At 36.3% G+C, this 72,089-nt stretch overlaps 2 protein-coding genes across 3 annotated transcripts in view; one reads left to right on the forward strand and one right to left on the reverse strand.

Moving 5' to 3' along the window:
• The first annotated feature begins 9,942 nt into the window (after positions 1-9,942).
• LOC142349386 (uncharacterized) lies at positions 9,943-54,186 on the forward strand. Of its 2 annotated transcripts, none has more exons than XM_075400903.1 (3): positions 9,943-10,169; positions 50,720-50,952; positions 53,669-54,186. In XM_075400903.1, the coding sequence occupies exons 2-3, from the start codon at positions 50,765-50,767 to the stop codon at positions 53,712-53,714; spliced, it is 234 nt and encodes a 77-aa protein (XP_075257018.1). In that variant the 5' UTR covers positions 9,943-10,169; positions 50,720-50,764; the 3' UTR covers positions 53,715-54,186. The 2 variants fall into 2 exon arrangements, with proteins under 2 accessions (XP_075257018.1, XP_075257016.1); XM_075400901.1 differs by having other exon boundaries at positions 9,949-10,169; positions 53,686-54,186.
• Positions 54,187-65,422: 11,236 nt separating this feature from the next.
• The window catches only part of LOC142349372 (actin-related protein 3-A-like), a 10,067-nt gene continuing 3,400 nt past the window's right edge, over positions 65,423-72,089 (reverse strand). Inside the window, exons 2-7 of the mRNA XM_075400860.1 lie at positions 69,479-69,597; positions 68,909-69,095; positions 68,211-68,451; positions 67,733-67,936; positions 67,324-67,480; positions 65,423-66,301 (exon numbers count right to left, since the gene is read on the reverse strand). Of these exons, the coding sequence (XP_075256975.1) occupies positions 66,134-66,301; positions 67,324-67,480; positions 67,733-67,936; positions 68,211-68,451; positions 68,909-69,095; positions 69,479-69,597 (1,076 nt within the window). The 3' untranslated portion in view covers positions 65,423-66,133. The remainder of the gene's footprint in view (positions 66,302-67,323; positions 67,481-67,732; positions 67,937-68,210; positions 68,452-68,908; positions 69,096-69,478; positions 69,598-72,089) is intronic.

The raw sequence follows: 72,089 nt of genomic DNA on the forward strand, positions 1-72,089 counted from the left end.
AAATTTATTGTCAAGAAGATCTTTTCTTTCGGCTTCAAAAGACTCTCCTTGCGCCAAATACTGTAGATGACGCTCGGCTTCGTCAAGCTCAGTAGGGTCAGTAATGCTACCATCGGGGTTACGGTAGCCGGCATGTTTCGGCAAAAGACGGAGAACGTATGCGGCAATGCGCAAGTACTTTTGATAAGAACTAAACTTATCAAATGGGAATAACGACGGAACGGGAATTGTCTGTTTTTTAACAGATGTAGCGAGAGAGACAGTGTCTTCTATGATGGCTGCTTGGTTGACGCCAAGTTTGATGTTATTAATGACGTCTTTGTTCGGTACGAAAGGGAAACTTGAGTTAGATAAGAAATGTGGACCATTGACCCAACTGCTTAGTTGCAAAACCTCAGCGGACATTCCACGCGTGCCAGCGTCAGCTGGATTATCCTTAGTTGCGACGTGGTTCCATTGGTCAACGCTGGTATACTCCAAAATTTCACAAACGCGGTTTGCAACAAAGATTGGTTGCTTTTCATTAGAGTTTATCCACTGAAGAACGGTCGTGCTATCCGTCCACATGAATACTTGGTTAACAGTTATAGTAAGTGCCTGAATAATTTCGTTCTTCAGTCGAGCGGCAAGTAGAGCTGCTTGCAATTCCAGTTTAGGGACAGTCATTACTTTCATTGGCGCCACACGCGCTTTCCCCAAAACAAACGCAAGCTCTGTTTTTATCTTGCCCGTAGGAGTTGTTACTCGGGCTCGAAGAAATGCGACGGCACTAAAAATATCCTGGGAACTGTCACCGAACATATGCAACTCTGTATTATCAAAAGGTCCACTAAAGTAACTTCGAGGTATTTTGATGTTTTCAAGCTTTGGTAAGTCCGCACTCCAGACCAAAAATCTTTGAACCATGTCCTGTGGGAGCTCGTCATCCCATTGTTGTCCTGTGACACGCCAGATGTCTTTTAATAGCAATCGCGCACCGACGGTAAACGGTGCGACAAGACCAATGGGGTCAAAGACTTTCGAGACAAGACTTAGGACCAAGCGTTGCGTGAGGGACTTGGTGATAGCGCAGCTTGTACCCCGACTCACAACTAAAGTGTCATTAGTGTGATCCCACTTTAACCCAAGCACATGCGATGAATCCTCCTGACATGAAACAATAACCTTGGGCTCAGTCGATTGAGGAGAGCCATCAATTCGATCAGCCAGATTTGGCACATTGCTTACGAATTTGGTAAGCTTGAACCCACCGAGATGGAGAAGATGTACCAATTCCTTCGATTTTTTGATGGCTTTCTCAGGAGACTCCACTGAGTCAAGGTAATCGTCCATATAGAAGTTTTCAAGGACGGCTTTTGCAGCTTCGGGGTAAAATTTGGCATTGTCTCTCGCAGTGCGTTGTAATGCATAGTTGGCGCATGTGGGCGAGTCTTTAGCCCCAAATATATGGCGCGTATATTGATACACTACAACGTTAGTTGTGGGGTCCTCCCGCCACAGAAAGCGAAGTGATGGTTGATCTGATGGTAATACACCAACCTGTAGAAACATTCCCTCGATGTCGGCAGAGACGGCATATGGATGTTGTCGGAAGCGAAGAAGTACATAAATAAGGTTTTGGAGCAGATCAGGGCCAGTGAGCAAAGATTTATTCAGTGAGGCGCCATGAAATTTTGCTGCACCATTGAGCACCCTACGCACCTTCCCCGGTTTGTTCGGGTTTAAAACCGGATGGTGGGGTAGGTACCACTCTTTATCGGACCGGCTCTCAACCTTGTGAGCGTCCGGAACCTCAATTACATACCCCTTATTTAGGTCTTCCTTGATGGTACTAGTATACTTCTCTCTAAGGTCTTCATCCTTGGCCAATCGTTTTTCGAGAGATTTTAGTTGCACAAGGGAGGAGAAGTAATTATTTGGGAGCTTGGTGTTGTCTGCTGCCCACAGCATTCCGACATCGTATCTCAGGCCATTGTGTACGGTGGTATTCTCAAGGATTTCGTGAGCCCTTGCGTCTGCTGCAGATCGTGAGTCGACCTGCTTGTTTGCTCCGAATGATTCAATGTCGTACCATGACTTTACTTGACTTGCTAACTCATTGTCCTGTTCGACATTCACTTTAAAGCACGTTGAGGTTAAACACGAACTTGATGGTAACGGACCGCTTAAGACCCAACCTATGGGTAAGCGTACGGCAACGGGTGAACGCTTCTCATCGGCAGAGAAGTATTCTAACGGGCGGATGGCATGATAGACATCTTGTCCGAGTATCATCTCAATGTCTTTATAGGAATATGTCACGGGATCAAGGACTGCTAAGTGTGGGTAAGTCTCTTGCAGGGCCTGTACATTAATTATATCTGAGCCGACGTTCAGACTCTCTTTAACGAAAGGATTGATGGTAAATGGTTCAAAATCTTGATGTTCTCTTGGTTTCACAGTAACTTCAACAACCCTAGTATCAACTACTTCTTCGCTATTAATACCCTTGACAGTTAGCTTTAGTGCTTTACCGTGCAAACCGAGTCTATCTGCGAGACTACCGGCCACCCAAGAGTTACTGCAGGCGGTATCACACAAAACTAAAGCTTTGGTATCTAAACCGGACGAATTGACCAACTGCAATTCAGTCACCTGAAGGAGCCCCTTAACATCAGTAACAGATGACATTGTTGTGGTCTTATTAGGCTGGAGTTGACTAGATGTTGCTTTACTTTGACCTGTGTTGCTAGATGACTGGATAGTACTAGAATTTGTTGGCTGTTTAGTCGGGAAAACCCTATCTGCTCCATGCAATAGTGTGTTATGCGAACTATTGCACCCCTCTGCTCGGCACTTTCTTGGCTGAGGGCACTGGCGAAATGTGTGCTTGTCCCGTAAGCACGAAAAGCAAAGTTTGTTATCCGCCACCAATTTAGCCCTCTGGGTTGGAGTCTTTTCCTTGAAAACTCGACACTCCCATAGCCGGTGGTTACCTTTGCATACAATGCACCAAGAGTAAGTGTTTGCGGAAGAAGATGGCATTCGTTTCTTTGTTTCCCTTTGTTGTGAATTTGATGCAAACACTTTTGAGGCAGTTTTGGTCTTGGTTACTGAAGTGCTGTTCTCTTCAGGTTTGGCCTTGGTTGCACTTTGTTTCATAAGATCATGGGCCTCGGCCTTTTCTTTAAGCCAATCGTTAAAGTCAAGGAGGGTAGGCTTAACCCAGTGCTTCTTAACCGTAAAGAGTGACCATGACTCTTTCATGTTTGGTGGTAACTTCTGTACCGCTTGGTTAAGTAGGGAAGCGCTCTTCAAATCAGCATCATATGATAACGACTTGAAAACCCCAACGAGACTGGATATTGCAGCAGAATAGTTTATGATGTTATCACTATTGTGCATTTTAAGAGGCGGAAAGTTGCTTAGTTTATCCAAGTGTGCACTTACGACTGCCTGTGGCTGGCCAAATTTACGTTCCAAAGTCCTTAGTGCATCCTTGTACATTAAACCACAGTAAGCAAACTCGGCGATTGCAATCTTTGCTTTACCAGTGACGAGTGTCTTAAGGTATGTCAATTTAACGTCATCAGTGAGCGTTTGCGAGTCAATCGCGCTTTTGAATTGACCATACCACTCGTGCCATTGCAATGGATCGCCATTATACTGAGCAAGTTTCCATTCTGGCAAGGGGTCATTTTTCTTGCTGGTTATTGCATCAGCTAATTCCCTAATCAATGACGCATTGTCCGGTATCGGAGGGGCAGGTGCAGACACCTGCGGACCACTCCAACTCAACGGAGTGGGCCCAACATAAGGGTATGTTGGCTGAAAAACCGGAGTGGCCAGACCAGATACAATATTACTTGTAGTTGCAATCGGGTTTTCCTGATGTGTGCCGGATGGTGATTGCATATCAATCAAAATGGGTGAATTCGAATATATTTGTTGTGGAAAATTAGTGGCTGATGGTGCAATGTGTGCCTGTACATTTGGAGCAACATTATTTACGGTGGTAGCGTCTTGGTTGACTAATGACGGTCTGTGCTGTGGAAAACGCCAATGACTCATATTTGGCACAAAATTTTGGCCGAGAGGGATATTGGGCATATTTGGGACAGGAGCAGCAACGGAACGTACAGCTTTGTGTACTGGGTTATTATTATTCTGGAATGTTTTGACGAGAGGCTGATTATCCAAAGTGGCTTGTGGGATGGGAGCAGTGAGGTTAGGTGCAAAGACTGGGTTCGGAATCGGAAGGACGTTAGGATGAGCGGGTTCGGAGTTGTGCTGTTGAATGTTTGGACTTGGTGGGGCGCTTGGGTGCAGGGGAACGTTGATTGCGGGGGCTGGATGATTTGTTGTCGGAAAAGGAGGAAGAGTGGCGTTTGGTGCTCGGGGGACAAAATTAATTTGTTGTCGGGGGCATATACGCTGGGCCAAATGATTCTCGGGCAGACTTGATGTTTCAGGTCCCCTGGATTGCGAAATTTGAAGTTGTGCGTTGGGAAAAACCTCGGTTGTAATATTCTGATTTTCTTGTGGTGCGAACGTCTGTTGTGGAATGGGCTGTTGAATGGGCGGTGAAGACGCCCCTGGTGCGTGTACAGAAGGCGGCTGACTATCCACGGTTCCTTGGTTAGTTATGCTTGGGAGCGCCGTGCCTTGCTGGCCTGTTTGATTCATTTGCGCCCTTAGGTGCGCCTGGTACAACGCCTGTGTGTTAGCAGCAGCCAAAAAATTTTCAGGTGGAGTATAATAGGGGTCGAGTTGCTGCAAGGTCTCATTGCTTAAAATGTAATTGCCTCGACAATTTTTTGGAATGGAATGCCTTGAAATTTCAGTGTTCTGATCTTCCACTGTTTTGCCGTTGTTGTGGCTAGGACATTCTGGAGGGTCAATCATAACCTTTGGTTCGCTAGTTTTCTCCTCATTGTGAAAACTTAAAGCAAGTGAGGTGTTGATCCAATCTTGGACAGCCTTTTCACTTCTCATTGAGCTCCTAGCACTTGCAGTTGTTTCAGATTGGCTACCTTTAGAAACGGCGTCCAGCAATTCAAATTCTTGCAGAGTTGCCTCTGCCAACCGTTTCCTGTTGTTTTCCTCCAGTTCATCCAATTCCATTTGCTTTTTCTGTTTAGCAAGGCGAATGGCTGCTTCATTCTGTTTTTCAATTTCTTCACGCTTCATCTTAGCAATTACGTAATCATGTTTACGCTGACTAGATGTTTTTGACGATGTCATAATTGAGGGAAGTCTAGAACGAATGGAAGCCCTTGGTTCCTGGAACTCACTCACTTTATCATCCGCAGAGTTGATGTAGTTTCGTGCTGAAGTGAGTATCTTGTCATTCTTAGTTGTCATTGCTTCCAAGTAAGACTCTAATGAAGGCACAAGTGCACTTGGATCCTCTGTTTTTCCAGCAAATGCAATCAGGTCCTCATTTTTGTCTACAACAGTCATAAATGCTTCGTTGCACTTTGTTACTAGGCGTTCAACTTTCACTCGCCTACTTTGACTATTTATACAATGAAGAATATCTTCATGTATAGCATGCAGTTCGGCCTCACGCTTTGACCTGGCAGCGTACAACTTTTTGACTTTTTGATCAAGACTATTAGACATCATGATGTTATTATTTCCAAAGACCAGCAATCCTACCGCTGCACACGGTTATATTTTATATGCACACTCCAAACAAACCTAATACACGCAAAACGAACCCAACGCAAAAGACACCAAACACAGCACACTGTAGACAGTCTGTAAAACAAACCACCCAAAGAGCAAAGAAGGTCGTCGAGCACACTGTGCCCGACAAAAACAGAAGTGGAGCGCTGAACGCTATGCGCTCAACGCGGAGGGAGGCAAAGGACACACGGGTAGTCGAGCGAGCAGCGCGCGACGAAACGGAGACGTTACGAACGGAAAGTCGAGCGAGCAATGCGCGACAGAACGGAAACGGGACAGACGAGAAGTCGAGCGAGCAGTGCGCGACGGAACGGAAACGGGACGTGCGGGAACGCGGGTGGAAAACGCGCTACGCAACGAAACGGGACGGTGGGAGAGAACGGGCGGGAAAATGAGGTTGGATAGAACTATGTTAGCAGACCACAGCAAAAACTCAAGCAAACAACCTAGCCGTAACTCCAGAACAAACTTAAGTCACACCCTAGGAAGAAGGAGAGAAGCTACTGCAAGACAATCTAATATAGTTCATAATGGGTCTATAACGACAAATTTAACGACAAACTATTTTACGGCAATGCAGTAGTACACTAAAAGGATGAAAAAGTCGAGAAATTTACTAGCCGTAACTCCAGAATAAACTTAAGTCACATCCTAGCAAAACCCAAACCAAAACAAACAATCAGCATACTAACGGTATTAAACAAACTACAGCAAAATTGAATTAACTACAATAGTGTATTTGTAGACTAAGACAGTTGGAAAAGTCAAGAAACAATCCAGCCGTAACTCGAGAATAAACTTAAGTCACACCCTAGAAGGCAACAAGACCAAACCAACTAGCAATCATACAGGTACACACAAACATAAAGCAGCAAAATCAATATACTACAACAGGAAGGCTAGTAAATTAGTAAAGTTGAAAAGTCAAAAGACAATCCAGCCGTAACTCGAGAATAAACTTAAGTCACACCCTAGAAAGTTGTAAGACCTAAACAACAAACAAGCATACTAGCATACTCAACATACTACATCAAAAAATAACAACATGCAACATCACTTATGACAACATACTACATCAAAATCCAGAAACGCAGACGGAGAAAACGAAAAGCAAAGTCTTGGGAGAGCGACGTTATTGAAAAAAAAACGTAACACGGAGAATTGAAAAGTTAAAGGACGAAAAGGACGCGGACGAAACGGTACATAAACGAGCGACGAAAAAAAAAAAATTATCAATATATTCGATCATTTTTTTTTCTGTAGGCCGGAGGTTGTGGAAATTTTCACAACTTTTTCTGTGTAACGAGTTTCGCTCAATTAACGAACCTTCTTGTAGGAAAATTGAATTTTTGACAAATTTGTCAAAATTTTATGCATTTGTCCAATTTTTTCTATTTTTGGTCAATTTTTTCGCAAATTCTTGTTTACGGAACGGTAATCCAGTAAACTGGACGGTTTTAAACTCAAAAATACGGTTTATCAATATTCGGTATTGATTTTCGAAAGTTTTTTGAATTGCCTCAAAATTGACCAAAAATTTTCAAAATTGAACAATTTAGCATTATTTTCTATCAATTTCCTCTATATCAGAAGTTATTTTTTATATACGAACCAACTGTATCAATTTTTTCGAAGTTTTTGGTAACTCTACCAAAAATTTTTAAAATCGATGTTTTTTAGTCTCAAAAATTATGTGGGGGCCCCTACATTTTTTTCTACAAAGAATAGCTAAACGGGTTGGGGTCTCTTGCCGTCTAGGTGATAAATCTAATTAATTCACACAAATCAGCAAAAAAAAATCATCTGTAATGTTCTGTCTTACAGTTTTGCGGCTAAGCTCAAGTCCTCCTTGACGTCCATGTCCTGGCCGATCTCAATTCTTTCTCCGGTCCAGCCTCTGGGGTGCAGGTCTAGTTACACCTTTGCCTCAAAATAATTGAGTTTTTTTCAATTCATTTCAGTAAGCGCTTCAGTTGTGACTTCCTTTTAAATAGGGCAGGAGACCACCATTTCCAACACCTGTTACGGCAATTCTGGCTTTCTCGCAATCCACATTGAGTACAATCCGAGGATCGGCCTCCAGCGCATCCACATTTTGGGAAGCCAGAGCCCCCGCTGTAGATACAATAGCTGATACGGCCCTCGGTTGTTGATTGGCACCAGGCGGGGGAGATGAGGCGTTTTGGAATGCAGCTAGCAGAGCTCCTTCTCGGTTCAAAAGCAGTGTGAAATTCTCTCCTCAGTATGAACTAGGACCGGGGTATACACTAAAGGCGGCTCAAATAAGGAGCGGCACCATTATTAACTCAGTAAACGAGAACTGTAGTTCGATGATTTAATTCAACTTTTTTCGACATATAGCAACGTATAGTTTCAACGATCAATGCAACGTGTCAGTATCAGTAATGTACAAAGTAACGATCAAGACAACAAGTGAAAACTTAGACGGCAAGGTTTTTTCGATGCTCTTTTACTGGTTTTTTGTCTGATGTCATTGACGTCAAAATCAGTTCGTATTCAATCGGCAATTGTCTAGAAAACCTAAAAATATTAAGCCGAAAACCAGCTTAATCGATACATATCATGGTTATATTTACTTAAAATTAGGTTAAATGAACTTTTTCGGAACTTTCTAGGTATATTAGAGCGTATTTTATTAATTTAGAACGATTTCTATATGCGTTTAAAATACTGGAATCTGATTGGTTAATATTATTCGTTCATTTACTGCGTAACACATTATGTAAAAATACGGCACCTGCGTCTGGGAGGCGCAAATAATATGAGCCCACTAAGCTGGGGGGGGGGGCACAAACGGAAAGGATCCAAATTTTCTATTAATAACTCGCAAAAGTTTAAGAAAGGAGGAGATAGTTCACCAGATCCTCGGAATATTTCAAGACAGTTGCTTTAACCGGATATTCAGAAACGAGTGAAGCTATATAGAAGAATCAAAGAAAAAAATTTCATCCTGTAAGACTCCGGCTGGATGCACGAAAAGTTAGTTCTCATCTATGATTTTTCATCAAATTGTTTGCATTTACATTCGACAACCCCTCACTCCCCTATCCAAACATAACCGACTAAACGTCGGAAGAGTTGCTCTCGAACGACTAGTGGGAGCTCTAATCAATTGCAGCCTGCTTCGGTCGGGGGGGAGCCTAAATGGGACTAAGAAGTTCTATAGTGGGCTTCAAATAACCACATTAGAGGTTAACATATACCACTATTAAGATTTAAAGTAAAAAATGGCACCAGTTTCGGCGCACTTTTCACTTGACTTTCAGTATTAAATTGCCCCTAATTGAGTTCAGCTGCTTGAAATTGTGATTGAGAGAGAATTTTAGATCACGCGAAACGCAAAAAGTCAAGGGCGCAAAAGTCACTCGAAAAGTCAAAATTGTCAAGCAAAATTTTGCATAAAAAAGACACACACGTTTACAATAATTGCTTTGAGCTACGTTCAAGAGCAATTAAAAAGAAGCAATTGTTTAGAAGATGCCACAAATGTTCAAAGTATTTGCTCTAACTGAATATTTTGAAACGACTCGATCTCCATGAAAGAACCTAAGAGAAACTTTTGTCCAAACTTCTCAAAATTGCCCTTCACAACACATGTTTCTGCGTACTCCTACTAAACGGGTGCTGAACCGTGAAAATAGGGCTCTGCAAGGCTCTAAGAGACCTACGCATAGACTTAAGACCCTGGGGTTCTTACCAGTTCATAACTTTCTTACGAGAGAAGTGAAATAACTCAAATGAGCAAAAAAACATTCTAGAACAGAAAAACGCATTTAAGGCCATACATTACTAGAATGATTTCTTCCTTCGAAAGCCCATATCAGCTTCTCGGCGGACTCTCAAAATAGGACATGTTGTCTTATATGATGTTTCTTGGGGAATCTTTCACGATAACCATTTTTCTCACCAGATCTTAGAGGGTGTAATCAGTTTTTGCAGAAACAAGGCAAAAATGTGCTTACAAAAAATATCATTTTGTACAAGAATCATACAACAACTTACAAGGCAATCATAATGCCTCGAACAATTTTATATCTGGTTTTCGTTTTACTAGTTTTTGACTTAAAAGTTTTCAGTAAAATTTTATTACTGCTAATTAATTCCGGTCGATATCGAAATTTTCAACCGGGGAATGAAGACACTCATAATCTCGCTCACTTCTATCACACTGAACACCTATATCATTATAAAATGTACCTCTGATGAGAAATTTCTGTGATCGAGTAAACACCTAAATAATATTGACCTGAAATCGAACATTAATTCTCATCTAACTCAAATTATTCTAAACCTGAAGACATTATTGACATTTTGTAAACGTGTATATGTATTTATAACCTGTAAGATACGTCAAAGGTATCTGTTTGCAAGTCGACCACTTATGAATATATGCACTTGAAATCTTCAGCTTTAAACAGTGCAAAATGGTGAGCATTTATTGACGCGCTTAATACACACAAACAGACAAACACAAAAACGTACGTATATTGTTTTACAACATTATTTAACATTTAGATAAGAGAATATTCTTGAGAGGGAAAAATGCCCTTTTTAGAGAAGGAAAAATATTAGTTGCAGCCAATTAAATCTCAGCATTAAATACAATGTTCCGATTTCCAAGAAAATTTTTAAAATGGTTGCTTAAGGGTTTATGGTTTTTATCAAGCGATGATTAAACTGTTTTTTAATATATAGTTATGACATTTGGCTATAAGTTTGTGGTGTCAAAGATAATTCGCAATAAACAGGTCAGTCACGTGATATATATAACCCGGGTCACGGGGCAAACGCTAACAGTTGCATCAATGTAAGAATTGCGTTGAAAATTTGTAGGAATTGCGGTGAACTCAGTCAATTGTTTTTTTTCACCGCTTATGCTGCGAAAAAACATTCGCCGCGGACTAACCAGTTTTTCTTACAAACATTTGCAACACGCAACGCAGTTTTTTGCATTTTTTGAAAACTTTCAGCTCCTGAATCTTGATCTGGATCAATTTTGATCTGGTTGAAATATCATATCTCACTCGGTTGAGCTAATATAAAACCTAGCATTTTTCAATAGGTCACTGCCTCGATTCATTGCTTTAAAGGATAAAAAAATTCGGTGAATTGCGGCGAAGGAATAATCCAGCACATTCAATGCAATTATTTTTTGTAGATAAAATAGAATTTTTTAAATGCCAACATACTTGGTTATAAAACTCTTAAAATCGGTAATAAAACTCATAGTTACTTATAAAACATCGTTGTTTTTTTCATCAATTTTGGTCGAAACTTTGACCCTGGTACTTACACAGGTACGTAGGTATATATGTGGTTATATTAAGTAGGAACAATTGCAAAGAGATTAATGGAAAACTTCGTTGTTTAGGAAAAAACTTCCGTAAAACCTAATCAACATAGATGTTTTTCTAGACAATATATATATATATATATATATATATATATATATATATATATATATATATATATATATATATATATATATATATATATAATTGGATTAGTAACTTGAACTTGTTTAAAATTGTACTGCATACAAATTCCTTTTCAAAGTTTAACTCTATTTCCGAGGTATAAAATTTGAAACTCTTAAATTTTTGAAAACATTTTATTTTAAAATTGAGAAATGTTTAAACACACAAAATACGTTACTGCAGATTCTCCAGAGGCCAAAAACAAGAAACAAAATTTTTGGACACCTTCGCTTTTTCTCGATTTATATGTTTTCTTATCCTATCTATCTACTTTGTGTGTGTTATTTAGATCACTGATGATCATTTTGTTATTAGCGTTCATCTGTGACATTTTTAGTGACCTTTGTGAAACAAATGTTTGTTTAAACTTTGAACATTAGTAAAAACTTTGAACAGTTTTTGAAAAATTAGATGAATGTCCCCATTATTTTATAATTTAAGAGATCTTAAACACCAATGCTTTGCTTTGCTTTGGGTAACAGAGACGCTAACAGCTTGGCAGTTATCAAAATATTTAGTTTCCAGTATTTGTCAGGGTGAAATGTTTGGAAAAATTCAAAGTGGCTCTGAGTTTACCCAGCTGTTTTTATTTTTAAGCTTGTTTTACCAAATCCATTTTGACAACCCGGGGGGAGGATTTTCCCGGAGAATAAGCGGGAAAAGAGTGTAAAGAGTGTAAAAATGAAAAAATTACCCCCCTATTTCTCCGCTTAATTAGCGGTGTAAGAGTGTAATTTTAAAAGTGTAATTTTAAAAAATAAGAGTGTAAAATCCAATAATAATTCCACCTTCAATTTTCTTTTACACCTTTAGTTTTACACCTTTAAATTATTTTTACACTTTTAATATTCCACCTTTAAATTATTTTTACACTCTTCCACTCTTAGTTTCAAAATTACACTCTTGATAATTACACTCTTACACCGCTAATTAAGCGGAGAAATAGGGGTGTAATTTTTTTATTTTTACACTCTTTACACTCTTTTCCCCGGTCCTTATAATTGGAATAAAAGTGTATTTATTTTATTTTTACACTCTTCCACTCTCAATTTTTGATTACACTTTTAATAATTACACTCTTACATCACTATTACACTCTTTACACTCTTTTCCCCGTTATTATCCGGGAAGATCTTCCTACAGCTGAAAATTAACATTTTTAATAAATTTTGAGAGCTGAATTAGGTTAAATACTGTCGGAAAAAATCTACAGTTGAATTAACAAACAACTCTTTGAGATTTTCCAGTATGTTCTGGGTGTGTTTCCCTCCTCCTTCTCTCAACCGGGCTGGGGACCGGCTACGGCGGAGTTACAAACAAACAACTATAGGAGATTTTGAGCAGAGCATTCGGTAAAAAAAAACCGGGCTCAAACTCCATCTCCAAACAAAATAATACAAATTATATAAAATAACAGCAGAAATTTAAACACTATACATAAATCATCAAAAAGATACATAGAAATGCATACAGATCCGATATAATTTAAATATTTTTTAAAATAAAGTCAGCGAAAACGTCGAAATTTCCGTGTGAGATATCTACTTTTTTTGTAGGGCAGTTAGGCGAACCATTCTTTTTGCATTACAACCTACATACTACTGGTAGTCTGGAATATTAATTTGGTTCGCTTTCAACAACTCTAAGATCCGACAAAATTTAACTATTTTCTAAAATTTAATAAGCGAAAACGTCGAAATTTCCGTGTGAGATATCTACTTTTTTTGTAGGGCAGATAGGCGAACCATTCTTTTTGCACTACAACCTACATACTACTGGTAGTCTGGGATAACAATTTGGTTTACTTTCAACAAGTCCTTGACCCAATGAAAAAGACCTATTTTTAAAATTCGTTATTTGCGAAATTCGCAAATTTCCGTATGAAATACTAACTTTTTTCCTAGGCAAGCTATACCAAAACTTCTTTTTGTTTTACAATCTAGTTACCCATGGGATACTCGATACCGAGTTTGGTTCGCTTTGAACAACTCCTTGACCCAATGAAAAAGACCTATTTTTAAAATTCGTTATTTGCGAAATTCCCAAATTTCCGTATGAAATACTAACTTTTTTCCTAGGCAAGCTATACCAAAAATTCTTTTTGTTTTACCATCTAATTACCCATGGGATACTCGATACCGAGTTTGGTTAGATTTGGACAACTCCTTGACCCGACGAAAAAGACCTATTTTTAAAATTCGTTACTTGCGAAATTCGCAAGTTTCCGTATGAAAAACTAACTTTTTTCCTAGGCAAGCTATACCAAAAATTCTTTTTGTTTTACAATCTAGTTACCCATGGGATACTCAATACCGAGTTTGGTTAGATTTGGACAACTCCTTGACCCAATAAAATTTAACTATTTTTTAAAATAAAGTCAGCGAAAACGTCAAAATTTCCGTGTGAGATATCTACTTTTTTGTAGGGCAGTTAGGCGAACCATTATTTTGCACTACAACCTACATATTACTGGTAGTCTGGAATATTAATTTGGTTCGCTTTCAACAACTCTAAGATCCGACAAAATTTAACTATTTTCTAAAATTTAATAAGCGAAAACGTCGAAATTTCCGTGTGAGATATCTACTTTTTTTGTAGGGCAGTTAGGCAAACCATTCTTTTTGCACTACAACCTACATACTACTGGTAGTCTGGGATAACAATTTGGTTCACTTTCAACAAGTCCTTGACCCAATGAAAAAGACCTATTTTTAAAAATTATTTAAAATTAATTATTCGAATTAATCGGAAATTTCCGTATGAAATACTAACTTTTTTCCTAGGCAAGCTATACCAAAAATTCTTTTTGTTTTACAATCTAGTTACCCATGGGATACTCAATACCGAGTTTGGTTAAATTTGGACAACTCCTTGACCCGATAAAATTTAACTATTTTTTAAAATAAAGTCAGCGAAAACGTCGAAATTTCCGTGTGAGATATCTACTTTTTTGTAGGGCAGTTAGGCGAACCACTCTTTTTGCACTACAACCTACATACTACTGGTAGTCTGGAATATTAATTTGGTTCGCTTTCAACAACTCTAAGATCCGACCAAATTTAACTAATTTCTAAAATTTAATAAGCGAAAACGTCGAAGTTTCCGTGTGAGATATCTACTTTTTTTGTAGGGCAGTTAGGTAAACCATTCTTTTTGCACTACAACCCACATACTACTGGTAGTCTGGGATAACAATTTGGTTGGCTTTCAACAACTCCTTGACCCAATGAAAAAGACCTATTTTTAAAATTCGTTATTTGCGAAATTCGCAAACTTCCGTATGAAACACTAACGTTTTTCCTAGGCAAGCTATACCAAAAATTCTTTTTGTTTTACAATCTAAATACCCATGAAATACTCGATACCGAGTTTGGTTATATTTGGACAACTCCTTGACCCGACGAAAAAGACCTATTTTTAAAATTCGTTATTTGCGAAATTCGCAAACTTCCGTATGAAATACTAACTTTTTTCCTAGGCAAGCTATACCAAAAACTCTTTTTGTTTTACAATCTAATTACCCATGGGATACTCGATACCGAGTTTGGTTAGATTTGGACAAGTCCTTGACCCAATGAAAAAGACCTATTTTTAAAATTAATTATTCGAATTAATCGCAAATTTCCGTACGAAAAACTAACTTTTTTTCTACGCAAGCTATAGTAAAAACTCTTTTTGTTTGACACTCTATATAAACAGGGGATACTCCATACTAAGTTTGGATTGATTTCAACAACTTTTTGACCTAATCAAAACGACCTATTTTTAAAAATTATTTAAAACTAATTATTCGAATTAATCGCAAATTTCCGTACGAAAATCTAACTTTTTTCCTAGCCAAGCTATACCAAAAATTCTTTTTGTTTTACAATTTAATTACCCATGGGATACTCGATACCGAGTTTGGTTAGATTTGGACAAGTCCTTGACCCAATGAAAAAGACCTATTTTTAAAATTAATTATTCGAATTAATCGCAAATTTCCGTACGAAAAACTAACTTTTTTTCTACGCAAGCTATACCAAAAATTCTTTTTGTTTTAGGCTCTAGGTACATATGGGATACTCCATACCGGGATTGGTTTGATTTGGACAGCTCCTTGACCCGATGAAAGGACCTATTTTTAAAATTCGTCATTCGCGAAATTCGCAAGTTTACAATCCAACCGAAGATTTTGAACCAGACCGAAGAGAAACCAAAAATCGACCGCACGCCAACTACGTCCCCAACATGAGGTGCACAAAAAAATCCCAGCGGGGGGGGAAACCGACTAACCGGCGTCTCAACGGGGCAGGGGGGGTGCACCTCATGCGGGCCCGAGGCCCTCACCTTAGAATAATAGTAAGACTGAAATAGACTTTTTTCCTAGGCAACTTATAGCAAATATTCTTTTTGTTTTACAATTTAGGTACCCATGGAAAACTCAATACCGAGTTTGGTTAGATTTGGACAACTCTTTGACCCGACGAAAAAGACCTATTTTTAAAATTCGTTATTTGCGAAACTCGCAAATTTCCGTATGAAATACTATTTTTTTTTCTACGCAAGCTATAGTAAAAAATTCTTTTTGTTTTACAATCTATTTACCCATGGAATACTCGATACCAAGTTTGGTTAGATTTGGACAACTCCTTGACCCGACGAAAGGGACCTATTTTTAAAATTATAATCGCAAAATTATTCGAAATAATAGCAAATTTCCGTATGAACTACTAACTTTTTTCCTAGGCAAGCTATACCAAAAATTCTTTTTGTTTTACAATCTAGTTACCCATGGGATACTCGATACTGAATTTGGTTAGATTTGGACAACTCCTTGACCCGACGAAAAAGACCTATTTTTAAAATTATAATCGCAAAATTATTCGAAATAAAAGCAAATTTCCGTATGAACTACTAACTTTTTTCCTAGGCAAGCTATACCAAAAATGCTTTTTGTTTTACAATCTAGTTACCCATGGGATACTCGATACCGAGTTTGGTTAGATTTGGACAACTCCTTGACCCGACGAAAAAGACCTATTTTTAAAATTCGTTATTTGCGAAATTCGCAAATTTCCGTATGAAATACTAACTTTTTTTCTACGCAAGCTATAATAAAAATTCTTTTTGTTTTACAATCTATTTACCCATGGGATACTCGATACCAAGTTTGGTTAGATTTGGACAACTCCTTGACCCGACGAAAAAAACCTATTTTTAAAATTATAATCGCAAAATTATTCGAAATAATAGCAAATTTCCGTATGAACTACTAACTTTTTTCCTAGGCAAGCTATACCAAAAATTCTTTTACTTTTACAATCCAGTTACCCATGGGATACTCGATACCGAGTTTGGTTAGATTTGGACAACTCCTTGACCCGACGAAAAAGACCTATTTTTAAAATTATAATCGCAAAATTTTTCGAAATAAAAGCAAATTTCCGTATGAACAACTAACTTTTTTCCTAGGCAAGCTAAACCAAAAATTCTTTTTGTTTTACAATCTAATTACCCATGGGATACTCGATACCGAGTTTGGTTAGATTTGGACAACTCCTTGACCCGACGAAAAAGACCTATTTTTAAAATTCGTTATTTGCGAAATTCGCAAATTTCCGTATGAAAAACTAACTTTTTTCTACGCAAGCTTTAGCAAAAATTCTTTTTGTTTTAGCATCTAGTTGCCCATGGGATACTCGATACCGAGTTTGGTTAGATTTGGACAACTCCTTGACCCGATAAAATTTAACTATTTTTAAAAATAAAGTAAGCGAAAAAGTCGAAATTTCCGTGTGAGATATCCACTTTTTTTGTGGGGCAGTTAGGCAAACCAATCTTTTTGCATTACAACCTACATACTACTGGTAGTCTGGGATAACAATTTGGTTTACTTTCAACAAGTCCTTGACCCAATGAAAAAGACCTATTTTTAAAATTCGTTATTTGCGAAATTCGCAAATTTCCGTATGAAATACTAACTTTTTTCCTAGGCAAGCTATACCAAAACTTCTTTTTGTTTTACAATCTAGTTACCCATGGGATACTCGATACCGAGTTTGGTTTGCTTTGAACAACTCCTTGACCCAATGAAAAAGACCTATTTTTAAAATTCGTTATTTGCGAAATTCCCAAATTTCCGTATGAAATACTAACTTTTTTCCTAGGCAAGCTATACCAAAAATGCTTTTTGTTTTACAATCTAGTTACCCATGGGATACTCGATACCGAGTTTGGTTAGATTTGGACAACTCCTTGACCCGACGAAAAAGACCTATTTTTAAAATTCGTTATTTGCGAAATTCGCAAATTTCCGTATGAAATACTAACTTTTTTTCTACGCAAGCTATAATAAAAATTCTTTTTGTTTTACAATCTATTTACCCATGGGATACTCGATACCAAGTTTGGTTAGATTTGGACAACTCCTTGACCCGACGAAAAAAACCTATTTTTAAAATTATAATCGCAAAATTATTCGAAATAATAGCAAATTTCCGTATGAACTACTAACTTTTTTCCTAGGCAAGCTATACCAAAAATTCTTTTACTTTTACAATCTAGTTACCCATGGGATACTCGATACCGAGTTTGGTTAGATTTGGACAACTCCTTGACCCGACGAAAAAGACCTATTTTTAAAATTATAATCGCAAAATTATTCGAAATAAAAGCAAATTTCCGTATGAACTACTAACTTTTTTCCTAGGCAAGCTATACCAAAAATGCTTTTTGTTTTACAATCTAGTTACCCATGGGATACTCGATACCGAGTTTGGTTAGATTTGGACAACTCCTTGACCCGACGAAAAAGACCTATTTTTAAAATTCGTTATTTGCGAAATTCGCAAATTTCCGTATGAAATACTAACTTTTTTTCTACGCAAGCTATAATAAAAATTCTTTTTGTTTTACAATCTATTTACCCATGGGATACTCGATACCAAGTTTGGTTAGATTTGGACAACTCCTTGACCCGACGAAAAAAACCTATTTTTAAAATTATAATCGCAAAATTATTCGAAATAATAGCAAATTTCCGTATGAACTACTAACTTTTTTCCTAGGCAAGCTATACCAAAAATTCTTTTACTTTTACAATCTAGTTACCCATGGGATACTCGATACCGAGTTTGGTTAGATTTGGACAACTCCTTGACCCGACGAAAAAGACCTATTTTTAAAATTATAATCGCAAAATTTTTCGAAATAAAAGCAAATTTCCGTATGAACAACTAACTTTTTTCCTAGGCAAGCTAAACCAAAAATTCTTTTTGTTTTACAATCTAATTACCCATGGGATACTCGATACCGAGTTTGGTTAGATTTGGACAACTCCTTGACCCGACGAAAAAGACCTATTTTTAAAATTCGTTATTTGCGAAATTCGCAAATTTCCGTATGAAAAACTAACTTTTTTCTACGCAAGCTTTAGCAAAAATTCTTTTTGTTTTAGCATCTAGTTGCCCATGGGATACTCGATACCGAGTTTGGTTAGATTTGGACAACTCCTTGACCCGATAAAATTTAACTATTTTTAAAAATAAAGTAAGCGAAAAAGTCGAAATTTCCGTGTGAGATATCCACTTTTTTTGTGGGGCAGTTAGGCAAACCAATCTTTTTGCATTACAACCTACATACTACTGGTAGTCTGGGATAACAATTTGGTTTGCTTTGAACAACTCCTTGACCCGATGAAAAAGACCTATTTTTAAAATTCGTTATTTGCGAAATTCGCAAATTTCAGTATGAAAAACTAACTTTTTTCCTAGGCAAGCTATACCAAAAATTCATTTTGTTTTACAATCTAGTTACCCATGGGATACTTGATACCGAGTTTGGTTAGATTTGGACAACTCCTGCTTGACCCGATAAAATTTAACTATTTTTTGAAATAAAGTCAGCGAAAAAGTCGAAATTTCCGTGTGAGATATCTACTTTTTTGTAGGGCAGTTACGCGAACCATTCTTTTCGCACTACAACCTACATACTACTGGTAGTCTGTGATATCCATTTGGTTCACTTTGAACAGTTCCTTGAACCATTTAAAACTTTTAAAATCTAAGTTTTAACAAGATAATGATCGAAGTCTAGATTCAATAACGTCTAATTCAATATCAATCTGACATAACGGAGGAAAACTATTGCACTAAATGGCAACTAAACCATTAACATCGATTCAATCTATAAAGAAATTAAACAATTTGCTCTAGCAGAGTTTTACGAAAAATACTGAAAGAGAATTTTAGGAAAATTACAGAGTTTTAGGAAAACTACAAAGAAGTCTGGATTGCTTCAAGTCTCATTCAACCTTAATCGTGCTCGAAATGGGTGAGCACATTAATAAAGTAAAGGTTGTTGAGAAAAGGGAAGAGAATAAGTTTGTTGTTTATTGAACAGCACTTGAAAACTCGAACTTCGGTCGACTTTTCTACACGATAGCCAAGAGGCTTAAGTTTGTTGTCTTGTCCGTGAAACTCAGTTGACGACAGATCTAACGCAAGCTTGTCAAGAAGGTTGTAGAGCTGAACAGCACACAAAATCACCGACTCTTTCTCAAGGAACAACAAAATCTGGCCGACAAAAATTTCGTTCTCCTCAGAAAGTGAAACAAAACTGTTTGCCTCAGATCTTGTATACAATTGGCTGTCCAGGTAGAATTTTCCTCGTTGTCTGCAAAACAAATGAGCCTCGGGAAATTGCTTTTGAAAATTTGAGAGCACATTGTTTCGCTTCATTGAGAAATCGTCTTTAAAGCCGCTTGATTTACCCCTCAAAGCTTCAAGGAATCCGGTAAGATTATCGTTCTTCACCTCCATGCTATCGAACTGTCTATTGCGAATATATCGCTTTACTATAAGGCTGCAGGTATTAACAGTGCCATTTAAAGTCTTTATGAGGTGATTATTGGCACTTTCAAACATAGTTGCAGACGTAGTCCACAAGGGCCCGAAGAATTTGCACTGCCATGCTAGATGTCGGAGCAGATGGAAATTAATTGAGTCGAATTTCTTTAAAGGATAGCGAATGGACATGTTGTAGCAGAAAGCTTCTAACAGAGAAAACAACAAAGCTTGGCCTCGTCAACACTTTCGTACATAGAGCGGAGTGCGAAGATTAAGTATTTGAGATTTTGTAAATTGGATTCATGCGCCAAAGAGTTTTCTGGAAAATTTTGGAACACTATTGGGGCAAAATACAGCAAAAAAGTTTTGAGTTCGTTGGCTTTGAAGTGCTCACGGGATCGCAATGACCTGACTGATCGCTTGAATTCGGTGGGCAAAATAACTTGTTTTGTTGCGTCATCAATTTTCTGTACCTCATCGTTGCTCAGTTGCTCAGCAAAAAAGTTGATAATGTCATTTGCAACTCCTTTAAGACACTGGTGCATTGTGTCAACGGGACAGGTTAATGGAAGATTAGGAATAACTTTAAATAAATATGATCGCCCCTTAACTCCGAGTGTATCAATCTCGGGTCCTTCTCCTTTCTAGCTTTTCTTTCTTCAACACTCCCACTCTCAAACTGCCTTACTAGGTACTCGTGCATCCCAGGATCACGCATTGTGAACGATTGATTATTTGGATACGATCGACCGCCTGGATATCTTTGAACACCTCGCATGGTACACAAGCCGCATCCATAATATCCATTAAATTTTTTCATTTGCAGGACATCGTGCTTGCACACAAGATCTAGTATTACAAAAACAGTTTGAAATTTCAGCTCGTAGTCAACCCCATTCACTTTAATTTTCCTGTCTTTTGATACTTCAGACAGATAGTGCTTAAATATGGAATCCCAATCTATACTTCCTTTGCCATACCACAACGAACATAGATGGATGTTATCAAAGGAAGAACGCAATTTCGGTGGCAAGTCAGGCAGAGCTACCCAAACAGGATAGGCTGAGCAATCACTAGACTCTTGCAACCTAACTCCATCCGTATTGAGGATAAGTTTCACTTTAAGCGCATTTCCATCAAAAAGGGCTGTGAGCTTTAGATCTGTTTTCGTATCAGGATTAGCATAAGCTAAAATTTCTGTTATGTATTTTTCAACATTTTCTTGAAGTTTATCAGCAAAACTCAAGAAAATTACTTCTCCCGTGCCGTTAGTTTCTGTCCCTGCAATGTATCGTCCTGTTAATTTGTTCGTTTCATTTTTAATGTAATTTGGGGCTGGTAAAATGTCTCGCGGGTGAACAATTTTATGCCATGTCAGGAGGTCAAATAAGGCTTTGTCAGGCAAACAATGTCGCGCAGCAATTCCATACAATCCCATTGATGCGTTATGAGCAGTAACGTTCGTGTTACAACTCAAGGGGTCTTGCGAGAACACAAACTGGTCTTCCTCGGTTTCAGATTCTTTGCTTGAGTCTTCGTCGGACTCCGATTTAGAAACTGAAGATGCATCTTCACAAGAAGCATCTTCAGGCTCATTTTCAATGCTATCTGGAGTTGCATGATCTGTGGTATTCATCTCATTTTCGTCAAGCACACTTTCCAACTCTGAGGACTGACTGGAATCTACCTGATGGATAAATGTCCGTATTTTTCGACTCGCTGTACCGACTAATCGTCTTTTCACTTTCCTTTTTCTCTGAGTTAAAATTCCTCTTTTTCTCTCCACTTCCAGCAGGTTAGGGGTTCCAGCACTTGATTGACTTGCTGAATATTGTGTCTAGAAACTTTCGTTTTGAGTTGAACTTTGGAACAAATCAATTGGTGTAGCCGGTAACTCGGTGCATTTCGGAGAAGGGCTTGCAACTGGGGGCGTAAAAGACTCCTGAGGATTTCCCGGGGAAACAATATGTTTATCTTTATGTGGACATCTACACTTCAGTCGACCGTCTTTGAAGTAGTTTGAACCATAACTTACAATGATTTCTTCAAAAGGCTGTATCGAGCTAATTACTTTAAGAAAAACGCATTTATTATGCTGAAGCAAGGGGCTGGTGTAACCGAGGAAGAATTGAGTATTAGGCGAGCATGAGTGATTGGCGAAACGAATTGGGCCAAGCAAAACCAACTCATCGGTATCCATCTCACCACGCATAACCGAGAGATCTGACATTTCATCTTGAAGCTCGCAAGGGACGTTTTTGACCAGACCCACAGGAAAAGGTCTAAGGGGTTCGATCGATGGCTTGAGAACTCTCCCTGTGTGATTAAATAACCCGAAGCCACCAAAATTGTCTGGTAGGATCTTGAAACCGGCTGCAACAGACTGCTGATAAAGTTCTTTCAAATTACCATAGGTTTTCGCAAGATTTTTGTCATACTGAAGACGCTTTTCAAACTCATCGAAACTATTCAAAGGCAGCATTGACTCGGGAGATACATTGAAGTCTTTAAGCAGCTGACGAACAACTTGACCATCCGCAATCACTAACTCTTCGCAACTTATCATCACACTGGAAAAGCTTGGACAAGATTTGAAAACGAGTTGCTTTTAAAAAAACTTAAGCTCAAAATTGAGTCAGATAAAAAACCTCTCATTAATCGAACATTGCCTCACATAAAGTGCCTCACCAAGTCTAATTTAATCTTGTCAGCGTAAAACTCTTTAGGAAAGGTGAAGACGAGCTAAATGAACTTGGAGAAAAATGAACTGCAAGGGTAAATTTCGTAGTCTGCAATTATGCAATGAAACAAAGTTCGCAAATCTCAAAATCAATTTTAAAATTACTGCATAAGCTATAAATTAACGTACAAAGTTGTATAAAAAAACGTAAATAAAGACTGAGCAAGAATTAATCAGTTTATCTTATCGAAACAGAACGAATGAACTCGAAGGGTAATTTTCTAAGTTAAATCTGGAATTTCTGCAATTAATCAATGAATCAAAATAAAATGTTTATTTGTTTGCGCTGGCATTCTTTTTGCGACAGTCTTTGCCGTACTGATTCGCAGCCTTCCTTGCTTCTTCACACGCTAGCTTTGGGGTGTCAGGATACTTCTGCCTCACCACTTCTGAACGAAAAAAACTGCTGAATGAACTTTATTAATCATGCTTTTTCAAAACTTTTCAAATAGTTACGTTGCTTTTTTCAATTTCAAAATTTAGCGACTTATAATGAACGTTAAGGGGAAATCTTAAAAAAGGAAAAAACAAGTTGTCTACAAGAACTAATTAATTACAAAAAATCTTACTGTGAAATTTTTCAAGAAGGTTTTCCGGAGCTTCTGTTCGGCCGTCAGCTTCTTTTTGTCTGGGTGCAAGGATGAAGTTACCACGATCGCTTTCCTCAAATAACTTATCGAACAGTGCTCTGGCAAGTTTCCCAACATCGGTTCCCGCGTAAATGGACATTAAATCCTCGTCCTCATGCAGAACTACTTCAGTGCCTCTGGCTCGCGAAGGATGTTCGTCCACACTCCGGAAACCGTGGACGTCCAACAAACGCAGTTCTTTCAACTCGATAGTCTGAACAAAAATGATGTTACCTAGGTTAATGCAAGGTCTTTTGTCAAAGCACGATAAATCTACTAGATAGGGTGAAGTGAAATAAAACAATCCTTCGCATGGAGTAAACTTGCATAGACCAAACTTACTTTCTGCTCAATTCGGGAGCACAGATTTGTTCGTCTCGTCTCATCTCTCTTTTTCTGCTCTTCGAAGGCCTTTCTCAGCTCATTCATTTCTAGAGCATGCTGATCTAGAAATTCAGCGAGGAGCGGGCAATCTGGTCCACAGTCATTGTCTTCTGCAACACTGCCTGCACTGTTACCAGGGAGAGCGGCAGATGGGCAGGGTTGAGACAAAGCAACTACTTCTTGTTCCTACAGGCAAAGAGTCATCAGATCGGACAATTCCCTAAATGAACTAGGATAGATAGCCAGTACACCATGCAAAATGTTAAGTATTTTTTGGCCTAAAACGTTTGTTTTTCTCCATTGAAAAAATTACCTGGTCACAAGTGTTGCTTTGTACGACAGCTGGTTGCTGACTGGCACTCGACTTCGATTTCTTTGAAGTCTGTCCACTGTCTTTTCCGAGACTTAACTCCGCGCTCGTCATTATTGGAGGACGAGAAGAACTCAGGAAGTCAACTTCAACCATTGGAGCTTTCGATGATGTGAGCACTTTCTTTCTCAAGTCCGATGGCCGTTTTCCTTCTTCAAGCTCCGCCTTGTAATGTGCCATCTCCTGTTCCACTTTCTTCGCAGGACCTTTTGTGAGCAAGCGACAGGGGTACTCGTTATCCTCCCTCAATCATGCTTAGCTTTTGAGATGCCTTGAGTTTTGAGGGCCACTTTGTACTACTTAAACTCAAAAGCATGAGTTCCTTGTCAACAAACAACCAGGCCATATTACTCGACACGAGGTGAGCTTTGACCGCTTTTCCCTTTCAGCTTCAGAATCCGTATTGAAGCTTTTTTTTCGCTTGATCATGACGAGTTCTTTTCATTTTCAACAATCTGAAAAAACTCAGCTAAATTACGAGTTTGAAAATAAACTTCTTGAAATAAAAACAAGCTCTAACAATTCTCTAACCTTTTCATGAAAACTAAGTACTGAAAATCTAGACTTAATAAGTCATTGTAATTGTAATTAATTGAAACAAATTGGAAAAAGAGCACCTTGTAAAGAAAACTGAGTTAAACAAATCTTGACAAAACAAATCATTCTCAGAAAACAACTGTCACTGCAAAAAGCACCTTTCAAAGGAAAATCAGTACTCTAAATCTAAAATCTTTCCAACAAATCTTCCAAACAAGCTCGTTACTCATTCATCGCAGTTGCAGAACCTTCATGGTCATCACTATATTCCTCATCCTGACTCTCCCTGTTGGTGTCTTCAGTATTCGGCGATACTTCGTCAGACGCGCCTTGATTTTTCTTTAACTTCTTAGCTGCCTTCTTTTTCTGTTGATCGCACCAAAAAGGATCGCTCTTCCTCTTTCTATACCTCAAGGAGTCCATGCCTGATCGGTTTGCTGATGTCCGAGCTTCTGAGTATGCGTCTGGCCAAATACGAGCGGGAAAGTTTTTCTTCACCAGGCCTAAAAAATTTCAAGTGAGGTTTGTAATACATAATACACTACATATTAAAAGCAAAAAATTGTTAATCTTAACAGTTCATTGTTCCATCAATTTTTTCAATAAGATCCGCCCCATTATTATCTCTTTTAAGTCAAGATTTTAAGACAAACTCAACCTTTGAAAATTTTTGTTCTCTTTGGCGAGGTAGGCTTTCTCACTTCACTGTCTCGCGTGGGTGAAATAATTTCTCTCTGCAGGCCCTTTTCACCCCACAGTGCCACTCGCAAGATTTTACCATACTGCTCAGGTCTGTCAGCCTTTGGTAAACTCTCCAGATCAATGTCGTTGTAAAAGCTCGGAAGGTCTTCTGTCTGATCATCCCTTGCGTCATCCTGAATCTTTTCTCTATGCACGTCTATCTAAAAAAAATTGACAACCTAAACTATTCTCAATCAAGTAACATACTCTATCGATAGGTCTTGAGAGTTAAGTGAGTACAATTTATAATGAACATTCCTAAATCGAGTTTATAACAAGATTATTTTAAAGATTCGAAAATACTCACAATCGCTTTCAAACTCTGCAGCTGTTGCTCCAATTTCTTGTTGCAATCAGCGACAGCCTTCTGGTTACTCTGTATCAAATCAGAGATCAATTGTTTGTCCTCCTTCAGAATTGCTTCAATTTTGGCATGGTTACCGCATTTCTAAACAACCAATTAATGCATTGACAGCTTCTATTAAAGTTACACTATAAGTTTAAAAAACCTATGGACAAAAAGTTTTACAAGCTCTCAGAGCAAAAATGCATCTAATCAATTAGGTTTTCTCCGCCTTTACTACTCTCAGCAACCCATCATACATAATCTGACTACTCTAAACCAGTAGAAACATTATTCTAACCAAATTCTCCGGCGTTTGAGACATGTTGTTTGGAGTCGGAGTTCCAGTTGCATTGTGTGTCCACTTCGCACCCCTCTTTGGCGTTGCAACCACGTCTCTCTCACACTGATCGGAAAATGACGAATAGAGCTCTCTCAACGACTCGTATTCAACCGCCATTGCAGCTGGTGTTCCATGCTTCAAAAGGACGCATTCTGTGTCCACATTATCAATCTTCAGGGTTACTTCTTAATCTATTTCCAACTGCATTCTCTGGCTCACTTGAAATTATTTCCCCCATCGAGGGTCAAATAATGATAACTTCAAGACTTGGCACGCTTCAGTAAGAAAAACAAATTCAATTTTGAAAGGCATCTTGTACCTGAAAATAAGAGAATTATTGAGAACCTTTTAAACTACTACAGCCGAACTGATATCAAGATTAGAGGGCCAGATAAGAACACATATAGCATTGCCGAAACTTTTTGAATGTGAAAGTATGTATCAATAAACTGCACCTAAACGTAGCAACATAAAAACACAAGTTTCTGCTAGCATGAGACCGATTATCAATTGCCATTCAAACTAAACCTCAGTCTATCAATGTCTATGGTCGCTTTAAATGCCATTTGGAATTTCTTCGCTCATGTCACTTGAATGAACGGACACCGTCGAATCAAAACTCACGTCTCCGGTTAGATCAACAACTTCCGAATTAGCTCTCTCTAAAGTTTGTACTCTTTCTTCGAGTTGTCTGATCTTTTCCTTAAGCGCATTTATCTCAGAGAGCAAGCTGCGGAGAGTAACCGTGGAAGTAGGAACATTTGGAACAGAAGACGAGCGACGCCTTTCATAAATAAGGCCAGTTTCATTCAAAACGAGACCTGTTTGTTCCATTGTCAAATCTGAAAAACTAACCCTATTTTTAAAATAATAAGCGAAAAAGCCGAAAATTCCGTGTGAAATATCTACTTTTTTGTATGGCAAAAAGGCAAACCATTCTTTTTGCACTACAATCTACATACTACTGGTAGTCTGAGATATCAAATTGGTTTGATTTGGACAACTCTAAGACTTAATTCGAAAGACCTATTTTTTAAATTACTTATTTGAAATAATCGCAAATTTCCGTATGAAAAACTAAATCTTTCCCTAGGCAAGCTATACCAAAAACTCTTTTTACATTACACTCTCAATGCACTGGTGATACTCCATACCAAGTTTGGTTCACTTTGAACAGCTCTATGACCTAATCAAAAAGACCTAATTTTAAAAAATTATTTAAAATTAATTATTCGAATTAATCAAAATTTCCGTACGAAAAACTAACTTTTTTTCTACGCAAGCTTTAGCAAAAATTCTTTTTGTTTTAGCATCTAGTTGCCCATGGGATACTCGATACCGAGTTTGGTTAGATTTGGACAACTCCTTGACCCGATAAAATTTAACTATTTTTAAAAATAAAGTAAGCGAAAAAGTCGAAATTTCCGTGTGAGATATCCACTTTTTTTGTGGGGCAGTTAGGCAAACCATTTTTTTTGCATTACAACCTACATACTACTGGTAGTCTGAGATAACAATTTGATTTGCTTTGAACAACTCCTTGACCCGATGAAAAAGACCTATTTTTAAAATTCGTTATTTGCGAAATTCGCAAATTTCAGTATGGAAAACTAACTTTTTTCCTAGGCAAGCTTTATCAAAAATTCTTTTTGTTCTACAATCTAGTTACCCATGTGATACTTGATTCCGAGTTTGGTTAGATTTGGACAACTCCTTGACCCGATAAAATTTAACTATTTTTAAAAATAAAGTAAGCGAAAAAGTCGAAATTTCCGTGTGAGATATCCACTTTTTTTGTGGGGCAGTTAGGAAAACCATTCTTTTTGCATTACAACCTACATACTACTGGTAGTCTGAGATAACAATTTGGTTTGCTTTGAACAACTCCTTGACCCGATGAAAAAGACCTATTTTTAAAATTCGTTATTTGCGAAATTCGCAAATTTCAGTATGGAAAACTAACTTTTTTCCTAGGCAAGCTTTATCAAAAATTCTTTTTGTTTTACAATCTAGTTACCCATGTGATACTTGATACCGAGTTTGGTTAGATTTGGACAACTCCTTGACCCGATAAAAATTAACTATTTTTAAAAATAAAGTAAGCGAAAAAGTCGAAATTTCCGTGAGATATCCACTTTTTTTGTGGGGCAGTTAGGCAAACCATTCTTTTTGCATTACAACCTACATACTACTGGTAGTCTGGGATAACAATTTGGTTTGCTTTGAACAACTCCTTGACCCGATGAAAAAGACCTATTCTTAAAATTCGTTATTTGCGAAATTCGCAAATTTCAGTATGAAAAACTAACTTTTTTCCTAGGCAAGCTATACCAAAAATTCTTTTTGTTTTACAATCTAGTTACCCATGGGATACTTGATACCGAGTTTGGTTAGATTTGGACAAGTCCTTGACCCAATGAAAAAGACCTATTTTTAAAATTAATTATTCGAATTATTCGCAAATTTCCGTACGAAAAACTAACTTATTTTCTACGCAAGCTATGCCAAAAATTCTTTTTGTTTTACAATCTAGTTACCCATGGGATACTCGGTACCGAGTTTGGTTTGATTTGAACAACTCCTTGACCCGACGAAAAAGACCTATTTTTGAAATTAATTATTCGAATTAATCGCAAATTTCCGTACGAAAAACTAACTTTTTTTCTACGCAAGCTATGCCAAAAATTCTTTTTGTTTTACAATCTAGTTACCCATGGGATACTCGATACCGAGTTTGGTTCGATTTGAACAACTCCTTGACCCGACGAAAAAGACCTATTTTTAAAATTCGTTATTTGCGAAATTCGCAAATTTCCGTATGAAAAACTAACTTCTTTTCTATGCAAGCTATTGTAAAATTCTTTTCGTTTGAGACTCTATATATACAGGGGATACTCCATACCAAGATTGGATTGACTTCAACAACTTTTTGAACTAATCAAAAAGACCTTTTTTTTTTAAAAATTATTTAAAATTAATTATTCGAATTAAACGGAAATTTCCGTATGAAAAACTAACTTTTTTCCTAGGCAAGCTATACCAAAAATTCTGTTTGTTTTACAATCTAGTTACCCATTGGATACTTGACACCGAGTTTGGTTAGATTTGGACAAGTCCTTGACCCAATGAAAAAGACCTATTTTCAAAATTAATTATTCGAATTAATCGCAAATTTCCGTACGAAAAACTAACTTTTTTCCTAGGCAAGCTATGCCAAAACTTTTTTTTTGTTTTACAATCTAGCTAACCATGGGATACTCGATGCCGAGTTTGGTTCGATTTGAACAACTCCTTGACCCGACGAAAAAGACCTATTTTTAAAATTCGTTATTTGCGAAATTCGCAAATTTCCGTATGAAATACTAACTTTTTTCCCAGGCAAGCTATACCAAAACTTCTTTTTGTTTTACAATCTAGTTACCCATGGGATACTCGATACCGAGTTTGGTTCGATTTGAACAACGCCTTGACCCGACGAAGAAGACGTATTTTCAAATATACTTATTCAAAATTATTCGGAAATAATAGCAAATTTCCGTATGAGATACTAACATTTTTCCTAGGCAAGCTATACCAAAACTTCTTTTTGTTTTACAATCTAGTTACCCATGGGATACTCGATACCGAGTTTGGTTCGATTTGAACAACTCCTTGACCCGACGAAAAAGACCTATTTTTAAAATTTGTTATTTGCGAAATTCGCAAATTTCCGTATGAAATACTAACTTTTTTCCTAGGCAAGCTATACCAAAACTTCTTTTTATTTTACAATCTAGTTACCCATGGGATACTCGATACCGAGTTTGGTTCGATTTGAACAACTCCTTGACCCGACACGAAAAAGACGTATTTTCAAATATACTTATTCAAAATTATTCGGAAATAATACCAAATTTCCGTATGAGATACTAACTTTTTTCCTAGGCAAGCTATACCAAAAGTTCTTTTTGTTTTACAATCTAGTTACCCATGGGATACTCGATACCGAGTTTGGTTCGATTTGAACAACTCCTTGACCCGACGAAAAAGACCTATTTTTAAAATTCGTTATTTGCGAAATTCGCAAATTTCCGTATGAAATACTAACTTTTTTCCTAGGCAAGCTATACCAAAACTTCTTTTTGTTTTACAATATAGTTACCGATGGGATACTCGATACCGAGTTTGGTTAGATTTGGACAACTCCTTGACCCGACGAAAAAGACGTATTTTCAAATATACTTATTCAAAATTATTCGGAAATAATAGCAAATTTCCGTATGAGATACTAACTTTTTTCCTAGGCAAGCTATACCAAAACTTCTTTTTGTTTTACAATCTAGTTACCCATGGGATACTCGATACCGAGTTTGGTTCGATTTGAACAACTCCTTGACCCGACGAAAAAGACCTATTTTTAAAATTCGTTATTTGCGAAATTCGCAAATTTCCGTATGAAATACTAACTTTTTTCCTAGGCAAGCTATACCAAAACTTCTTTTTATTTTACAATCTAGTTACCCATGGGATACTCGATACCGAGTTTGGTTCGATTTGAACAACTCCTTGACCCGAAGAAAAAGACGTATTTTCAAATATACTTGTTCAAAATTATTCGGAAATAATATCAAATTTCCGTATGAGATACTAACTTTTTTCCTAGGCAAGCTATACCAAAACTTCTTTTTGTTTTACAATCTAGTTACCCATGGGATACTCGATACCGAGTTGGGTTCGATTTGAACAACTCCTTGACCCGACGAAAAAGACCTATTTTTAAAATTCGTTAATTGCGAAATTCGCAAATTTCCGTATGAAATACTAACTTTTTTCCTAGGCAAGCTATACCAAAACTTCTTTTTGTTTTACAATCTAGTTACCCATGGGATACTCGATACCGAGTTTGGTTCGATTTGAACAACGCCTTGACCCGACGAAAAAGACGTATTTTCAAATATACTTTTTCAAAATTATTCGGAAATAATAGCAAATTTCCGTATGAGATACTGACTTTTTTCCTAGGCAAGCTATACCAAAACTTCTTTTTGTTTTACAATCTAGTTACCCATGGGATACTCGATACCGAGTTTGGTTCGATTTGAACAACTCCTTGACCCGACGAAAAAGACCTATTTTTAAAATTCGTTATTTGCGAAATTCGCAAATTTCCGTATGAAATACTAACTTTTTTCCTAGCCAAGCTATACCAAAACTTCTTTTTGTTTTACAATCTAGTTACCCATGGGATACTCGATACCGAGTTTGGTTCGATTTGAACAACTCCTTGACCCGACGAAAAAGACCTATTTTTAAAATTCGTTATTTGCGAAATTCGCAAATTTCCGTATGAAATACTAACTTTTTTCCTAGGCAAGCTATACCAAAACTTCTTTTTATTTTACAATCTAGTTACCCATGGGATACTCGATACCGAGTTTGGTTCGATTTGAACAACTCCTTGACCCGAAGAAAAAGACGTATTTTCAAATATACTTGTTCAAAATTATTCGGAAATAATATCAAATTTCCGTATGAGATACTAACTTTTTTCCTAGGCAAGCTATTACAAAACTTCTTTTTGTTTTACAATCTAGTTACCCATGGGATACTCGATACCGAGTTGGGTTCGATTTGAACAACTCCTTGACCCGACGAAAAAGACCTATTTTTAAAATTCGTTATTTGCGAAATTCGCAAATTTCCGTATGAAATACTAACTTTTTTCCTAGGCAAGCTATACCAAAACTTCTTTTTGTTTTACAATCTAGTTACCCATGGAATACTCGATACCGAGTTTGGTTCGATTTGAACAACGCCTTGAACCGACGAAAAAGACGTATTTTCAAATATACTTTTTCAAAATTATTCGGAAATAATAGCAAATTTCCGTATGAGATACTGACTTTTTTCCTAGGCAAGCTATACCAAAACTTCTTTTTGTTTTACAATCTAGTTACCCATGGGATACTCGATACCGAGTTTGGTTCGATTTGAACAACTCCTTGACCCGACGAAAAAGACCTATTTTTAAAATTCGTTATTTGCGAAATTCGCAAATTTCCGTATGAAATACTAACTTTTTTCCTAGGCAAGCTATACCAAAACTTCTTTTTATTTTACAATCTAGTTACCCATGGGATACTCGATACCGAGTTTGGTTCGATTTGAACAACTCCTTGACCCGACGAAAAAGACGTATTTTCAAATATACTTATTCAAAATTATTCGGAAATAATACCAAATTTCCGTATGAGATACTAACTTTTTTCCTAGGCAAGCTATACCAAAACTTCTTTTTGTTTTACAATCTAGTTACCCATGGGATACTCGATACCGAGTTTGGTTCGATTTGAACAACTCCTTGACCCGACGAAAAAGACCTATTTTTAAAATTCGTTATTTGCGAAATTCGCAAATTTCCGTATGATATACTAACTTTTTTCCTAGGCAAGCTATACCAAAACTTCTTTTTGTTTTACAATCTAGTTACCCATGGGATACTCGATACCGAGTTTGGTTAGATTTGGACAGCTCCTTGACCCGACGAAAAAGACCTATTTTTAAAATTCGTTATTTGGGAAATTCGCAAATTTCCGTATGAAATAATAACTTTTTTCCTAGGCAAGCTATACCAAAACTTCTTTTTGTTTTACAATCTAGTTACCCATGGGATACTCGATACCGAGTTTAGTTAGATTTGGACAACTCCTTGACCCGACGAAAAAGACCTATTTTTAAAATTCGTTATTTGCGAAACTCGCAAATTTCCGTATGAAATACTAACTTTTTTCTACGCAAGCTATAGTAAAAATTCTTTTCGTTTTACAATCTATTTACCCATGGGATACTCGATACCAAGTTTGGTTAGATTTGGACAACTCCTTGACCCGACGAAAAAGACCTTTTTTTAAAATTATAATCGCAAAATTATTCGAAATAATAGCAAATTTCCGTATGAACTACTAACTTTTTTCCTAGGCAAGCTATACCAAAAATTCTTTTTGTTTTACAATCTAGTTACCCATGGGATACTCGATACCGAGTTTGGTTAGATTTGGACAACTCCTTGACCCGACGAAAAAGACCTAGTTTTAAAATTCGTTATTTGCGAAACTCGCAAACTTCCGTATGAAATACTAACTTTTTTTCTACGCAAGCTATAGTAAAAATTCTTTTTGTTTTACAATCTATTTACCCATGGGATACTCGATACCAAGTTTGGTTAGATTTGGACAACTCCTTGACCCGAAGAAAAAGACCTATTTTTAAAATTATAATCGCAAAATTATTCGAAATAATAGCAAATTTCCGTATGAACTACTAACTTTTTTCCTAGGCAAGCTATACCAAAAATTCTTTTTGTTTTACAATCTAGTTACCCATGGCATACTCGATACCGAGTTTGGTTAGATTTGGACAACTCCTTGACCCGACGAAAAAGACCTATTTTTAAAATTCGTTATTTGCGAAATTCGCAAATTTCCGTATGAAATACTAACTTTTTTCCTAGGCAAGCTATACCAAAACTTCTTTTTGTTTTACAATCTAGTTACCCATGGGATACTCGATACCGAGTTTGGTTCGATTTGAACAACTCCTTGACCCGACGAAAAAGACCTATTTTTAAAATTCGTTATTTGCGAAATTCGCAAATTTCCGTATGAAATACTAACTTTTTTCCTAGGCAAGCTATACCAAAACTTCTTTTTATTTTACAATCTAGTTACCCATGGGATACTCGACACCGAGTTTGGTTCGATTTGAACAACTCCTTGACCCGACGAAAAAGACGTATTTTCAAATATACTTATTCAAAATTATTCGGAAATAATAGCAAATTTCCGTATGAGATATTAACTTTTTTCCTAGGCAAGCTATACCAAAACTTCTTTTTGTTTTACAATCTAGTTACCCATGGGATACTCGATACCGAGTTTGGTTCGATTTGGACAACTCCTTGACCCGACGAAAAAGACCTGTTTTTAAAATTCGTTATTTGCGAAATTCGCAAATTTCCGTATGAAATACTAACTTTTTTCCTAGGCAAACTATACCAAAACTTCTTTTTGTTTTACAATCTAGTTACCCATGGGATACTCGATACCGAGTTTGGTTAGATTTGGACAACTCCTTGACCCAACGAAAAAGACCTGTTTTTAAAATTCGTTATTTGCGAAATTCGCAAATTTCCGTATGAAATGCTAACTTTTTTCCTAGGCAAGCTATACCAAAACTTCTTTTTGTTTTACAATCTAGTTACCCATGGAATACTCGATACCGAGTTTGGTTAGATTTGGACAACTCCTTGACCCGACGAAAAAGACTTATTTTTAAAATTATAATCGCAAAATTATTCGAAATAATAGCAAATTTCCGTATGAACTACTAACGTTTTTCCTAGGCAAGCTATACCAAAAATTCTTTTTGTTTTACAATCTAGTTACCCATGGGATACTCGATACCGAGTTTGGTTCGATTTGAACAACTCCTTGACCCGACGAAAAAGACGTATTTTCAAATATACTTATTCAAAATTATTCGGAAATAATAGCAAATTTCCGTATGAGATATTAACTTTTTTCCTAGGCAAGCTATACCAAAACTTCTTTTTGTTTTACAATCTAGTTACCCATGGGATACTCGATACCGAGTTTGGTTCGATTTGAACAACTCCTTGACCCGACGAAAAAGACCTATTTTTAAAATTCGTTATTTGCGAAATTCGCAAATTTCCGTATGAAATACTAACTTTTTTCCTAGGCAAACTATACCAAAACTTCTTTTTGTTTTACAATCTAGTTACCCATGGGATACTCGATACCGAGTTTGGTTAGATTTGGACAACTCCTTGACCCGACGAAAAAGACCTGTTATTAAAATTCGTTATTTGCGAAATTCGCAAATTTCCGTATGAAATGCTAACTTTTTTCCTAGGCAAACTATACCAAAACTTCTTTTTGTTTTACAATCTAGTTACCCATGGGATACTCGATACCGAGTTTGGTTAGATTTGGACAACTCCTTGACCCAACGAAAAAGACCTGTTTTTAAAATTCGTTATTTGCGAAATTCGCAAATTTCCGTATGAAATGCTAACTTTTTTCCTAGGCAAGCTATACCAAAACTTCTTTTTGTTTTACAATCTAGTTACCCATGGGATACTCGATACCGAGTTTGGTTAGATTTGGACAACTCCTTGACCCGACGAAAAAGACTTATTTTTAAAATTATAATCGCAAAATTATTCGAAATAATAGCAAATTTCCGTATGAACTACTAACGTTTTTCCTAGGCAAGCTATACCAAAAATTCTTTTTGTTTTACAATCTAGTTACCCATGGGATACTCGATACCGAGTTTGGTTCGATTTGAACAACTCCTTGACCCGACGAAAAAGACGTATTTTCAAATATACTTATTCAAAATTATTCGGAAATAATAGCAAATTTCCGTATGAGATATTAACTTTTTTCCTAGGCAAGCTATACCAAAACTTCTTTTTGTTTTACAATCTAGTTACCCATGGGATACTCGATACCGAGTTTGGTTCGATTTGAACAACTCCTTGACCCGACGAAAAAGACCTATTTTTAAAATTCGTTATTTGCGAAATTCGCAAATTTCCGTATGAAATACTAACTTTTTTCCTAGGCAAACTATACCAAAACTTCTTTTTGTTTTACAATCTAGTTACCCATGGGATACTCGATACCGAGTTTGGTTAGATTTGGACAACTCCTTGACCCGACGAAAAAGACCTATTTTTAAAATTCGTTATTTGCGAAATTCGCAAATTTCCGTATGAAATACTAACTTTTTTCCTAGGCAAACTATACCAAAACTTCTTTTTGTTTTACAATCTAGTTACCCATGGGATACTCGATACCGAGTTTGGTTCGATTTGAACAACTCCTTGACCCGACGAAAAAGACCTATTTTTAAAATTCGTTATTTGCGAAATTCGCAAATTTCCGTATGAAATACTAACTTTTTTCCTAGGCAAGCTATACCAAAAATTCTTTTTGTTTTACAATCTAGTTACCCATGGGATACTCGATACCGAGTTTGGTTCGATTTGAACAACTCCTTGACCCGACGAAAAAGACGTATTTTCAAATATACTTATTCAAAATTATTCGGAAATAATAGCAAATTTCCGTATGAGATATTAACTTTTTTTCCTAGGCAAGCTATACCAAAACTTCTTTTTGTTTTACAATCTAGTTACCCATGGGATACTCGATACCGAGTTTGGTTAGATTTGGACAACTCCTTGACCCGACGAAAAAGACCTATTTTTAAAATTCGTTATTTGCGAAATTCGCAAATTTCCGTATGAAATACTAACTTTTTTCCTAGGCAAACTATACCAAAACTTCTTTTTGTTTTACAATCTAGTTACCCATGGGATACTCGATACCGAGTTTGGTTCGATTTGAACAACTCCTTGACCCGACGAAAAAGACCTATTTTTAAAATTCGTTATTTGCGAAATTCGCAAATTTCCGTATGAAATACTAACTTTTTTCCTAGGCAAGCTATACCAAAAATTCTTTTTGTTTTACAATCTAGTTACCCATGGGATACTCGATACCGAGTTTGGTTCGATTTGAACAACTCCTTGACCCGACGAAAAAGACGTATTTTCAAATATACTTATTCAAAATTATTCGGAAATAATAGCAAATTTCCGTATGAGATATTAACTTTTTTTCCTAGGCAAGCTATACCAAAACTTCTTTTTGTTTTACAATCTAGTTACCCATGGGATACTCGATACCGAGTTTGGTTCGATTTGAACAACTCCTTGACCCGACGAAAAAGACCTATTTTTAAAATTCGTTATTTGCGAAATTCGCAAATTTCCGTATGAAATACTAACTTTTTTCCTAGGCAAACTATACCAAAACTTCTTTTTGTTCTACAATCTAGTTACCCATGGGATACTCGATACCGAGTTTGGTTAGATTTGGACAACTCCTTGACCCGACGAAAAAGACCTGTTTTTAAAATTCGTTATTTGCGAAATTCGCAAATTTCCGTATGAAATGCTAACTTTTTTCCTAGGCAAACTATACCAAAACTTCTTTTTGTTTTACAATCTAGTTACCCATGGGATACTCGATACCGAGTTTGGTTAGATTTGGACAACTCCTTGACCCAACGAAAAAGACCTGTTTTTAAAATTCGTTATTTGCGAAATTCGCAAATTTCCGTATGAAATGCTAACTTTTTTCCTAGGCAAGCTATACCAAAACTTCTTTTTGTTTTACAATCTAGTTACCCATGGTATACTCGATACCGAGTTTGGTTAGATTTGGACAACTCCTTGACCCGACGAAAAAGACTTATTTTTAAAATTATAATCGCAAAATTATTCGAAATAATAGCAAATTTCCGTATGAACTACTAACGTTTTTCCTAGGCAAGCTATACCAAAAATTCTTTTTGTTTTACAATCTAGTTACCCATGGGATACTCGATACCGAGTTTGGTTCGATTTGAACAACTCCTTGACCCGACGAAAAAGACGTATTTTCAAATATACTTATTCAAAATTATTCGGAAATAATAGCAAATTTCCGTATGAGATATTAACTTTTTTCCTAGGCAAGCTATACCAAAACTTCTTTTTGTTTTACAATCTAGTTACCCATGGGATACTCGATACCGAGTTTGGTTCGATTTGAACAACTCCTTGACCCGACGAAAAAGACCTATTTTTAAAATTCGTTATTTGCGAAATTCGCAAATTTCCGTATGAAATACTAACTTTTTTCCTAGGCAAACTATACCAAAACTTCTTTTTGTTTTACAATCTAGTTACCCATGGGATACTCGATACCGAGTTTGGTTAGATTTGGACAACTCCTTGACCCGACGAAAAAGACCTGTTTTTAAAATTCGTTATTTGCGAAATTCGCAAATTTCCGTATGAAATGCTAACTTTTTTCCTAGGCAAGCTATACCAAAACTTCTTTTTGTTTTACAATCTAGTTACCCATGGGATACTCGATACCGAGTTTGGTTAGATTTGGACAACTCCTTGACCCGACGAAAAAGACCTATTTTTAAAATTATAATCGCAAAATTATTCGAAATAATAGCAAATTTCCGTATGAACTACTAACGTTTTTCCTAGGCAAGCTATACCAAAAATTCTTTTTGTTTTACAATCTAGTTACCCATGGGATACTCGATACCGAGTTTGGTTAGATTTGGACAACTCCTTGACCCGTCGAAAAAGACCTATTTTTAAAATTCGTTAATTGCGAAACTCGCAAACTTCCGTATGAAATACTAACTTTTTTTCTACGCAAGCTATAGTAAAAAATATTTTTGTTTTACAATTTATTTACCCATGGGATACTCGATACCAAGTTTGGTTAGATTTGGACAACTCCTTGACCCGACGAAAAAGACCTATTTTTAAAATTATAATCGCAAAATTATTCGAAATAATAGCAAATTTCCGTATGAGCTACTAACTTTTTTCCTAGGCAAGCTATACCAAAAATTCTTTTTGTTTTACAATCTAGTTACCAATGGGATACTCGATACCGAGTTTGGTTAGATTTGGACAACTCCTTGACCCGACGAAAAAGACCTATTTTTAAAATTCGTTATTTGCGAAACTCGCAATTTTCCGTATGAAATACTAACTTTCTTCTACGCAAGCTATAGTAAAAATTCTTTTTGTTTTACGATCTATTTACCCATGGGATACTCGATACCAAGTTTGGTTAGATTTGGACAACTCCTTGACCCAACGAAAAAGACCTATTTTTAAAATTAAAATAGCAAAATTATTCGAAATAATAGCAATTTTCCGTATGAACTAATAACTTTTTTCCTAGGCAAGCTATACCAAAAATTCTTTTTGTTTTACAATCTAGTTACCCATGGCATACTCGATACCGAGTTTGGTTAGATTTGGACAACTCCTTGACCCGACGAAAAAGACCTATTTTTAAAATTATAATCGCAAAATTATTCGAAATAATAGCAAATTTCCGTATGAACTACTAACTTTTTTCCTAGGCAAGCTATACCAAAAATTCTTTTTGTTTCACAATCTATTTACCCATGGGATACTCGATACCGAGTTTGGTTAGATTTGGACAACTCCTTGACCCGACGAAAAAGACCTATTTTTAAAATTCGTTATTTGCGAAATTCGCAAATTTCCGTATGAAATACTAACTTTTTTTCTACGCAAGCTATAGTAAAAATTCTTTTTGTTTTACAATCTAGTTACCCATGGGATACTCGATAGCGAGTTTGGTTAGATTTGGACAACTCCTTGACCCGACGAAAAAGACCTATTTTTAAAATTAATTATTCGAATTAATCGGAAAATAACGTACGAAAAACTAACTTTTTTCCTAGGCAAGCTATGCCAAAAATTCTTTTTGTTTTACAAGCTAGTTACCCATGGGATACTCGATACCGAGTTTGGTTAGATTTGGACAACTCCTTGACCCGACGAAAAAGACCTATTTTTAAAATTCGTTATTTGCGAAATTCGCAAATTTCCGTAAGAAATACTAACTTTTTTTCTACGCAAGCTATAGTAAAAATTCTTTTTGTTTTACAATCTAGTTACCCATGGGATACTTGATACCGAGTTTGGTTAGATTTGGACAACTCCTTGACCCGACGAAAAAGACCTATTTTTAAAATTCGTTATTTGCGAAATTCGCAAATTTCCGTATGAAATACTAACTTTTTTTCTACGCAAGCTATAGTAAAAATTCTTTTTGTTTTACAATCTAGTTACCCATGGGATACTCGATACCGAGTTTGGTTCGATTTGAACAACTCCTTGACCCGACGAAAAAGACCTATTTTTGAAATTATTTATTCGAAATAATCGCAAATTTCCGTATGAAAAGCTAACTTTTTTCCTAGGCAAGCTATGCCAGAAATTCTTTTTGTTTTAGATTCTATATACACTGGTGATACTCCATACCAAGTGTGGTTTGATTTGGACAACTCCTTGACCCGATAAAATTAAACTAATTTTTAGAATAAGCGAAAAAAATGAGATTGAAAACACAGCTAATTTTTAGTCGCTTGTTGGTAATCTAGGGTTTCCCCTGCATGCAACTAAAAAAAGCCATGTGTTGGATGATTATAAATTTATAAATGCATACATCATAAAGGAGAAAGAGAAAAAAAAGCGAAACAAAGTCAATTAATGACACGAATTGATCAAATTAAGTAAACTAAGCAATTGATGAAATAAACAAACTATACAAAGTTTGAAGCATGAAAATCATCAAACAAATCAAAACATCGAAAAACAATTCAAAACTTCAGAATCATAAAATCATCATTGGCGAATTTCCTGTAATTAGGCAGTAATCTTTGCCCCCAACATGTAAGGTGTGTTCGCCTCTTTGGAGGCTTCTTTATCTTCAATTTCATCGGCGCACAAGCTAATTCCTTGGTTCGCCCAATCTTCACAACCTTCATGTTGCCAAACTTTCCTTCTTCTACGACTCGAATTGCTTTCTTGCAATGAACTACACCGAGAAAGTTGACCCAGCCATTGTACACTGGGTTTTTCTTCTGATTGGGTCGAAGTTTGCCAAGTGCAACGCTTTCAACGCCAAAAAACAATTGCTTAACATGCCCCATCACCTCTTCAACTGGGATTCCATTGGCATCGAACCCAACAAACTTGAAGGACAAGGGCAGCAATTCCTCGATCTTCCGTTTTGGTGGCCTGTAAAACGATCGATTGTACTCATCTGCCTCTCGATCTGCTTTGATCTTCAAGCAATGCTCTTTCTTCGCCTTCTTCGCCTCTCCACCTGGGACCGCAATTTCACTAACACAAAAGCCTTCGCCAAGAATATCATCATCATCGAAATGCTCCGACATCATAAATCTGAAATATTCGGTCATATAATGACGAAACTAGCTTTAAAACCCGTTATATCGAACAGCGCGGACCCTGCGGTCACTCTGCAGCCATCCCTGCTATTGCTCTGCTCTCTGCTGCAGTCACTCTACTGCCAATCTACTCCATAGTCGCTCTACGCAGTCACTCTGCACTCGATCTGCAGGCATACGGGCGCTTACAACTCATTCGTGCAACGCATTCTCATTCTACTTTCTCTACTTTCGTTGCCGTCTGTGTGAGCTTTCGGAAAATTCTATTTCATTTCACCTTCATCTTCATACATGCTTACCTCGGGGAAGTAGAAGGCAGTCATTGAGCCTCTCTCTGCTGTCACTTGACGGGACAGCACACCGAATTAGCATGTCACGTGACCCGCTGGACGCGGTGAACGAAAGTTTCACTTTCTCATCTGTGTAAGAAGTTATGAAGATGAAGTAAACAACGGAATAGTAAAAGTAACATATTCGAGAAGCTCTATAGATGGGGGCGATCATTATGGAAGTTAAATTCGATTAAAAAAAAGAAAGTTGATCGGAGGGGGGGGATGGAGGTGGAGCTAGGTGGTTCAGCTAGGTGGGACCGAGGTATGCGACTGAAAAAGGCTTATATCTCGAAAACTACTGAACCAAATTTGAAAAATGAATATGTTTTGTAATCAGCATGAACTGGGGCGTCAATCTAAGGTTTAAAACGTGAAAAAAACTGAATAAATCAAAGCTCGATTTTTGCCATCCTGGCTGAAATTGGCTCTTTTTCATTAACATTTGGGAAATCAAAAAATTGAGCCATGTAACTGTATCGAAACTTTTTGATCCTTATATATTCGTAAAGAGTATTATATGAGCAAAAAAATGATATAACATACTTGTAAAATCGATTTGTGACAAAAGAGTTATTAAACTAAACAACTTTGAAAATTTGAAATTTTTGCAAAAATCGACCCTGATTTCGGCCGCTATATTGCTCTCGCATTCTCTTGTTTGGCATTTATTTAAAAAACAAATTATACTGTCATTGGAACCGTAAACTCTAGTTTACTATGATACCAAAAACTTGTATGTTTTTTGCTTTTAATTGGGAAAATTTAGTCGAAGTTCGACAAAAATAGCTATTTTTTGCCCCTAAATCAACAGTTTTTTGGATTTTTCGGTTAGAAATAAAACAAATAGGAGAAACGTCCGTACATTTTCAAAAAGTACAATATCACAGCAACAAAATTGGCTATTATAGATTTTCTAACTCTTCTTTGTCAAAAAGTTATGATGAAACGTTTTTAAAGAAATTTGACATTTTCTTCATTTACTCAGAGATATCTTCGAAATTTTGTATAAAAATCGAAAGATTGCTAACTACTACTACACAAACTCAAAAGCTACTCTATCAGGGAAATAAAATAGGCTAATGTAGAGTTTTTAACTCGGCTTCTTCAAAAAGTTATTAACAAACGTTTTTCAAGAAGGTTGACATTTTCTTCATTTACCTCGCGACATTTTTGAAATTTTGTATTAAAATCAAAATATAGCCAACTACTACTACAGATATTCAAAAAGTGCAATAACACGGCAATAAAATGGGCCAATATAGAGTTTGTAACTCGGCTTCTTCAAAAAGTTATTAACAAACGTTTTTCAAGAAGGTTGACATTTTCTTCATTTACCCCGAAACATTTTTGAAATTTTGTATACAAATCAAATTATTGCTAATTACTACTACACATATTCAAAAGCTACTTTATTGGGGCATTAAAATGGGCCAATGAAGTGTTTTTAACTTGTCTTCTTCAAAAAGATATTAACAAACGTTTTTCAAGAAGTTTGAAATTTTCTTAACCTAATTAGAGAGTTCGTTGAAATTTTGTATACAAATTGAGATATTGCTAACTACTATTTTCAAACGTTCTAAATTTTGGCTGAAGTGGAGCATACCCACCAAAAATGAGCACAATTGAACTAAAATTGACGATTTCGTGTCCAAAACAATGTTCGGTGATCGAAAATGTTAAGCCTCATCGAGCGCGGATACTTTTTTGGAAGTAATTGAAAACTTGTCCAAAATGGTTTGCTCAGTCCATTTTTTTTATTTCATCCTCAATTATGTCTAAATTGTAGCCTGCACACCAAAAATGAGCACAATTGGACTGAAATTGATGATTTGGTCACCAAAACAATGTTCGATGATAGAAAAAACTCAGATACTTTTTTGGAACTAGGTAAAAACTTGTCCAAATTAGTTCGGTCAGTCCGAACTTTTAATTTTATCACCAATTGTGGCTAAAGTGGAGTATACCTACCAAAAATGAGCACAATTGGACAAAAATTGACGATTTCATGTCCAAAACAATGTTCGGTGATCGAAAAAGTTAAGCCTCATCGAGCGCGGATACTTTTTTGGAAGTAATCGAAAACTTGTCCAAAATGGTTTGCTCAGTCCATTTTTTTTATTTCAACCTCAATTATGTCTAAATTGTAGCCTGCACACCAAAAATGAGCACAATTGGACTAAAATTGATGATTTGGTCACCAAAACAATGTTCGGTGATAGAAAAAATTTAGATACTTTTTTGGAACTAGGTAAAAACTTGTCCAAATTAGTTCGGTCAGTCCAAGCTTTTAATTTTATCTCCAATTGTGGCTAAAGTGGAGCATACCCACCACAAATGAGCACAATTGGACTAAACCTGACGATTTCGTGTCCGAAACAATGTTCGGTGATCGTAAAAGTTAAGCCTCATCGAGCGCGGATACTTTTTTGGAAGTAATTGAAAACTTGTCCAAAACGGTTTGCTCAGTCCATTTTTTTTATTTCATCCTCAATTAAGTCTATATTGTAGCCTGTACACCAAAAATGAGCACAATTGGACTAAAATTGATGATTTGGTCACCAAAACAACGTTCAGTGATAGAAAAAAATCAGATTTTTTTTTGGAACTAGGTAAAAACTTGTCCAAATTAGTTCGGTCAGTCCGAACTTTTAATTTTATCACCAATTATGGCTAAAGTGGAGTATACCCACCAAAAATGAGCACAATTGGACAAAAATTGACGATTTCGTGTCCAAAACAATGTTCGGTGATCGAAAAAGTTAAGCCTCATCGAGCGCGGATACTTTTTTGGAAGTAATTGAGAACGTGTCCAAAATAGTTTGCTCAGTCCATTTTTTTTATTTCATCCTTAATTATGTCTAAATTGGACCCTGCAAACCAAAAATGAGCACAATTGGACTAAAATTGACGATTTGGTCACCAAAACAATGTTCGGTGATAGAAAAAATTCAGATACTTTTTTGGAACTAGGTAAAAACTTGTCCAAATTAGTTCGGTCAGTCCAAACTTTTAATTTTATCACCAATTGTGGCTAAAGTGGAGCATACCCACCAAAAATGAGCACAATTGGACTAAAATTGACGATTTCGTGTCCGAAACAATGTTCGGTGATCGAAAAAGTTAAGCCTCATCGAGCGCGGATACTTTTTTGGAAGTAATTGAAAACTTGTCCAAAACGGTTTGCTCAGTCCATTTTTTTTATTTCATCCTCAATTATGTCTATATTTTAGCCTGTACACCAAAAATGAGCACAATTGGACTAAAATTGATGATTTGGCCACCAAAACAATGTTCGGTGATAGAAAAAATTCAGATTTTTTTTTGGAACTAAGTAAAAACTTGTCCAAATTAGTTCGGTCAGTCCAAACTTTTAATTTTATCACCAATTGTGGCTAAAGTGGAGTATACCTACCAAAAATGAGCACAATTGGACAAAAATTGACGATTTCGTGTCCAAAACAATGTTCGGTGATCGAAAAAGTTAAGCCTCATCGAGCGCGGATACTTTTTTGGAAGTAATTGAGAACGTGTCCAAAATAGTTTGCTCAGTCCAATTTTTTTATTTCATCCTTAATTATGTCTAAATTGGACCCTGCAAACCAAAAATGAGCACAATTGGACTAAAATTGACGATTTGGTCACCAAAACAATGTTCGGTGATAGAAAAAATTCAGATACTTTTTTTGGAACTAGGTAAAAACTTGTCCAAATTAGTTCGGTCAGTCCGAATTTTTAATTTTATCACCAATTGTGGCTGAAGTTGAGCATCCCCTCCAAAATCAGCACAATTGGACTAAAATTGACGATTTGGTGTCCAAAACAATGTTCGGTGATCGAAAAAGTTAAGCCTCATCGAGCGCTGATACTTTTTTTGAAGTAATTGAAAACGTGTCCAAAATGGTTTGCTCAGTCCATTTTTTTATTTCATCCTCAATTATGTCTAAATTGTAGCCTGAACACCAAAAATGAGCACAATTGGACTAAAATTGACGATTTGGTCACCAAAACAATGTTCGGTGATAGAAAAAATTCAGATACTTTTTTTGGAACTAGGCAAAAACTTGTCCAAATTAGTTCGGTCAGTCCAAACTTTTAATTTTATCACCAATTGTGGCTAAAGTGGAGCATACCCACCAAAAATGAGCACAATTGGACTAAAATTGACGATTTCGTGTCCAAAACAATGTTCGGTGATCGAAAAAGTTAAGCCTCATCGAGCGCGGATACTTTTTTTGGAAGTAATTGAAAACGTGTTCAAAATGGTTTGCTCAGTCCATTTTTTTTCATCCTCAATTATGTCTAAATTGGTTTGCCACCTATTGTGGCTGAAGTGGAGCATCCCCTACAAAATCAGCACAATTGGACTAAAATTGACGATTTCGTGTCCAAAACAATGTTCGGTGATCGAAAAAGTTAAGCCTCATCGAGCGCTGATACTTTTTTTTGAAGTAATTGAAAACGTGTCCAAAATGGTTTGCTAAGTCCATTTTTTTATTTCATCCTCAATTATGTCTAAATTGTAGCCTGAACACCAAAAATGAGCACAATTGGACTAAAATTGACGATTTGGTCACCAAAACAATGTTCGGTGATAGAAAAAATTCAGATACTGTTTTTGGAACTAGGCAAAAACTTGTCCAAATTAGTTCGGTCAGTCCAAACTTTTAATTTTATCACCAATTGTGGCTAAAGTGGAGCATACCCACCAAAAATGAGCACAATTGGACTAAAATTGACGATTTCGTGTCCGAAACAATGTTCGGTGATCGAAAAAGTTAAGCCTCATCGAGCGCGGATACTTTTTTGGAAGTAATTGAAAACTTGTCCAAAACGGTTTGCTCAGTCCATTTTTTTTATTTCATCCTCAATTATGTCTTTATTTTAGCCTGTACACCAAAAATGAGCACAATTGGACTAAAATTGATGATTTGGCCACCAAAACAATGTTCGGTGATAGAAAAAATTCAGATTTTTTTTGGAACTAGGTAAAAACTTGTCCAAATTAGTTCGGTCAGTCCAAACTTTTAATTTTATCACCAATTGTGGCTAAAGTGGAGTATACCTACCAAAAATGAGCTCAATTGGACAAAAATTGACGATTTCGTGTCCAAAACAATGTTCGGTTATCGAAAAAGTTAAGCCTCATCGAGCGCGGATACTTTTTTGGAAGTAATTGAGAACGTGTCCCAAATAGTTTGCTCAGTCCAATTTTTTTATTTCATCCTTAATTATGTCTAAATTGGACCCTGCAAACCAAAAATGAGCACAATTGGACTAAAATTGACGATTTGGTCACCAAAACAATGTTCGGTGATAGAAAAAATTCAGATACTTTTTTCGGAACTAGGTAAAAACTTGTCCAAATTAGTTCGGTCAGTCCGAATTTTTAATTTTATCACCAATTGTGGCTGAAGTGGAGCATCCCCTCCAAAATCAGCACAATTGGACTAAAATTGACGATTTCATGTCCAAAACAATGTTCGGTGATCGAAAAAGTTAAGCCTCATCGAGCGCTGATACTTTTTTTGAAGTAATTGAAAACGTGTCCAAAATGGTTTGCTCCGTCCATTTTTTTATTTCATCCTCAATTATGTCTAAATTGTAGCCTGAACACCAAAAATGAGCACAATTGGACTAAAATTGACGATTTGGTCACCAAAACAATGTTCGGTGATAGAAAAAATTCAGATACTTTTTTTGGAACTAGGTAAAAACTTGTCCAAATTAGTTCGGTCAGTCCGAATTTTTAATTTTATCACCAATTGTGGCTGAAGTGGAGCATCCCCTCCAAAATCAGCACAATTGGACTAAAATTGACGATTTCGTGTCCAAAACAATGTTCGGTGATCGAAAAAGTTAAGCCTCATCGAGCGCGGATACTTTTTTTGGAAGTAATTGAAAACGTGTTCAAAATGGTTTGCTCAGTCCATTTTTTTTTTCATCCTCAATTATGTCTAAATTGGAGCCTGCAAACCAAAAATGAGCACAATTGGACTAAAATTGACGATTTGGTCACCAAAACAATGTTCGGTGATAGAAAAAATTCAGATACTTTTTTCGGAACTAGGTAAAAACTTGTCCAAATTAGTTCGGTCAGTCCGAATTTTGATTTTATCACCAATTGTGGCTGAAGTGGAGCATCCCCTCCAAAATCAGCACAATTGGACTAAAATTGACGATTTCATGTCCAAAACAATGTTCGGTGATCGAAAAAGTTAAGCCTCATCGAGCGCTGATACTTTTTTTGAAGTAATTGAAAACGTGTCCAAAATGGTTTGCTCCGTCCATTTTTTTATTTCATCCTCAATTATGTCTAAATTGTAGCCTGAACACCAAAAATGAGCACAATTGGACTAAAATTGACGATTTGGTCACCAAAACAATGTTCGGTGATAGAAAAAATTCAGATACTTTTTTTGGAACTAGGTAAAAACTTGTCCAAATTAGTTCGGTCAGTCCGAATTTTTAATTTTATCACCAATTGTGGCTGAAGTGGAGCATCCCCTCCAAAATCAGCACAATTGGACTAAAATTGACGATTTCATGTCCAAAACAATGTTCGGTGATCGAAAAAGTTAAGCCTCATCGAGCGCTGATACTTTTTTTGAAGTAATTGAAAACGTGTCCAAAATGGTTTGCTCAGTCCATTTTTTTATTTCATCCTCAATTATGTCTAAATTGTAGCCTGAACACCAAAAATGAGCACAATTGGTCTAAAATTGACGATTTGGTCACCAAAACAATGTTCGGTGATAGAAAAAATTCAGATACTTTTTTTGGAACTAGGTAAAAACTTGTCCAAATTAGTTCGGTCAGTCCAAACTTTTAATTTTATCACCAATTGTGGCTAAAGTGGAGCATACCCACCAAAAATGAGCACAATTGGACTAAAATTGACGATTTCGTGTCCAAAAACAATGTTCGGTGATCGAAAAAGTTAAGCCTCATCGAGCGCTGATACTTTTTTGAAGTAATTGAAAACGTGTCCAAAATGGTTTGCTCCGTCCATTTTTTTATTTCATCCTCAATTATGTCTAAATTGTAGCCTGAACACCAAAAATGAGCACAATTGGACTAAAATTGACGATTTGGTCACCAAAACAATGTTCGGTGATAGAAAAAATTCAGATACTTTTTTTGGAACTAGGCAAAAACTTGTCCAAATTAGTTCGGTCAGTCCAAACTTTTAATTTTATCACCAATTGTGGCTAAAGTGGAGCATACCCAACAAAAATGAGCACAATTGGACTAAAATTGACGATTTCGTGTCCAAAACAATGTTCGGTGATCGAAAAAGTTAAGCCTCATCGAGCGCGGATACTTTTTTTGGAAGTAATTGAAAACGTGTTCAAAATGGTTTGCTCAGTCCATTTTTTTTTCATCCTCAATTATGTCTAAATTGGAGCCTGCAAACCAAAAATGAGCACAATTGGACTAAAATTGACGATTTGGTCACCAAAACAATGTTCGGTGATAGAAAAAATTCAGATACTTTTTTTGGAACTAGGTAAAAACTTGTCCAAATTAGTTCGGTCAGTCCGAATTTTTAATTTTATCACCAATTGTGGCTAAAGTGGAGCATACCCACCAAAAATGAGCACAATTGGACTAAAATTGACGATTTCGTGTTCAAAACAATGTTCGGTGATCGAAAAAGTTGAGCCTCATCGAGCGCGGATACTTTTTTTGGAAGTAATTGAAAACGTGTTCAAAATGGTTTGCTCAGTTCATTTTTTTTTCATCCTCAATTATGTCTAAATTGAAGCCTGCAAACCAAAAATGAGCACAATTGGACTAAAATTGACGATTTGGTCACCAAAACAATGTTCGGTGATAGAAAAAATTCAGATACTTTTTTTGGAACTAGGTAAAAACTTGTCCAAATTAGTTCGGACAGTCCGAACTTTTAATTTTATCACCAACTTTAAATTACACTCTAGAAATAAAAAGGGTGTAAAAGTGTAAAAGTAATTGATTCTTTTCATAAGGTTGGAAAAAAGGGTGTACTCTTTTATCATTCCACCCTTAATTACACTCTTTCTAGAGTGTAAAAATAAGAGTGTAGAAATAATTGATTCTTTTCATAAGGGTGGAAAAAAAGGTGTAATCTTTTATTATTCCACCCTTAATTACACTCTTTCTAGAGTGTAAAAATAAGAGTGTAAAAATAATTGATTCTTTTCATAAGGGTGGAAAAAAGGGTGTAATCTTTTATCATTCCACCCTTAATTACACTCTTTCTAAGAGTGTAAAAAGAGTGTACAAAAGAGTGTAATAACAGTGTAATTTCTTCAAATTCCACTCTTACACTCTTTTCCCCGGTAAATAAGAGTGGAAAATGGATTACACCCTAATCCCCGCTAATTAGGGGTGAAATAGGGGTGAAACCTCCTCCCGGGAACTCCGGAATTATTACGCTCACGCAATTTTTCAGGTACATGTACAAATTAATGAAATTTGCAACCCAATGAGAGAGGACAGTTTGTTACAGGTCTTTTTTGTTCCTTCTACAACAAATGAGATGGGAGGATCAAAACTTAAGAATCAAGAAAGTAACGACGATTGCTCAAAGGTTTAAATTTGTTCATAGAAGATGAGAGCGTTCAGAGAAATCAATGAAGCTAAACGCATAAGACGTGCATTGATATTTAATTTTTATTTTGAAATTTGATTTTGTGAACGACAAAACATGGCCAACGTTTATTTTACTCCAAAAAGGACTGAATATTTTTCAAAGACAAAACAATGCGTTCAACAATTGGTTCAATTTTTCAATAGCCTTTTAATGATACCAATTTTGAATCGCTCCGCAAGTTATATAGACTGGCCAAAACTGACTTTAGCCAACATTAACCTGTCATAAAAAGTTCTCAATCTCTATTTCATGGAGGGTGTTAATGCCCAGAATTAACTTCTCCATTATTTTGTGTAAAGTGACCTGTTTTTGTTGATTCTGAATCACTTTGTAATGTTATAGGATTTTTGAAAGTCATTTAAAAAGGGAAATGAGTGGTAACTTTTGATGTCATGAATCCAAACAAGAAAACCAAACAATTGAAACTTACAATAATGGGAACAAATAGAGACATGATACCACAAAGAAGGAATGATAGGCAACGTCGTGATCATATTGGCGCTGCCTCTGTCTCTTTTGTTCCAATTAATTCAAGTTTCAATTATTTGATTTACTTGTTTCTTTTTATAACATCAAAAGTTACCACTCATTTCCCTTTTTACATGACTTTCAAAAACCTTATCACATTACAAAGTGATTCAGAATCAACAAAAACCGGGGCATTTTACACCACGGGGCATTTAATGAAAAAGTTAATACTGGGCATTAACAGAGGGTCGAAACAAAGGCAGATGCCGAGTGGATATGAAATACTTTAAGTTAACGCAAAATTTTCCCTTGTCTTTTTAGAAGAAAGTAATCCAGTCTCGGTGGTGTTAGTTTTGGTATTGAACCATGGGTCGCAATAAACCAACGAAACTCGAAGACCAGGAAGTAGACGAACCCCTTGAAGATAGTTTTGAGGATTTGATAATCCCCCAGAACATTCGAGCCAAAAATGATCTCTACGATGACGTGGCAATGGTAGAATACCACGATGGAGTTCTTAACATCCACAGTTTGGAACTTAAGGTCAAAAACAGGTTAGATATCTAGTTTATTTGCCGTTTTTAAAAAAAACGATTACTCAACCAGTGACCCAGAAAATTTGCGATTCCTGGCATCAATTTGTGATCCTCCAGAAAAATCTAACGTACAATATCATTTCCCAGGTTGAGGTGCCATCCGGAAGTGACCCCTGATCAGACCGTGCCAGACGAAAGTTACCTCTGATCAGACCCTCCCAGACCAAAGTATCCTCTGATCAGACTAAAGTGCGCTCGAAACACCGTGTGCGCTCTAAGTGCGCTCGAAACTGTCTCTGATCAGACCTTCCCAGACGGAAAGGACCTCTGATCAGACCATAATCAGACCATGGCCCAGTTCAAACCCAGACCATTGTCCAGACGATTGTGCGCTCAAAATCACTTCTGATCAGCCTATTGTGCGCTCAAAAGTTACTCCTGATCAGACTATTGTGCGCTCGAAATCACCTCACAGCACGAATTTTGTTATAATATTTTCATTTCATACAAAATGATGTTTGCATTATTATATTCATCTAAAAAAGACCATTCTAAAAGTATTATTGCTAAAGAAAAGATAACCCAACTGCTGAGTAAAAAATTATTTAGTATACATTAGTGCATATTTCCAACTCAATGGATAAATTTAGACAGTTTTCCATATAAAACGTCGTATTCTACAGTTAAACAAAGTTTCCTTGTAAGGGGACTGACACGTTCAATCAGTTGGACCCCTTTGGTTCTGATCAAAAACATCAGACTCTAGATGTGTCTGTGATCAGAATGCTGCTTTTTGTTGCCTCATGACAGAGCCGACATCTCTCTGTAAAAAAAACAAAAAATCAAAAAAAAAATCCGCTCGAAATGGTCTCTGATCAGACTAATGTGCGCTTGAATCCGCCTCTGATCAGACCATTCCCATCCTGAAGTGACTTCTGATCATACCCTCCCCAGACCAAAGTGACCTCTGATCATACCATCCCCAGACCGAAGTGACCTCTGATCATACCATCCCCAGACCGAAGTGACCTCTGATCATACCATCCCCAGACTGAAGTGACCTCTGATCATACCATCCCCAGACCGAAGTGACCTCTGATCATACCATCCCCAGACCGAAGTGACCTCTGATCATACCATCCCCAGACTGAAGTGACCTCTGATCATACCATCCCCAGACCGAAGTGACCTCTGATCATACTATTGTGCGCTGGAACCAAATCCCAGACCCTGTAATTTTGGTCTGGGAACACACCGTGCGCGTTGGACTTGGTCTGATCAAAGGTCACTTCCGGATGGCACCTCAACCTGGGTTGCAAAGTTGGGCACTAAATAAAATAGTAAGTCAAAATACATAAATAAAGTTTTGATTTTCTCAGACGCAAGTTTATACATATAAATGCTCGTTTATAGGAAACATTTTAAAAAAAAGTTGCATATAACCTCAAATTCGTTTTGTGAATATGTACCAATTGCAAAGTTAGTTTTTCAGCGCACACGAAGAACCAAATGTGGATTGCAAATGCGGAAAAAAATTAATATGTCTTCTGACTACATTATACGTGAAATTGTGGCACCAGTCAATGTTTTATGTGTCATATACGACCTTGTATGATTTCCAAGAAAATTTTTCAACTTCGATAGAAAATGAACATTATACAATTTTTAGGCTTTGATCTTTTTGTAGGATACCTATATGATTTCTGGGAAATCATAAATGATCCTTGTATGACTACCAGGATTCCATACAAATCATATATGACCTAGTATGATTACTAGGAATCATATATGACCTAGTATGACTACTAAGAATTTTGTATGATGAGCTTGTGCTTGGTGCTTGTTCTTGGATTTGCATTGAGTCTTCCAATTCTCCCTGTTAGGGGATTTATTCAGGTGCAACTGCTGTGAAAAGGGACCAGTACTGGATTCGAACCAGCGTTTCTTACTTGCAAGCCTAGTGTGCTACCCAATTACACCAACTGGTCTTAAGCTCTCGTACTTGGGCATCTCTTATAACCCGTTCTTACGTTCTTTCTTGTTCCTCAAGGCTTCTTTTCTTTAGTCAAGTATACGTTATGAACAAGTAGAGCGTCTTGTCAAGCTATGTCAAGCTACCTTATGCACAATTTACAGTAGGTTGTTCTCTCTCAACCTTCTAACACTCCAATTTAGGTTTTAAAAAAAGTTTACTTATGGTGATAGCGTTGGCATTGGAATGTATAACAAAGCGAACTATGAATTTGAATCGCAGTACTATCGTTATTACCTTGGTCTCTCTTAGTCAACCATGATTTTGGCAACTAATCTTTCAATTTCACCCGTCGAAATTACCCCCCCCCCCCCGGATTAGCGCCCAAACTGATGTAAAAGGGGGGGGGGAGAGGTAATGGAGGGGATTTTTTAAATTCTACCCAACAAAAATTATCCCCCCCAAAAAAAGGCGTGCCTAGCGAGTTTGTTTCCAAGTCCCAGGTGGTGGCAATTTTTTTAAGTCTGATCAGTTCAAAAACAGACAAAAAATTTATAATGTCCATGATAATTATAATTTAAATTTGAAGTTCATTATGTTCATTATAAGTTCAGAATTGCACTCTGAATTTTACCATGAAATGGTTAATAAGCGCTATGAACAGAACTCTATAATAAAATTTTCATGATTCAGTACTGAAATATTATGACTCTCAGGTCAGGGAATGACAACCCCATTTCACAACGTTGGAATACTATTTAGGTCTTTTTCTGCTGCAGGAACTGGAAAGTATTCAGAGGCGCCTTGATGACTTTGTTCACATTCTTCCTCGTTCTCGTTGCCATTTTGGGATTTGTACACACTGCGTATGACAACAAAATAAACGTTGCAAAAGCAAAACAACAACAACTACTCGAAGAAGAGGGATAACTCCAGGATGGTCAATAAGACTTAAACCACAACTTTTGAAAAATATATCTATCTTTTCTACTCATAAGGACCCTGCTATTTAAACATAAAAGGACCCTAACCTAACCATCCCAACCAATGAAACAACGAGCTAAGAACGAACAAACATATTTACCCAAAATATTTGGTTAAATTATAAGTCAATGCGGGTCCAAAATGACAAGGGCCTTAAAACATTCAGAAAAGACAAAAATAATCTTCTATAACATTTGTAGTCAGTGAGTGAGTATTTATTGTTATAAATTTCTATATTCATATTTGTTTAATATAAAGGATTTTGTCTTCCAGCTAAAACTAATGCTTTTCTATTACTTTTCTTCCCTCGATTTTTTAGTCATTAGAGTGCCGAAAATACTGAAGAGCAGCAGATTGACTATCATTCAATTCTTGTCACCCTTGTCACCAATATTGGTTAATATCAAGACTAAACTTCGAAATGACATCGTGCGACAAATTTATAACCAGCCGCAGTTATTAATGTTGTGTTAGCTGTTTCGCTTACAGCAGTTGAGTGAGATATTTATAATGTTATCTTTTCTGGCAGCGCCCCCAGCCCTATATAGATAATTTAGAACCCCACCCCCATATAAGTTTTCGCGTATTGTAAGACCGATATTTGCATTTCATTGAAACAAGAGTGTCTAGGTAGATTGGAAGTACTTTTAGAATAGCTTCCTTAAAAATTTTTAAAAAATCGAGCCCTTTTTGTAGCTGATAACACCAAACATGATGTAATACAGAAAGTTTTATTGATGTTTACGTTATATGCAACCAATTTTTGGTGAAACACGTAATACTATCAAACTATAGCTGTGCTAGCTTTTAATAAATGCGTATTGTTCATATCTTTATGTATAATCTTACTTATCTTTATCAGTACGTTTAAAAATGTATAAATGGGGTGCCAAACTAATCGGGGGAGGTTGCGCTAGCGGAAAAGATCCTTATAATGTACATGCGTAGTTCAGATATAATATCAGAATTAATATTTACAAGTTATCAAAAGAACAGCTGTGAGATAGAATCATTACTTTGAAAATGTTATCCGAAACCATTTTAAGTTCATTAGGTTTGGTTGCAATTTTCAAAATTTTGAAAATCCATCTTTAACATTTTTTTATTAAACTTGAGAAATTTTAACGTTTAGGTTTGTATTTAAAATTCCTCTCCCGGGTTGAGGTTTGGTCAAAAAATAACGTAAGAACATCGGGGAGTAGCGGTGAAAAAAACTTTTTTAACCGCAAAGCGCTCGCTTCTATTAGCGTTGAATGCCTTGATTGCGTTGAAAACTTTTAAGATTAGTGTTGAATTTAGTAATGAATATTTGAAACATTTGCGATTTTAGCTGTGAATTTCTTTTCGCCGCATCCTGGCAGCGCTGAAAAAAATTCACCGCATTCTGCTGGTAGCGGATTTTTTTTTACCGCATTCTGCTGGTAGCGGTGAAAAATTTTCTGCCGCTACCAAAGAAAATTTTTCACCGCTACCAGCAGAATCCAGTGAAAGAAATTTTTTCACCGCTACCAGCAGAATCCGGTGAAAGAAATTTTTTCACCGCTACCAGCACAATACGGTGAAAAAATTTTCAGCGCTACCAGCAGAATGCGGTGAAAAAATTTTTTCAGAGCTACCAACAAAATGCGGTAGTAAATTCAACAATGATCGTACAAAAATTCAACTCAACATCAATTTTCTTACATTATCTGAATCAGCCCCAAGCTGGTTTTTTGTCAACGCCAATCCAGACAGCTGCAGTCGTATTTGCTAAGCTTCTAGTCTTACTTATTCTATGAACCAAATTTTTTTGCTTATTCAACGTTTACGTTGGTTAATTTTCTGCGACTAGGGGTTTAAAAAGCTTTGAAAATCAGTAGTTGACAGCCTAAATTTGAATAAATTGAGAGAATATTGACATTTCTAATTAGCAAAAATTCTATGGCGTGCAATTGATTGCCTGCACAAGAATACCAGAAACTGAATAATTTTAACAATCTGCTGAGCTATAAAACATAACAAAAAGCAACAAAATTGCAGGTCGAAACTGAAAATTCTCAAGTATGGTTCTGTTTTTTGTTCCGACCCCACTTGTGGGGGAAGGAACTATATACTCAAATGGGTTTTTTTTTTTTTGTTCAGTGAATTTTGGCCGATCGATATATTCGTCGTAGAGAAATGTGAGTGGTATCATTAAAAAGCTGGTCCAGCGTAGAATTCAAAAGTGAAAAGATTTTTTTGAATTTCGTTTTTTTCGAGGAGTTATCGAGGATTGAAGTTTTGTGTGAACAATGGGATCTTTAGCATGATTGTTCACTTTTAGTACAATTTTCTTCAAACTAAGATCTTTTTTACGAAAACATTAATTCAAATTTCTATAAAAAGAATAAATTTTGAGTTCGTAAAAGTTGAATGCAAGGCGATAGAAAGTCTAGTTCTGGTCTCATAGGGAAGTTCACTATCAAAAAAAAATCGAACTCTAATTGAGAGCCCTTTTTTTAATAAAACTTTTCTCTTTTTTGCTTTTTTAAGTCACCTAGAGACAAGTCACATTTTATATCGACGTTCTATTAATGACAAAACTCCTTTATAGTCGAATGAAGCGCAATGAACAAAAAACGTCGTTTTCAAGGAATTGCTCATGTTTTTTTTTTGGCTTCGATTCTGAGTTTTCGTAATTTTGAATGAAATTTTGAATTTCTTTTTGAAGTTTTACTATTTTTTTGGAGTCCTATGGTAGGGATTCATTGACTAACAGTGCAATATGTTCCATAATGAGCATTAAGTGAACATGTCTATTTCATTGAGGGGGCGGCTAATGGCTGTTAAGACTTAAAAAATAATTTTTCGAATTTTTTTTTGAATATTAAAGAATCATAATCTTATTATAGTGAATTGTAAGTCAGTCCAGGGGTGAGAGCACCCTCTTCCTTCCTACTGCAACCCAAATTAAACTGGTTAGCGGTTTTATCTTCTATCTATTGGTTATATGACTTCAATGACAAAAAATTTCAATTTTTTAAATTTTTTTTTGGATTTTTACGTATTATTGGTTACTTTTGAAATCTTATCACATTATCCAAATATTGACAGTTCCCATTAGCTTAAAAACGATGTTCTGTGGATGACCAATAAAAATTTTAAACAAAAATTTATGGTTTAAATGGCTTCGACACGTTCTTCTTGCACTTTTCTACTGATTTTTTGGTTTTCTCCTGTTTTTTTTTGTTGTTTTAATAGTCATTATACTTACTGTGATCTCATAATGAATACCTATGCATGACAAACATAAATGTACTGCCACCGGGGCATCTTTGAGCGTTTTTATTGACTTCCGTTGAAAGCTATTGAATTTAATGTCTGTTAAAATAAAAATCATTTTTCGAAAATTTTATTTGAACAATAACAATTCCTAAATTTTTCTTGAACTGTTAGTGAGTTTCAGTATTGACTGGACCCACTTGCTTTTTACTGCGACTAAAAATATTCTGTTTAGCTGTTTTATCTTCTAGCTATTGGTTATATGACTTCAATGACAAAGATTTCAATTTTTTTAAATTTTTTTTTGGATTTTTTGAATTATTGGTCACTTTTGAACTCTTTATCACATTATCCAAAGATTATTGTAATCCAATTGGCTTAGAAAGGACGTTCAGTGGATCACAGAGAAAGTTTTCAGAGAATAGCTAATGGTTTAATTGTCTTCGACACTTTCTTCTCGCATTTTTCTACTGAATTTTAGTTTTTGCTGTTTTTGTTATTGTTTTCTGTCATAAGACTTATTGTGATGTCTTTTTAACTATCTATGCATGACAGACATCATTTTCCTCCCTATGGGTTATATCTGAGCATCGTCATTGAGCTCCGATGAAAGATTGAGTTTACTGGCTGTTAAGGGTTTAAAAATAATTTTTCGAAACTTTTTTGAAATTCAACCATTCCTAATTTTTTTTCGTGAATACTCTTGGTCATTGTTGGTTCTAACAGAATCCATTTCCGTTCTACTATAGCCAAAATTAATCTGGTTAGCGGTTTTATCTTCTACCTATTAGTTTTAAAACATCAATGCCACGAGAATTCATATTTTTTTTGGGTACTTTATTTTGTTTTTCGATCCTTTTGAAATCTTATCACATCATCTTACTGCTGAGAGTCCCTATTGGTTTAGGGAAGAAGTTCAACGGATCATAAATAAAGTTTTCAGGGAAGAGCTTATGATTTGAGTTGCTTCGACATTTTCTTCAGGCACTTTTCTACTGAATTTGTGGTTTTTGCCTCTCTCTGTTGTTGTTTTCATAGTCATTAACTTGTTGTAAGGTCTTATTGATGAAATACGATTGGCAAAAAACTTATTGTCCCCTCGAGGCATCATTTATTGTATATACTGGCTTCCGTTGAAGGCTAATGAATTTAATGGCGTTGATAATACGTGTTTTCCCGCAATTTTCGTGCGTCTAATGTATTTGTTTATATTTGTTGATTTTTTGAAATTATATTGATAAAAAAGGTTTTCCCATTGCTCCTGAAAAATTAATTTAAAATTGAAGAGTGTTTAGTGAAAAGTTCATTTTTTTAATGCCTTCGACCCTTTTGTCGCTCAATTTTTTTTTCCTGAATTCGCTGTTTTTGTTCTTTAGGTAGCCGTAAATTGCTCACAGATCTCATAGGCTTGTAATTGAGGACTGAATGAATGATGTTGCTCGAAACATTCAGTATATAGCGAATAGGTTCCTTTCGTCAAATTTAACTTCTATTCATCAATCAGATGTCCCATCGAATTTCGTTTATTTCAAGAAATAACATATATATTGATATTATGTGCCACTGTTGTTTCGTTTTTCTGAACGTTTATTGAATGGCCATTTTTTGCGTTTCTTTTTCTCTTCCTTCAGAACAATCGCGTAATAACAGATCCCAATGGTTTTTAAATGTGGCCCAAGTAAACTTATTTAATCTTTCAGTATAAATCCTTCAACTGAAATAGCAGAAATAACAACTGAATTAAAAATACATATTCAGATGATAGCTATTGATTTTAATGGTAGCAAAGGTTTGTGTTTTCGCAAATCGTTTGTAATTTTTTGAGTTTCTCTTTAGTTTGTTTCTATGGCATAGTCTGACCACAGACGGGTGCTTTTGGTTTTGTAATGACTTTTTAGTAATTTATCAAGGATTTTTTTATTAAAAACCAATGTTTAAGATTTTTGAATTTTCTTGGTGCAAAAAATGTTGATTAATTTTTAAGTTTCGCCTCACTGTTCGTTCTTTTTGTCGGCTTGTTACCTAGTCTCGTTAAGAAAACTTTTCATCTGCTGTATAGTTAGTAAAAGGTAAACTTGTGTAGTTAAGGTTTTATCTGACTGCATTTTGACGTTGTTACCAGGTGCTTTTAAATTTAGATATTCATTTTTTGCCGCCAAAATTTTGTTGGTGCTATTTTTTTTCTAGTCTCTTCAATGTCAGGTCACGTTGGTGCTGTAATGAAGCATGGCATTAGTAATTCAATTAGTAGATAGAATGTGTAACGATTGTTTTAAACTCAAACATCTATTTTTCTTATCTCTTGATTTGGTTGACATTTTAGTCAAAAATGTAGATGAGCTCGGGTCGGAACATCATGTGCGAACGCACATTAACGAGCCGCCTTGTCAGTTACTACTATCAAAGTGAACCATAATATCTCAAGAAACATATGGTAGTATGCAGCAGCTTAAATTTTCTAATAAGCAAATGAGAGTCAGGAGACAACGCACCACTAATTTCTTAAGTACCATAATAACGACACGTCTCAAAAAGAGAAAAAACGAACAAAGAGTTTTTTGTTGGTTCTCTCTGGAGAGCGGTTAAATGCGCCACATATAAAAGTCATTGTACTCGACGCAGCCTTAGTCGAGAACAAAGTCAATCTTGCAAGATTCTCGCAGAAAAAGGTAATCCTGCGAGATCTTGCGACAATCTTGTAAAAACCACGCAAGGTTTCGACTCGCGAGTTCAGTTCTGTCAAATTCTGCCGAAGCTCTTAACGATTACTTCTTCACGATAACGATGAATTCATTTCAAAGCAACAGGAAGGTACATCGTCTCAAATGTGCTGAAATCAGCCTCTACATTGCAGGAAAATAAAATTAATTATGATACTACCCATATTTATTCAGATAAACTTCGATAACACATTCCACTAAATCCCAATGAATTTATTTAATGACAAGGCTTTTATCGGTTTATCGGGTGTCTTATAATTTTGATCTTTTGAGTTTGAAGTATTAGAATTTTGCGTAGTGTTAGAATTTTTTGAGAGAACTTACGTATGATACTATCGTGAACCTGGGTTAAAAGAAAAAGCTATAAAAAATATCACGACACGTCTTGAATTACAACCAGTCGTGTTGAGTAAACAGACGACACAATTTTTTCTTTGACCTTTTTACCATTTTTCAAAAACGAGGAAAACCAATAAGAGAAAAAGTAACAAATGAAGGAAAACAAAATTTGACAAATTCAAAACCTTTTAGAAAACAAGTGGTTATGAGACCATTAACTGACGTAACTAATATCAGAATTTCAACTCATGAAGTTTGTCAGCATGAAACGTGGATATCTTTCAACTATCAAAGAGATAAAGTGAAAAAGGGAAAATAAATGCGGCAGAGTTTTCAAAAAAGGACGTCTAGAATAACAAATCAGTTAGCTCCGCTCAGCTTAAATCATTCCAAAATTTTTTGTAGAAAGACTGATTTCCTGCTAAAAATTAAATTTATAAAAAAATCAGATTCAAAGCAAAAAAAAATTGCTCTTGCGCAATTCTTCCTCCTGCCTCAGCATGATTAAAATAGCTACTCCAGTTCACTTCAAAATCATCAAAACAGCCAGAGGAAAATGGCATCGACTCGGGGCGAAGTCTGATTTGAGTTACTGCCTATTAAATACCTAAAAAGCTATTCACTACATTATACTATTTATTTTGTGAAAGGGAAAGTATAAATTGAAGGAAAAAAAACAAAAATTGCCATCCTTTTTGGAACTATTTGTTGTTTACAAGAAAGATAAACAACTTGAAGGTCAAACAATCAATAAGTACCGAGAAAACCGAAAAGAAAAACTAAATAAAAAACATAGCCGGCAGATTGCCGGAAAAAAGCCGCGATAGACGCTTGTGGCGTTACATGAATTGAAACAACTAAAGAAATAAGATAGACAGATCGACCACCCGTCCTTTAATAGACCACTAGACTTTTTGGGTTAGCTTCGAACTGTCATTTTTATGAGAAACATAAGCTCTATAAGGAGAAAGCCCTAATAGGGCTTTTCAAAATTAGGATCTTTTCTGTTTGTGCCCCCTCAGCTTAGTGGGCGCATATTATTTGCACCCCCCAGATGCACGTGCAATATTTGGGTGGGGGGTGTTACAAACGGAAAAAAATCCCAAAATTAATACTCGAAATCAAAACCTCAAGACTCTAATGTTCAAGAATTAGGGCATATGTTTGGCACTACTTAGATGCACACTATTGACCTTTAATAAGTAAATGTTCATAAAATTTGAAGTTTCATAAGTGAGCTCAGAAGTCATTTTTTTGAGTGAGGTAAGTCATTGAAAAAGTCAATTCCAAGAAGTCACAGTAAGACGAAACAAAAATCTGTAAGACGAAGTAAAAAAACATAGCAGGACAAGTCCTGACGTACAATTCAAAGAATTTTCATTGAATTAAACAGAAAACTAGACCTAGAACGGACTTTGAATGGATTGGGAAAACAATTTATAAAAAAATCCAATCCAAAAAATCGAAAAAACAGTAAAAATCAAAGTGAAATTGCCGCATGTGAACAAAAAACCACTAGCGAGAGAGCGAATTTTTGTTCAAACACCGTTTTCTCACTCTACTTTAAATATAGAGCGAAAAAATTTCACACCGCAAAACCACTCGCTTTTTCGCTGCACTTCCTGTTTCGGCATGACCAAAACAACTACTCTAATTTGACTTCAAAAATCATGAAAATGTGTGAACAGATCTTAAAAAAAAGACAGCGCCCCAATACAATTCAAATTCTTTGAATTGTAAAGAAAATAGGAGTGCTATAATAGCCGCCTAGAATTGAGGACGCGGCTATTAACAAAGAAAACTTTCAAAAATTCTTTAAGTTATTCCAAGAATTCTCTTCGGGCAGCGACGTCACATCTAAAATACATCACACATTAAGAAATGCTGAAAAACTAAAAGGAAAACATGTCAGTTGAAGTATCAAACTATATATTTATTGAAGCAAAAACTGGCCAATCGAGCAGTCATTTGTCCCTTCTTGTTTGCAAAAACAAATGTTTTTTTTCTGAAAGAGAACTGTTTCGTTAAAAAATGAACAGCGTGTAAAAAAATCAAACGCAAGACCCTAAAATTAGTCATAGAGCTTTCAAGGTTTGAATTGAAAGACCTTTTGAAAATAATAAGAATCACATCAAAATTTTTAAATCAAGTTAACTTTGGTTTGATTAGTATCAAATTATTTCCATTTTTAAAAATAAAAATGGCTAAATTAAGTAAAATGTTTGAATGTTTCCTGCGCTGAGGCTTTCCGTCTAAGTCTTCTGTTTGCGTGCATTCAGATAAAAGTTTTTGATCAATTTCTTAATTTTTACAAGTTTCTTATCATTTTTTTAAGAAGGCTCGGTGCCCCCATTTAAAAACACCTTTTTTTCAAACATGTAAATTAATAATATAACCGAAAAGTTAAAGTTTACATGCCTTCATAATAATCAGGAATTTAACTGTATACACTTAGTTACTCACATTTTAGTTCTAAGTTTTTGTAAGGGGGTGCTTCTCTACGTTCTTTCCCCAATTACGCACTTTCAAATCGCTGCAAAATTATCCCTCATCACAATCGGAGTCTTCCATGCATCCGAACTGTCGCATGATTGCAGCTCTTCTACGTCTTACGCAAATCTTCCTAGGGTTGCAAGACCGGGCTTACAATCTTCATCTGTCATACACTCTGTCTTCCCTGTTGCTTCTATAGAGGTCAGAAGGACAATGGCCATGCATATAATTGCAATTGCGAATTTTGAAACCATTTTCAATTCTTGATTTGAAGAAACGACAACTTCACCGCGTTAATTTTAACTCACGTAAACGAATGATTTTTTAATCATTCTTTTTTTTGCTTCTGTGCTAATTGGTTTTTAGTTTGAAACATTATTTTGGAATTCCTGTTGCCTTGGTTTTGTCCCTTCTTGTTTGCAAAAACAAATGTTTTTTTTTTCTGAAAGAGAACTGTTTCATTAAAAAATGAACAGCGTGTAAAAAAAGCAAACGCAAGACCCTAAAATTAGTCATAGAGCTTTCAAGTTCTGAATTGAAAGACCTTTTGAAAATAATACGAGTCACATCAAAATTTCAACCAGAACGCGAGGACAAGTAATTGCAAATATTTCCTATAAAATGCACAAAATTTAAAAAATATTACAGATAAAATTAATTAAAAGTCTTAAAAGATGCAGCACATGAACGAAAAAGTCTACTCACGTAGTATGCAATTTTTCTTAATTGCTATTATTACTTTCAACCTTTTGAAGAGAATACATTGTTTACACTTTCGGCATGCACAGTAACAACCTGTTCCAAATACAGTCCAAAATGTTCAATAGAAAACCACTCGCCTGATCTACTTAGATCTGCAAGGACCTTGACCCATTAGAATTGAAACTTTTACGACGCGAAGATGGTCTTCTGATGTTGTAGTTGGACAGATGGTTCTGAAGCACAAAGTGAAAAAGCTGCACGTGACAAAATTTTGATTGTCTCTTATTGTCGGACAAGTATAAACAGCGAAAAGATTATTGAATTTGTCCATTCAAGTTTTGGAAATAAAAATAAAGTAGCAGTTCAAAATTTCCACAAAGTGAGGGATTATTTTTCAATCTTTTTTTCAACTTAAATTTTTTTCGGGCAGAGGGCTCTTGTAAGCTCAATGTAAGCTTAACAAATGGTAGAAGTTTAAAGAGCAATTTGGACCGTTTTAGTCATATGTTAGACCTTTAGATGAACTATTGAGTAAATTAAAAGATTTTCATTTCTATCAGAATTTTTTTTTAATCAAATTAACTTTGGTTTGATTAGTATCAAATTATTTCCATTTTTAAAAATAAAAATGGCTAAATTAGGTAAAATGTTTGAATGTTTCCTGCGCTGAGGCTTTCCGTCTAAGTCTTCTGTTTGCGTGCATTCAGATAAAAATTTTTGATCAATTTCTTAATTTTTACAAGTTTCTTATCATTTTTTTAAGAAGGCTCGGTGCCCCCATTTAAAAACACCTTTTTTCCAAACATGAAAATTAATAATATAACCGAAAAGTTAAAGTTTACATGCCTTCATAATAATCAGGAATTTAACTGTATACACTTAGTTACTCACATTTTAGTTCTAAGTTTTTGTAAGGGGGTGCTTCTCTACGTTCTTTCCCCAATTACGCAAACTTTCAAATCGCTGCAAAATTATCCCTCATCACAATCGGAGTCTTCCATGCATCCGAACTGTCGCATGATTGCAGCTCTTCTACGTCTTACGCAAATCTTCCTAGGGTTGCAAGACCGGGCTTACAATCTTCATCTGTCATACACTCTGTCTTCCCTGTTGCTTCTATAGAGGTCAGAAGGACAATGGCCATGCATATAATTGCAATTGCGAATTTTGAAACCATTTTCAATTCTTGATTTGAAGAAACGACAACTTCACCGCGTTAATTTTAACTCACGTAAACGAATGATTTTTTAAGCATTCTTTTTTTGCTTCTGTGCTAATTGGTTTTTAGTTTGAAACATTATTTTGGAATTCCTGTTGCCTTGGTTTTGACTATTACTTAGTTCGTCGCTGTCGTCAGGGTAAACACTGATACAAGAAAAACTTCATGTCTGTTGGGAATTGTTATTGGGCCTTCGCAAATTTTACATAATTGTCAGTTTCACAGAAGTTACAATACTTGTACTCATTTAAGCTAATGTATCACACAATTTTTCAATTCTAATCAATTTGGAGTTTCAAATTGTAAATTGAAAAAATTTTGTTTTTCTCATTACGTCACCTCCTTTGTTTCAAATTGAATGGTATAATGAGGTTAGTTCAGCAAGTAGTTCGCTACCGCCTAAATTCAGTTTTACGCCGAACAGATACCGGAATCTTTTGGATATGTTTTGAATTGTAAACAGCCAACAGCGGCCCTATATAGCTACGCTCAGCTCTGCATCTATTAAACTCTAGAAAACAACTGATCTGCCCGGAGTAGCAAAGTCCTAACAGTGTCCAATTATTTGATAGAAATTTTGGCATGAGTTCATCCATGAGTTCATCTAACAGTCCAGCCATGCTTTACGGCTATCAACGAAACTTTTGATCCCGCTTACGAAAACTTTACTTCAATATTTTCGTCGGAAGGAACAAAAGTTTGAATCGGCAAAAAGTTCCCAACCCCTCCCCCCCCCCCCCAAAAAAAAGTAGGGTCGGAACAAAAATCATCCTCTTCTCCGCTTTTTCGGAACTCAAACCATTTTGCATACAAAAGATGTTGTAATTGACAATGAATTTCAAAAATAGAAAATCAGAGAAAATAGGCCAAGCATTGACATAAAATTGTTCTACATAATTTCACATGAGGGTGCCGTGGTTGTGAGTATCAAAAGAAAGAGAGAAAACAAAAATATCAACAGCACCTGACAAGCAAAGAACTAATTCACAATAGATTTGTACAATTTTAGCATAGAGCGGATATATTAATTAGTTAATTCATTAAGTACTCTCACTATCAACAATTCTAAGACTGTGTCTGTTTGGTAAGCTTTTCGAAATGGTCAAAGAAGAGAAAGCAGGGTACAATATTTCAAATCAAATTTAGTGCATGAGAATAACTTAGTTAATTCAGTTAGGACCTTTTCACATCATGAGAGCTGATCAATGATCACAATTAGGTTGTGTCGTTTTAATTGGACGAAATCTGTTGAAAAATGGTTGAATTTTAATGGTTAGGGAGGTTTCGCGTTGTTGATTGACTTGTTTTGTGTTGTTAAATCCTTCGTTTTCGAGAACAGGAGAAGTTCAATTGTTCACGTTGGTTAATACTTTATATATGCAAGTCCACTTCGACTAGAAACCTTTAAAAAATTTTGACTCTTGATTTCAGAATCCAATTGAGTACCGGTGACGATGATTGATAGGTCATACACATCCCAGTTAGTTCCTTTTTGGTATTTGAATGATCGTTTCTGTAGATTGTTTTGCTTTAAGTCATCTGTCCGAACATTGGGTTGATGTGTCGACAGATGCTGGGTCCGTATTCGAAGTATTCTGCCTTAGTCTTGCATACTGAGGGGAAGTCTGGCATTGAGGCGACCATCGATCCTCCGAACCAAACCGCGTATCTCTGCATCGAGTGGGAGATCACTTGGACCTAGAACAGGACAAGAATTTCTAAAAGACTTAAAAATTTCTATGGAAAAACAATCAGCTAACGTCGGTAGAATTGCTCTCGAATGACTAAAGGGAGCACGAATCTATTGCAGCCTGCTTCAGTCGGAGGGTGGGGGTAACTGATCTGAGTTACAACTAAATTAGTAACTAAATCCGCCAGTCAAGGGCGTAAAAATAACTCGAACAATCAAAACAGTCAAAAATTTTGCAAAAAAAGACACGTTTGCAATTATTGCTTCAAATTTCGTTCGAGAGTAATTAAAAAATCTCCATAATAGTTGAATATAAATTGACAGCTGCATTATGAACTGTTTCGGTTCAGTATAATATTCTCAATTGCCGGTGGATTTTTTATTTTAGCAGTCTCGAACATGCTAATGTTTCAAAAAGCGTCTGTAATTAGATATCTGAAAGAGAACTTTTAGTGATCACTAACCAACGTGGAGAAAACTAATTTGTCATCAGAAAACCAGTATGCCATGACTTTATTGGCCTTCAAATTAAAGCTAGAGGATAACAGAGGAAACAATGTTTAACACTTCATTTTCTGGAATACAGAACGGTATCAAAGTTGCATGCTTAAATGACACTTAAAATATGAAGACCAATAAATGAACAAAAATTGTGCACGTCTAGTCGTTAAATTTAATAGCAACAGACCTCATATTTGACCACCTAATATTGAAGTTTCTACACTCAAAATATATTGCAGACAATTATGAAGACGAATATGAAGAGAAAATTTGTTCACAGGGGTAAAAAACAGTTCCTCGGAGATGGGGTCCCGCTTCTCCACCCCGATTTATTCACCCCTCTATCGTTTAACCCCCTCTGTGTTCACCCCGGAGATTTATCCATTCTATTATAGTCGGCATATAACTTTTAGAGGCGGCGTATTACTACCCACCTCCCGACTGCGAGTGCTGGGCTCATTAAAACACTGGCGGGGGGAATAATAGATTCGATTTGTTATGACATGGATGAACGAATGTAAATGTTTACCTCAACAGGAGTTGGTTTGAAGTCTCCGGTGGATAGTTTGAGGGTTTCTTCGTATCTCTTCTCGTTCATCTTCTTCACGTCTCTCTCCAGTCTACGGCCGAAGTAGTTGAACATGGTACTGCCTCCAGACAACACTATGTTCTTGTACAGACCACGTCTAAACACACAACACATCACAATTACACAAGTTTGTTTGTCATATTAACTATTATTAAAATCTTTGTTGTCGCATTCGTAGTTCCATGAGTTGAGAGAAAGCGAGGGCTTGTCAAATAGGCAAAACGCTGACATCATAGCTATGCGTGATTCAAGCATAAGGTAAGATGTGGACCAACCGTTAGCCACTAAGCTAAGGATATAATGGGTGTTATAGGGTTTGGGCTATAATGACAGGGGATGACCAAAGTACCTGCTATCGATGGGTGCACTTTGGATGACTTTGTCTACTACTTCACTGATGCTAGTAGTGTAGTCTGCATTCGCGAATTCAGGGTGGAAGAAGATCTCTGGGCCCAGGAACCTCTCGTAGCCCACATCCACTTTGAAGCCCTGTTTGTTCACAGGGTTCACGCCCTCGTGCACTTTGAAGCTCTTCGCGGGGTCACTGTCGAACCTGTTAATTACACAGTCCATGAACAGTTCAACAGTAACGCGCCTTACTGAGATCATATCCATCCCCCTCCCTCCCTTTCAGTTCTGTTTATTAGCCCCCATTATTGTTTCTATACCATATGTCTACTAAGGAAAAAATTATTACACTGCTTTGCGGGCCTAAACAAATTACGCGCCCAATAAGCACGTATGGTTTGAGGAAGGAAAGGAAAGTATTTGGGATTTTTTGGTCATTTCAGTATCAAGAACATCAATTTGAAAGTGATTAATCTCACTTGTTGAATTCCTTGACGATGTCTGAGCACACATAGCAGTACTTCTCCTTGATTGTAGTGGCGACCTCTCTCTTCATCTCAGGTGGGATTCCCTCCCCTCCCCTCTCTGTGATGAGGTTCTGGATGAACTGCGTGATATCCTTGCCCGCAATGGGAATGTGTTTAATCAGGGATCCGATCACGTACCCGTCTGCAACTGGGATCACATGCGTCACTCCATCTCCGCTGTCTATCACAGTACCTGCACAACACACGATTGTAATCAACAATTTTAAACCGAATAAACAGAATAAAGTCGAACAAATTGCTCTCCAATGACAGGCCAGGCAATTTAAATCAGAGAGGGGTTAATAAAGACTAGATAATTTTTTATGGATGAAAAAAATTCCGACGAAGGAGGGGTTTGAACACCCGACCTCTGGCGTTATAGACTGTAAGATTAACTACTCGGATATCAATGCCTTGTCTTAGCTTATCTTACAATCACTTTTGTTTCAGCAACATATTTAATTTCTGAATGAGAGTAATTTAGGTGCAGCAAAAATCACCAAGTCAAGCGTGAAAAGGTCACTCGAGGAGTAAAATCGAAAGAATGTTCTAGAAGAAAACGGTCACTCAAAAATTTTACATAAAAAAGACATTTACAAATATTGCTATAAACTTCGTTCGAGAGCAATTAAAAACATAACTCGACTAACCAGTTAGTACCCGCTCGTTGTCTGGTCTATGTAGCCAGGAGGCGGCCAGAGCTAACACGGCCTGTACAGCAATGTAGAGTGCTGGAACATTGAATGACTCGAACATGATCTCTGCTGTGAATTCTCTGTTCTCTGGAGTGTTCAGAGGTGGCTCGGTCAACAGAAATGTGTGGTCGGCTGGATCTACCTGGAACAAAATTATAATTCATTATAATGTCGAGTAGATTTAATATTATGCTATATATTTTATAACATACAATTTATAACTTATAATATAATTAAACCAGTTTATAATTTATAACATACAGCTGCAAACAAATGTCCATTCTCTTGAGAACAATTTATGTCTCTGAGATTTATGTATCCAAGATTACTAGACATGAAATTCTCCATTCCATAAGTATAAATATTTTTGACTCGTGAGATAACAATTTTTAATAATGAACCACAAAAAAGCGTTCTTACAAGTATTCTTGATTAACTAATTTTGAAACAAATTAAAGAAGTTGCACAAAAGGCAACTGCCCAATTTCTAAATTATTACAAAAATTTAAAGAATTGTAAGAGAACCTGAAGATGTTTGAAGATGACTCTTTCTAGAAATCGTTCCATCAGATCCCAGTCCTCAACTATTCCATGCTTGATTGGGTATTTGGCTGCATATGCTGGATTTGATAGTGCGTCATCACCTGAAACAAGAAATTCAGCGAATCAAAACACTAATTGAATTTTCCAATACAAAAACAAGACCAGACTAAAGGCGGGCAAATGTTCTCGATCGATAGACGAGCGAGCGATTGTAGCAGGCTCCGGACTAATAGGCTTCAAAGGATGTCATTAGACCACTATTTAAATTAAAAATGAAACATAGCCGGCAGATTGCCCGAAAATAGCCACCGTTGACGCGCTAGACGCACATCGGGATTAAAACAGAAAAAGAAAAAAGAAGAGATTGAAATAGACAAAAAAAATTCCTGAGTTCAAAAAATTGTTCTAATTCAGTGTGCAGTTTCAGTTAGATTCTAAACCTATACCTACTTCAGCTTCTAAACTGAAGGGTATTAAGCCTAATACTAATATCAGCTAGCAATCGCTAATGAATTTTGACAACCTAATGTACTATGACTCAATGACCGGGCTTTATCGGTTTATCCCGTTTCTTTTGATTTTGCTCTTTTGACATTAACATAATTCACTTCATTGAAAATCGCGACTTATGTAAAACAAAAAAAGTGATCAAAGGGTAAAGCGCATTAAAAAAAGGAGAGCGCCTAAATAATAGCCGTTTTTAAATTGCATGAAAAGGACCACAGGACTTATTTAATTGCTACAAACATTGTTTGAGAGCAATCCATCAGGAACAATTAGCGCGTGCGGGGATCAGGTCTCCAAGAACTCAGTTTTTCACAGCTATAAAATGGATACATGGTAGAAACAGGGTATTCAGAAGTATGCACGTTCTTTTATACAACGGCATACGATCATAAGATACATCAAAATTCTGTCTCCTAAAATGAGAATAGGAGTAATTTGTAAACAAATTTGAGACTAACTGAAAAACAAGAAGCACATGTGTTCTGCAAAATTTTGTACAATGTACGAACTTCTAACATAGCATGTAGCTTGCAGAAACAGCCGCGAAAGAGATTTTCGGGCCAGTGGATATCTATAGCAACAGAACTATTTTTTCTGAAGGATTCTGTACTACTATTAAGGTCGTTTGTTCCAAAACTTTTCAAGATCAGTTAACGGTGAAGAATTGTTCTCAGTCGAACGGCTAGTGGAAGCTCCAATCTAGTGCAGCCTGCTTCATTCGGGGGGACCCGGAGCAGTGGGTGGACTACACATTTCTTTCAGGTGCTTCAAATGACGTCCTTAGAGGTTTTTATTTACCAATATTCAGAATTAAAGTAAATTAATTGCCGCCACTTGAGTTCAACTGCTTAAAATTGTGAATGTGCAAGAAATTTAGACCAGGCACCACGCAAAAGGCAATGGCGTTGATCATAAAAAAGACACACCTTTACCAATGAAACTTGCGCACTTTTAGTTAGCCGTTTTGTATTAAGAGGTCAGAAGTGGCAAACGAATTAATGAGAGGACTAAGAAGAGATACTTATTACTGTGCTCATTGACTAGTCATTAGATAAAATGGAGTCAAGATAAGCAACCCAATGCCCGAAAACGCCAATACCAAAAATTGCTAGTGATAACGTCGCTTCGAAAACTGTAACAGGGAGATAATTGACTAGAACCAGCCCTCACTTGGCATAATTTATTAATGAAAAAAAAAACCGTCAAATCTTGGGGGAGGGGGCTCGCGGGCGGGGAAAAGGGTGGGGTAGTCGCCTAGCTTACGGGTGTGACAAGTTCATTAAGAGGCTCGATTCAAATTGCGCCACTTCAGGTTAATATGGACTATTGAAAATTAAATTGAAAAAATGAAACCAATATATAAGCATTTTTTAGATTTGACTTTCAGTTCAACTGCTTATTTACTATGCTTGAAAACTAATTAGCACCATGGGTAAAAATGTTAATTTCGAGAAGATTTAATGCCAACTTTTATTAAGTGTTTAAAAAATTAATTCCATCACTACTCCCCTAACGCTATTGATCATCACACTGAACATAAGCAACACCAGCTTACGTACCAGCTACCCCAATGACAGAAGGCCGAATTCCATTGAAACGAATTCCAGTAATAGTAAGTAGTCACGAAAGTACAATTAATTCACATTGATCCCCTTTCAAGTGTTGAATGCAAACGCGACTCAGTCAAAGTTGAACAAATGCGAAAACATACCCCATTTAGAAAACCTAATTTTCAATGTGTAGGTTTGACGGAGTTCAGTTTTTGTCATTCGAATATCTCAACACTAGAATTGCATTTTATTTCCAAATCACACGTAACCAAGATCACTAGTGCAGGGGCGAAGTGGTGTAAAAAGTTTCTCCAAACACTAAAAGTTGGTGTTAACACTAGTCAATTTTTTTTTACTTTGTTAAACTATAGGGTGCGAACCTAATTTTGCAACTCACTATAATTGTGAATGAAAGATTTATTTAGATTACTTAAAACTCGAAAAGTTAACCGAAAACTTTTCATAAAAAAGACAAACATAGCCGACAGATTGCCGGAAAATAGCAGCCGCAGACGCGCTTGAGGCACATCGGGATT

The sequence above is a fragment of the Convolutriloba macropyga genome, chromosome 11, assembly GCF_964194025.1.
Source record: "Convolutriloba macropyga chromosome 11, txConMacr16.3, whole genome shotgun sequence".
Classification (NCBI taxonomy): Eukaryota; Metazoa; Xenacoelomorpha; order Acoela; family Convolutidae; genus Convolutriloba; species Convolutriloba macropyga.

What these genes read in the sequence shown, in the direction of transcription:
- LOC142349386 (XM_075400901.1), top strand. Translation starts at nt 50,765, where the DNA reads ATGGGTCGCAATAAACCAACGAAACTCGAAGACCAGGAAGTAGACGAA. An exon ending in GAACTTAAGGTCAAAAACAG is followed by an intron (nt 50,953 to 53,685) that starts GTTAGATATCTA and finishes TTTCTGCTGCAG; the next exon opens with GAACTGGAAAGTATTCAGAG.